This window comes from Prunus mume, linkage group LG5 (assembly GCF_029339155.1).
Source record: "Prunus mume cultivar Tortuosa linkage group LG5, ASM2933915v1, whole genome shotgun sequence".
Classification (NCBI taxonomy): Eukaryota; Viridiplantae; Streptophyta; class Magnoliopsida; order Rosales; family Rosaceae; genus Prunus; species Prunus mume.
The window spans coordinates 3,243,741-3,311,941 of record NC_142702.1 but is presented as its reverse complement, the minus strand read 5'-3'; the positions used below and the strand labels follow the sequence as shown (position 1 = coordinate 3,311,941).

The following is a 68,201-nucleotide window of genomic DNA, read 5'->3' as shown; positions in this document are numbered from 1 at the left end:
CACTTAACTACTACTTTGCATGGCATATTCTTCATAAAACTTCCTTAAAATCTCTTTGGCATCTTCTTTTCTTTTCAAGATAAACTCCAAGTTCCCCAATTTGTATCGAGGGTCAAGAACAAGAGCAACCATCAAAATTTGGTTCAATTTATCAAGGTCATACTTTTTAAACTTCATCTTCATGTTAAATGTCATGTCCTTCAAAACCTTGGAGGTTTGGGTTTCACTTAATATTTCCTCCTCTTCCATCAACAAATCCTCAATTTCTTCTTCCATTGCAATCAAGTCATGAAATGTGGTGTGGGAAGCGGGATGCAAAGTGACACTCATCTTCAATGTAGCATCATAAAATACCTTCAAAATTCACAAAGGTACGAGCATTGTTCCAATCTTCATTAGTTGGTGGTCCTTCCCTCTTTCTAGGGTAATGAGACATAACCACCCCATCTTCAAGATCCGGTTCATCTTCACCAAAAAGAAATATATGGGCCTTCATCATCTTCTCCCATTCTCCAAAATGCCTTTTCAAACTTTAAGTTCCAACATCATATATGTGGAATTCCACCTTGTTTCCAACACCACAAGCCCTTTGCATCCAAATTTCAGATATAAACATCCAAATTTCAATTGCAAAACATCAAAATTTCAGTTGCAAACATCCAAATTTCAGATATAATCAAAACATACAGATATAATCAAAACCAATTTCAGCTGCAAACATCCAAATTTCAGATATAAACATCCAAATTTCAATTGCAAAACATCAAAATTTCAGCTGCAAACATCCAAATTTCAGATATAATAACATACATATATAATCAAAACATACAGATATAATCAAAACCAATTTCAGCTGCAAACATTCAAATTCAAAATATTTGACTTCATTTACTTAAGTTTATAATATAGGTCGTTTAAATCAAACTTAGCCAAGTATAAAAATATTTATATAATTTCAAATATAACATAAAAATATATATATATTAATTTTATTGGACCGTTGGAGATCAACACGGTTTTTTTCGGTTTTTTCCGGATTGGTTTGGTTCGGTTTTACGGTTCCAATGCCCACCCCTAACATACACTAAAAGATAAGAAGATTCGACCACCCCCTACATATTTGATAACCCTCATGATTCCATAATTGAATAAATTACATAGGAATGTTATAGTAAAACTCAAATTCCCAAATATATCCAACGGTAGCCAATTTTTTCCAAAAAAAATATTTAAAAAAATACCCAAAAAATTACTGATTTTTTTTTTCTCTATACCTTATTTCCATTTTCAACATTTAAGTAAATGTCTTTATCCTTTTATTTTTATATTACTTCATTTACTTAAGTTTATAATATAAATAAGGAAGTAACCCTCATTTGGATTCAAATAAAAATACTAGAAAATTAAATTCCCACCAAATCAAAATATGAAAAATCGATTTTAGTGCAAAATATGATTTAGGCTAAAAATGATGGCTCATTAAGTCAATACCATAAAATCAAGTTTACTTCTTTGATGTTAAAGGAATAAAAGCCGCCAAAAATTATCTTGAGAAAATTATTATTCCGAAAAACCATTTTTCATACTTAGCCAATATTGCACCTCCGCTAAAAAAATTCTAGTGTCTATAAATATAAATACCAACCAATACTCTTCACTTTTAATACCAAATCTTCATACTTTTTTTTTTCTATAAATAACAACTAATACAACTAATAAAATAAAATATTATCCAATATGAATAGTATTGACACATAGGAACCCAAAAATCTTATCCGAAAATATTATTCAAATTAATTGTTTAAGTAAATAAAGTTGTGAAAAAAACAAAAAAATGAATAGTATTTGTCATGGCAAGCCTAAACTGCTAGAAACATACTTTGTTGGGGGGAGTAGGGCAGCCACTATTCACGTGAATAATAAACTTTTTGGATAAGATTTTTGGTTGCCACGTGTCAATATTTATTATAAAATTCTCACCTAAAAATTCAGATAACATTTATTGATAAAATTTTCAAATAAAATTTTCGGATAAGATTTTTGGTTGCCACGTGTCCATATTTATTATAAAATTCACGTCTTACTCATCATACAATTGAAATACCTACTCACTCATCATACAATTGAAATACTCCCGGTCCTCAAAGTCTGACACAATGGAGTACATGGACAACTCAATCATTGGTGGAGGCGGTTCCACCGGATCACGACGTGGGGAAGTATTTTCCTTCGGAGGAAGCAATAGTGTCATTATTTCCGACACAAACGCACCAAACCGATTGCGGGTATTGTTCACTTGAGGAGCCATGTGTAAGGGTTTTCCTCTTTTTTGTTTTCCCTTGAATAATCTATTTAGAAAAATGAAATTGTAAATGCAAGAAATATATATATATATATATAATGACATTAAATTGAATAAAACTACAATTAATTTTTTTTTACCTCGTCGCCAAGATTTTGACCTCTTCGAACGTTTGTCCACGACTCTCCGGCTTCGATGGAAGAGAATTTGTATGAAGATTTGGTGTGGAAAGTGAATAATATTAGTAGGTGTTTATAGAAAAAATTTCCTTATTTAAAAAAAAAAAATTTTTATTTTAGCCAAAAATTGGACAATCGTTGGATTGGACAATATTTTTGATCGAAGGCTCCAGGGGAAGCCACATGGCTTATAGCCGTTAGGCTATGTGGGCTGGTGGGTTAGCACTGACATCAATCGATTTTTAATTTTTTTACTATTGGTGCATGTATTCCACTCGCCAACAATTAAAAAAATTTGAAAATTAGTGTTTGGACCAAAATTGACACACCCAAAAAAAAATGGAAGCCCAAAACTGAAGAGTCCAAAGGCTCATCAGAGCAAACAAGGCTGATTTGGGCCTCACAGCCCAACATAATAGGAAGAGTGAGTCCAGAAGAAGGAACAATCTCACGTGGCAACCTCTGGGATAAAAAGTCAACAATGGCAACCTCGGGATGAAAAAGTCGCAATGACGGAAGTCGCAATGGCAATGCCATGGAAGAAGTGATTGAAGGGTTCGTGACATCAAGTTGATTCTGAAGAACTCAAGATTAAATCCCCTTATATATGTATATTCGGATATTTTTCTTCTGTCTTTACAGAGAAGGTAATTCTCCCAAGGAGATAAGCAAGTTACAATCTCATAGAGGAATAAGCGAGGAAAGCGGGAGCTGTCCAGAAAAGGAATCAAACTAACCATCACGGGTAAAATATCACAAGGGGCAGTAGAAATTGGGAAAGAGTAGTTCCTTTTCAAGAAAATCAGGGAAGTGATTGCCTATCTGAGAGCCTATCTGCCAAAAGAAGAAGAAGAGGAAAATGGGGAAATATCTTTGCCGCTCAATAAATAAACACAATCACCCTACTCCAGAGAAGAAACGGTGTACTATAAATACAAGAAGTGGTGAACAGGGGAAAGGACACTCAAAAAACAACCAAAAAATCAATCAAAAACAAAAACTCAAAATGATCACTTGATCTCAAAAAACCTTCAAAACACTGAAGCAACCAAAGCTCATTGAGCCAAGACACCAACACAAAAACCTCAACAAATTTCACAACAAATTTCACAGTGCAAGTCTCTAACCCACTGAAGTCCTCGAGAACAGCCATACTTCGGACTAAAGAAGCCGCAGATTACGAAGCTTCACAAAAGCGTAAGGTACATTGAAGCTTTGCGAATCAACCTTTGGTATCGATTTATAGTTGAAGCTTAGAAATCGAGTTGTCAACGGTCGATCCGGCCACATTCCCAAATTAAGCGTCTCAAATCCGGCCGGGCATTTCAAGCAGAACCTTCCATCTCGATAGAAATGGAGTTCCAACTGTATCTTCATCTCTCTAGCATGAGTATTTATTGTCATAGTTTTGTAAAGGCGATTACGCTAAAAGCGATTTAAATTCCATCAACCATTCGGCGAGAACAACCTCGTTATCTTGAGATAAATTGTTAAAGTCCTTCACCATCGAGGCAAGAAAAGAACTTACTTGGGAGATATTCCTCACCCAAATTCACAATCGTTTGTTTGCAGAAATCAATAACTTGAGGCAAGTTATCATTCCACAAAGAAAGCGACTTGTTGACCAGTCTATGGTTCTCAAGGTAGTGGGGAACTTTGCCCTTCCATCACAGGAGTAAACGCAAAACGGGCAAACAATTTGGCACGCCTGGGACTTCTCGGTATACATTGTTCTTTACGGTCCATGAATACGGAAACTCTAACGAACCCACACCACGACATGGAAATAAACCAAGCGGCCCTCGGGAAGGACTGGAATCGAAGAAAGTGATGCCCGGCATTGACATGGCGACAGGAGCAGGAGGTCGGACCGGCTCGAAGGATGAACTCGACATAGAATCGTATTACGACAAGAGGTCACAACACAAAGGAGCCAAGATACCTAAACAATATGATCCATGATGCAATGGCGGTCAACAGCAATTCAGGAAGGATCGGGAGGCGCCATGGCGAATTACTAATCCCGATGAGGTGGTCCAAAGAACTAGACCTTCCCTATGGTCCCCACCGAATGGCATGGCCATATCAAGAGAATCCTCTCGGTGCACATGTAGCCGGAATACGTAACGGGAGAAATTCAGCCGACACAGGAAGTGGTTGTTCTGTCCAAGAACGTGTGGCCCCAATATGGCGAAGCTCTGCGCCAGACAAGTCCCGAGAATCGGCGTAACCTCGGCTTGTTCCGCGCAAGCGGCCCCACAAGATCTCCCTATGGAAATTCTGCCAGCAAAGAATATTACCCTACGAGCCCGTAAGGATGGACCCCAATCCATTCCTTCCACCGCAAGAGGAAGGAGAGGCGGGGAAACTATCCTTATGCCAATAAAGACAGAACAGTGGGGGCAAACTGGAGGAACCAACCAAGACTGGAAGAGCCGAGGAGCACAGGGGAAGAAGTTCTCGCTTAGACCATATAGGCGAACCACGATTTGCTCAAATGGGATTTGCTCAGCAGGACAAAACCCTCCCGTTAATGCTCTAAATGACGTGGGGCATTGCAGAGGATGATTAGGAAATGATGGAGCTGAAGCCGGGGGGGGAAAGGCTCACTTATAGAAGCCATATCCACCTTACATCGATCGATACCCTTGTCCCAGGTTTTAAAGTACCAAACTTCACTTTATTCAACGGAGAGATCCTCATGCTTCATCAGTTGAGCACGTAGGCAGATTTTCCACCCAATGCATAGCCATAGAGAGTAACCCACTATTAAAGCTAAGACTTTTTGGGAATTCTCTCTCTGGACAAGCTTTCACTTGGTACACTAACCTGCCAGCAAATTCTATTCAGACTTGGGAGCAAATGGAGAGCGTCTTCCATGACTACTATTACAGGATTCAGCCAGAAGTCACCATCAGTGACCTTGCCGCTCTCAAACAGAGGGAAGATGAACCTGCCCAAGACTTTATAAACAGGTTCAGGAAGCTCAAAATGAAGTGCCGAATCTTCATCGAAGAAAGACACTTCATCCAAATGGCTCAGGCTGCCCTCAAAATTTCTTTGAGGAAAAGATTTGACGGGATGTTGTTCGAGATCCGCAGAACTTGCGATAAAGCGCCAAGTACGAGGAATTGCTCGAGAGGAACAGAGAAACTCTTCCAAAGGCACGTATTACAAATCCCCTTCTTCCTCAATACATATGATTGAAGTGGAGTCAGAAGAAGATGCAGAGAAATCGGAGGAGAGAGAGGTTGCGATTGAAATTGCAAAATTAAAGCATCTCATCGTTGTAAAACCCTTACAAAGCCTCCAAGGGATCAAAAGCCGCCACCATTCACAGGAGGGTTCGTTCCAAACAAACCCATGCAGAAAGCAATAGAGACGCTTTGTTTGATGAAATGCCCAAACCAAGAACTCAAGGGCAGACAGATTGCAGATGGCACAATTCTTGGAATCATTCTACCAATAGTTGTGTTGTTTTGAGATGTTATACAGGAAGGGATAATGAAGGTGAAGCTAGCGAAAAACCTCCATCAGTCACCACGATCCTTTTCCCGCCACAAGTTAATATGGTCAACCTAAATTGGCCGTAACGAAAGAAGGACAATATAAAGGTCGACTCGGTAGAAGCGAGAATAGTTTCAAATGAGACTATGGAAAGACCAAAAGCAACCATTTCACTGGAATAGTGCTCTGCAGCAGGTGCAAGTGTGAGGTGAAATGAGGTAATCCCGGAAAACAGGATCTGCCCACTCCAAGTGTTTTTGACCGGATTGGAACCACATCCCGGATAAGGCCAGACAGAAACTACCCTAGGCCCGTCCAATCCAAAGAAGAATGACTAAGCAGCCCAAAGAAGAAAAATCAATAAGAGTGCCTGTATGATAAACCTTTGGCAGCCATCATTGAAGGCGGGTGGTATTTTGTCGGGAAAAGTGGCAGACCAACAATGGAGCCGACAAGAACCCAAAGGAGGAGGGTTCAGAGACAAGATCGCACATTCCTCAATAACGAGAAACGCATGTGCTTCCAGAGGCCAATTCTACCAAAAAGGGAAAGAGCGTAAATATTTCCCAGCATGTAACAAGCAATCTCTCAACCACAGAAGTTGGAAAAAGCAGAATCCTCAAAGAAACATTCTATCCATTCTATCTCCGCCTCAGAAAATCTACTTAAAACTCCCCGACCAGAGGAAAAAACCGATCCTATTCTAGGAGAAGGGCAAGGAGACTGGGTTGAGGAATATGAAGAGGAGCAATGGATTATGAACCATCTACAGATGACTGAACGCGCTCCTCGGAATGTAAGAACTAGGAGAATGGACGGAGGAGTATGATGGAGAACAGATGGATTATGACGGAGAATTGGATGCGGAAACTGAGGCCTTCGGTGCAAAATTGGAGGACTTGTTACGTGCTGACCTAGGCATCAATATGGTGTTCATTCGCCAGAAAAGTTCAGGCGTAGAAGGACAAAAGAGCACTCTAGACGGAGACGTATTTTCCCAAGAAAGTTTTGAATGCAGTTGGCGAAGAAAGGCGAATAAAGAAATGCAGTCCCGGATGAAGAACAACCCACAAGTTGGCTACAGATCGCTTTGCTTCTCCAAACCAACCAAAGAAATGGCAAACCACCTCAGACCCTTGTTTATAACAGCAAACTTTGGGGGTGTTCCTATTCCCAAAACTATGGTAGATGGAGGTGCAGCCATCAACCTTCTGCCTCACAGAATGCTGAGCAAAATGGGCAGAACAGAAAAGGATTTAATTCCAACCCGCCTGACCGTCACCAATTTCGCAGGAGGCATCACCAAAACCCTTGGGATCCTAGATGTGGATGTTTTAGTAGGAAGCAAGAAGCTGAAGGTTGCATTCTTTGTGGTAGAAACTACCTCTACCACTTACAATGCATTGCTTGGCAGAGACTGGATTCACCAGAGTCTATGTGTTCCTTCCACTCTTCATCAACAGTTAGCTTTATGGAATGAAGAAGGCTACATGGAGATAATAGAGGCCGATCCACGGCCATTTCTACCTTCTGCCATGTGTTGTGAGGCAAGGTATTATCATGATGACCTTGGTCCTTTCACCTTCTTTGGAGTCAACCAGAACGGCCGCCCCCATGGTGTCACGGCCCAGAGGCTCATTGAAGAAGGTCTAACCAATTCCTTGGAGGATTGGAACAGACCTTTTGTTCTAAATTTCCATAGCACTAATGTCTAGTCCCAATCAACAAGAAAAGGATCGAGCTGCAACAATCCGGTCCATTACAAAAAGATTGTTGATATACTGGGAGGAAAGAAAGTTTTTTGCGCAGAATTCAGCCATCAATATGGCAGAATTCACTCATGAAAGCACGGAAAGCCAGGAGGAAGAAGAACTACAGGAGGAAGTGCTAGATTTTGCACCAGCCGCACTGGATGACTCTCTGCCAGAGGTAGAGGATCCTTTGCAGGAAATAAACTTAGGAACAGAGGGGGATCCAAGGCCTACCTTTATCAGCGCACTATTGAAAGAGCCACTTAAGAATGAACTCGTTACACTTCTACAAGAGTTCAAAGATTGTTTTGCTTGGCATTATCATGAGATGCCAGGATTAGACAGGGAATTGGTAGAACACAAGCTGCCAATCAAAGAGGGATACCTACCGGTCAAGCAGGCCAGAAGAAGGATGTCCATGGACACAGAACTAAAAGTCAAAGAAGAAATAGAAAGGCTGCTTAAGGCGGATTCATCAGGCCCGCCATCTATGCTGATTGGGTAGCTAACATTGTACCAGTTCTAAAAGGAAAATCGGGGCAATCTGCGTGGATTACGAAACCTGAATGAAGCCTCTCCCAAGGATGAGTACCCTATGCCAATGGCGACATGCTAGTAGATGGAGCTGCCCACAACCAGATGCTATCTTTTATGGATGGCAACGCAGGTTACAATCAGATCATGATGGCAGAAGAAGACATCCACAAGACAGCCTTCATGTGTCCAGGGCATATAGGTGCTTTTGAATACACTGTAATGCCTTTTGTCTTGAGAAATGCAGGGGCTACCTATCAATGGGCAATGAATTCTGTTTTCCACGATATGATTGGACACTCCCTGGAAGTTTATATTGATGATGTTGTGATTAAATCACCAGAGGAGGGAAACCACATGACAGATCTAAGAAGAGCATTCCTAAGAATGAGGCAACATAAACTGAAAATGAACCCAAAGAAGTGCGTTTTTGGAGTTCAAGCGGGAAATTTCCTAGGATTCTTGGTCCACCAAAGAGGCATAGAGATCGACAAAAACAAAGCAAGATCCATCATAGAAGCTTTGCCACCTAGGAACAAGAAGGAATTGCAAAGTCTCTTAGGAAAAATTAATTTTTTGAGGAGATTTATATCCAATTCTGCAGGAAAGATCCAGCCTTTCTCTTCTTTGTTAAGATTAAAACAGGAACAAACCTTTAAGTGGGAAGAACAGCACCAACAAGCTTTTGAGGAAATCAAACATTACCTCTCAAATCCACCAGTTCTGTCCCCACCAAGGAGAGGCAGACCACTCAAGCTCTATATATCTGCACAGAAGTATCCATTGGAAGTTTATTGGTTCAGGATAACAAGGAAGGAAAGGAACAGGCGGTTTATTACCTAAGCGAACTCTGACAGAAGTGGAAAGAAAATATTCTGCAATTGAAAGACTTTGCCTAGCCTTGTACTTCACTCTGTAAAGCTCAGACATTACATGCTGCCATACACCATCTATATCATTGCCAAAACAGATCTGATCAAATACATGTTAACAAGACCAATGCTGAGAGGCAAAATTGGAAAATGGACCTTGGCCTTGACAGAATTTGCCTTCGATATGTTCCTCAGAAAGCCGTCAAAGGACAAGCTGTGGCAGACTTCCTAGCAGATCATCCCGGAGAGGAGATTGAAAATATGGACTCTTTAGACATAGCAAATGCAGATCTATTGACCAGAGCTCACACCTGCCTCAACAATCCTATCTACTCAGTTCATCTTACACCTTGGAAGTTATACTTTGATGGATCAAAAACTGATACAACTTCAGGGGCAGGAATTGTCTTGGAAGAACCACTTGGAATCAGACACTGCTACTCTTTCCAATTGGATTTCCAATGCACCAACAACAGGGCAGAATATGAGGCCTTAATCATTGGCTTAGAAATACTGGTAGAACTAGGAATCCAATATGTGGAAATTCTGGGAGATTCCATGCTGGTTTTAAAACAAATTGCTGGAGAATACAAGTGCTAAGCCCTTCTTTGGCTGTCTACTTGGTGGCGCTAGGAATCTTCTGACAGAATTCAGAGAAGCCACTTGGGAACATATCCCAAGGAAGAAAATTTTGCAGCCAATGAATTGGCCCAGGTGGCAACAGGTGTACAAATGCCCGAAGACTGTGTACAAAGAATCATCAGGATAGGAAAGAAAAGCCTACCATCTGTTCTGGCCAGGGGGATGGAGATAGATGTCAACTCTGCCACAATCACTGAAGATGATTGGAGAAATCCTATCATGACCTATCTACGATATCCAACTTTGCCCTCTGAGAAGAGAGTCAGAATCATGGCTTTAAACTACCTTATGTGGAATGAAGATTTGGTCCGAAAGAGCAAGGATGAGGTGCTTTTAAGGTGCCTCGGAAAGAAAGAATACATGAAAGTTATGGGGGAAACCCATGAAGGAATCTGTGGAGCACATCAAGGTGGGAGAAAAATGTGCTGGTTAATTAGGAGATATGGCTACTTCTGGCCAACCATGATGAAAGATTGCATTAACTATTCCAAGGGGTGTGAATCTTGTCAAAGACACGGCCCAGTCCAGCAGGCTCCATCAGTTCCCATGAATCCAGTGGTAAAACCATGGCCCTTTAGAGGATGGGCAATGGATCTCATTGGTAAGATCTATCCAGCCAGCAGCCAGTGATCTGCTTTATCATTGTTGCCACAGACTATTTCACTAAGTGGGTGGAAGCCAAGGCTGTTAAATCTACTACATCTCAAGAGATCATCACTTTCATAGAAGAGCAGATTATCCAAAGATTTGGCATCCCAGAATCAATCACAACTGATAGAGGATCCTCCTTCATATCCGAGAAATGCTGGACATGGCAGAGGCATTCAAATTCAGACTGCTCCAATCCACTCCTTATTATGCCCAAGCCAATGGACAGGCGGAATCAAGCAACAAAGTGATCATCAACATTATCAGGAAAATGCTTGAGAAGAATCCGAAACAATGGCATGAGAAGCTGTCAGAAACTCTGTGGGCATATAGAACTTCAAAAAGAGAAGCGACTGGCATGACTCCCTATGCGTTAACCTACGGTCATGATGCAATTCTGCCTATGGAGATAGCTGTTCAGTCCCTCAGAATTGCTCACCAACATGACTTAGTAGGAGAAAACTACTCCCAGGACCATCTTCTGGAACTGGAGGGATTAGATGCAGTTAACACTCTCAACAAACTCTGGCAGGAAAACAGTGTATCAAGGGCCTACAACAAGAGAGTCGGGACAAGAGTTTTGAAGAAGGGAGATAGTCCGAAAGCAGTTCGCCCCTCGGAACCCATGTGGCTGGTTATGGAAAATGGTCGCCTACATGGGAGGGCCCTTTCATAATCAATCAGATCCTCGGAATGGGGGCATACAAGTTGCAGGATAGGGATGGAGAAGTTCATATGGCCCCAATCAATGGCAAATGGTTAAAAAAGTTTGATCCAACCATGTGGGATTCGCAGGCTGTACAAACAGACCCTGGGATAGATGCAAGATTACACTAAAAATCTTTTGATTCCTTTCAAAATTACTCTTGTTTTAGATTTGTCTTTGAGTTTGTCCTTTTGTTGTACTTCTACTTCTGTCTTTGAGTTTGTCCCTTTGTTGTACTTCTACTTTTTACATTAGCGGGAATTTACCACGCGCCAATTTAATGGCCATGTCATTTAAGTCTGAAACCGTTCCAAAACGATTCAGATTTAAGGGGCATTGTTTGGGCCAAAATTGACACACCCAGAAAAATGGAAGCCCAAAACTGAAGAGTCCAACCAAGGCTCATCAGAGCAAACAAGGCTGATTTGGCCCTCACAGGCCCAACATAATAGGAAGAGGGAGTCCAGAAGAAGAACAATCCCACGTGGCAACCTTTGGGATAAAAAGTCAGCAATGGCAACCTCTGGGATGAAAAAGTCAGCAATGGCAACTGCCATAGAAGAAGTGATTGAAGGGTTCGTGACATCAAGTTGATTCTGAAGAACTGAAGATTAAATCCCCCTTATATATGTATATTCAGATATTTTTCTTCTGTCTTTACAGAGAAGGTAATTCTCCCAAGGAGATAAGCAAGTTACAATCTCATAGAGTGATAAGCAGGAAAGCAGGGAGCTGTCCAGAAAAGGAATCAAACTAACCATCACGGGTAAAATATCACAAGGGGCAGTAGAAATTGGGAAAGAGATTAGGTTCCTTTTCAAGAAAATCAGGGAAGTGATTGCCTATCTGAGAGCCTATCTGCCAAAACTGAAGAAGAAGAGGAAAAGGAGGGAAATATCTTTGCCGCCCAATAAATAAACACAATCACCCTACTCCAGAGAAGAAACAGTTTACTATAAATACAAGAAGGGGTGAACAGGGGAAAGGACACTCAAAAAACAACCAAAAAATCAATCAAAAACAAAAACTCAAAATGATCACTTGATCTCAAAAAACCTTCAAAACACTGAAGCAACCAAAGCTCATTGAGCCAAGACACCAACACAAAAACCTCAACAAATTTCACAACAAATTTCACAGTGCAAGTCTCTAGCCCACTGAAGTCCTCGAGAACAGCCACTTCGCCCTTTTAGATGAAGAAGCCGCGATTCGCCCGAGAAGCTTCACAAAAGCGTAAGGTACATTGAAGCTCTGCCAGAATCAACCTTTAGTATCGATTTATAGTTGAAGCTTAGCAATCAGAGTTGTCAACGGTCGATCCGGCCAGACATTCCTCTAGCGGACATTCCAGTCCGGCCAAGCGTCTCGATCCGGCCGGGCATTTCAGTCCAAGCGTAACCTTCCATCTCGGAAATGGAGTTCCAACTGTATCTTCATCTCTCTAGCATGAGTATTTATTGTTATAGTTTTGTAAAAGGCGATTACGCTAAAAATTTAAATTCCATCAACCATTCGGTTAGAACAACCTCGTTATCTTGAGATAAATTGTTAAAGTCATCACCAGTCTGAGGCAAGAAAAGAACTTACTTGGGAGATATTCCTCACCCAAATTCACAATCGTTTGTTTGCAGAAATCAGTAACTTGAGGCGCAAGTTATCCATTCCAAACTAAGTCTGCTAGAATTTTTATTACTAGCATGGCACGCTCGCACACCAAAGAAAGCGACTTGTTGACCAGTCTATGGTTCTCAAGGCGGGGGAACTTTGCTCTTCCATCACAGGAGTAAACGCAAAACGGGCAAACAATTAGGCGTTGACGTTAGCAACTGAGGCAACAAACCAGTCCATTTTTGTCTATGGGCTTGCCTGCCTTTTTGCGTGAGGTCTAAACTTCACTTTTGGGTTGGGGGAGGGTGAGGCATGTTGCCAGGGCAAGCCCTTGGCGCTGCACATGCTCTAACATCGTTAAATTGCTAACGTTACATGGGTATTTTATTAATTTAATTATTAAGAAATTGAGAGCTGCTATTTACACCATCTGCCCTATTTACCCACCCACCATGTAAATTTAAAAAAACACAATCATATCTTTCCACTCATCGTTATTCATAAAATACCCTTTAATGGTTGGAATCAGATCTTATATGATCTTATGCTCGGAAGATGATTTGTTTTCTTGAAGCTTGGTAATGCAAAACGGGATTTTATCAATATCAAGCTTGCACACATGAAAGATTGAAAGTTTCAAATGGCCAAAGATGAAAAGAAACTCAAACACCAAATGGAACTTGCCAGGAAACCTTGCAGATCTTTGACTGACAACATGGGGGGACCCAAACTGTAGAAAATTTGAGGTGTCTAATTGAAAAGAATAGCGCAAGAGATTTGTAGCTCAAGTGGTTAATAATATTTACTATGTACATGAAGTCTTAGGTTTAATTTCATTTCTCCCAATATCGCTTGTACATTTTAATTTAAAGAACTATTATGGCCACTCCAAAAAAATTATTATGCACTTATTTAGGTGTAATTTCTCTCTTATGTTTTTGTAAGGGAGGAGGGAATGATTATTGTTTTTAGGGTGCCAATAACATGTCCCTTAGTTTATACTTTTAAAGGAAAATACTTGCCTCGTTCTCTGAAAGTAGGAACTCTTACTTTCTTACCAATTACAGTTTGACATGTGTGTAGAATTTTTAATTTTTTTAATTTTTTTGGTGATAGAAGGGGGCTAAACGCCCCAAACAACAAGTAAAGCTAAACACCAAGAATCAAGCGGGTCTAGCAATCCCCAACAGATCATCAAGAAGGATATTTCCCATCCTTGTAGGAGTCTCATCGAGAATGCAACCTCTCAAAGCTAAGTCATAACCCTAATTAGCAAGTGTATTTGGAGCAGAATTCCTTTCTTTGAGAGTGAGCTTTTGCAATAATGGCAGTGGCAGATTCCATCTCAATGATGTGGTTGTTGACATATCTGTAGAGAATTTTATTTTTTATTTTTTATTTTTTATTTTTTATTTTTTTGTGTGTTTTTAATAAATTATTTTTGTATATGTATCAAATTATGATTTGAAGGAAGTATAAATGTCTAGGAAGGAAGCAATGTCCATTATAAAATTCAAGAAATCAAACATTTGTGTACATACCTTCTGAAAAAACAAAAGGAAATAAGAATAAGAAGAAAGGGGAAAAAACGAACTTTGAGCTCAGAGGTGGTTCGGAACAAAAATCCTTTCCTATTCAAACTTGAAACAAGGATTAAAGATAAACAAATTACAATGCTGGTCTCCACATTGGGTCTCTAACTACCACTTTTCTAGACTCTTTCAGAGACCAAGGGGAACCGAAGAAATCGGCCTGAAGAACCACAAGTAAGATTCAAACGTCAAACAATCTATTCAAAAACGTTTGAAAAAACAAAACAAAACAATGGTTGAGTTTATAAGAGAATGTGTTTCTGTTTTCGACGCCAAAAAAAACACAGAGAATGCGCGTATGTGTTTGTGTCCGCCCACACTTGCACAGTGCAGATGAAATTGGCACTGCCAAACAATTTGAAACTAACTATTTGCTTCAGGCAACAAACCCTGCAGGAAAACACGGATTTTATTTTAGGCTACTTTTCACCCCTTGTTATAAAATAAGCATAAATTTGATCACCGTCCATCATGAATATAGCGCTGCATACATAACATAGTCACTCCCTGATCCCAGGCCGTTTAAAAAAGAACACAAAATGTCATTAAAATGTCTGTTTAGGGGTTTCGGGCGCACAGAACCATACGCACACACTAACACTAATGATACAGTTATTTGAAACATTGTTTTCTACCACAACAAAGGCATACAATCCAACCTCCCAAAGGAAGTTAACGATCTCATAGGAGCAGTTAATTCTTCTGTTATATACAAAACTGGGAGCTTCTAAAATTAGATGTAGTTGTCATCTTAAACTCCGAAACCAATTCTCCATGTTCAAGTAGTCACAAGGTGAGGACCAGATCGAGGGAGCACGCATGAGTAGGTGACATACTTCACACTGTCTAAAAGCACCACAACAAAAATGCGGGAAAGTGATTTCGGTTTGATCATGCCATCCACATCAATATCACCAGCCTCTCTAGGATCAACAAGAACAGAGACAACCATGGAAGAAGATACAGATCTATTACTAGGCAGGCTGTTGTTTGGTGGATTTCTTGTCACATTTTCTTCAGTAACATTATGATTGGATCCAGCAAGGGGAATTGCGAGACCACGGAGGATCCTCCTATTCCTTCCCCTGTTAAGCTCTGTAGTATTCTGACGGTGTTCAGAAACATTGGAAACTGAAGATGCAGGAATTATACCTCCTGACGGGGAAGCGGCAGAGACATCGAACTGGAACACTTCAGTGCACATTCCCGAACTCAACATTGGTCCTGCATAATATATATGAAATCAATAATGAAGTTTGTAACGAAATGCTTGATATGAGCAACAATAAATGAAGGACAATGGACAGTAAATCTACAAACCAAAATGAAACATAAAAGGACACTAGAAGCAAGCAACAGATGCAAAGTCATATATCAATGCATCCTGCAGTTTACAAATAAATCCTCCAGATTATCTTAAAAAAAACATACAGTTCATCCTCCAACCTGTGAAACTAAGAATTTATTTATTCCATATAAATACTACTCAATACTAACCATTGACTGGAAAAATCAAAATCATTTGCAAGTTCAAAATTCCTATTATGAAAACATGTGCATCAGTGAAATATTAAAGAGAAGAAAACCAAATAATTCGAGAGAAATATACAATCATTAAAAATGGAATTGGCTCCTCAAAACATTAATACTCACAAACTATAAAGATATACATATGTATTAATTGACGGAAGTGATGCTGGCCACAGCTTGGTTAGAAAAGAAATATTTTGGAAGCCAAAGATTAAGCCCATTGGCCAAAATGTAACAATAAGGCTAAATTCGTCTTAAAATGAAATGCCCATGATAGTCAGCCAATAAAAATAAATAAACATGTAAGTTAAGTGTCAATCTAAGATTTTATGTCAAGTCTTATTAGGAGCAGTTATTTGGGTCGTAGGAAGGTACAGCTCTTACTATTCAATGAGATGTTGCTGTGCTATTTAATTTCTTTAGTTTTTAATGAGATTCTCACAAGTTTTTTGGTATTTTAGTAGTCTTTGGGAGTAGTACTTGAAGCTAAACATCAAAGGCCAACTTCCACTTTATAACAATATACTTGATTATATCAACTAGCTCATAGCCTCACAAATTATTTTAATTATACTACAAACAAAGTCGATTTTACTAATTTCAAAGTTCATGTACCTTGCAAAAAAACCAAAAGAAAAGGTTCAATTTTTTTGGTTGAACTAAAAGGTTCATTTTACAAAGCCTCAAACCAAGTAATATTCCGTTACTCGCATGATTGCACTTACTACCAACCACCTATAGAGTTCAAAGTCTGTCACCAGACTCAGCTACACAACTATTAGCCCTCATCAGTGATAATAGCTACTTGATCTAATAAAAGATGAATGTAAATTTGTCAAGAAAGCAAACAAATCATAAATGTGTTAGGCATGCACTAAGTACAATCTAAAGTACCTGAGACACCAGACGCAATATTATTACCTGCAAGACCTTCACGGAACCACTGTTGCAGTTTACCATCAGCTGCAGTTGACTTCTTATGGTCCTTCGAAACATCAGTTGAACCAGCTGTAAGAGCCTTGTGTGGCCCAGCAGAATTTCTGTATAAGGGAGAAACTCTCCCTCTGTTGCCTCCAGCTTCAGGAATAGCTAATGCTGAAACTAAATCTTTAGCCACAGCCAAACCAGTCTCCCTACTATTTTTCTTTTCAGAATGCCCATGGGATGCCATGGCTTTCTCACTGGCCAGGACCGAATGAATAATCAAGTTTCCATCAATCTTGACAAGCCTATCATTTCTTGGAACATACAAAGAAGCAACAAGTGGCTCGCCACTAGTATTTCCCAGACGAACAAATTCATCACAAACCGGTATTGGTTGTGACCCTTGTTCTTTCTGCCCACATTCCTTCTCTTTCCGCATATGACCCCTCTCATGATGAATTTTGTTAGAGATATCAAATTTCCCCCCAGATATTCCTGAACCTATATTTTCTTCAGATCCATTCAAATTACTATGAACTGTTAGAACCCTCACTCTGTTTTTATCATAGAACCTATCACTAACATAGGCAGACCCACCAGGACCTCTGTCCGTTACACCACCAAAATAAACATTCACCATAGGAACAAGTCCACCAAAAAGCAAGATAAAAAACAACAGACCCAGAAAACTAATGCTAGCAACCTTCTTAGTTTTACCCTCAGTCTTCTTAGTTTCTGACTTTTTGGACTTGGGCGCAGCCACTGGCTGCTGGGATTTTAATCGAGGAATGGGTACCAAAAGGCCCTGGGACCCTTGTGGCTTCACAACATAGGGCGAATAGGGCATCCATGGATAAGCCATTGGTGGCATGGGCGTATGAGGGTGCATCCCTGCATGTGGTGGTGGTGGGCACATGGCGCCGCTACCACTGCACAATTGCTGCTTCAAGGTGGCATTTTCGGCCATAACATATGAAATCCTAGTATTCAAATCAGCAATAGTGGAATGCATTGCCCTCACCTTATCCTCAAGCTCCTCGACATAATGCTTCTTCCTCTGCCTAGAAAGCTGAGCACTCTCTCTGTTCCTCATCAACCTGGCCTTCCTCTTCTCTTCCTCATCATTCCCATTCGCATTCGCATCCACAGAAGCGTTGTTGTTGTCTGACCTCCGATATTTGGCACTTCTCGACTCCACGTTGCCTTCGTCACTCACTTTCTTCCTTTTCACAAGGCAATTTTTCACAATTTCGTCCTCCATCTTAACCTTCTCATCATCCGCATCAGAAATGGCATTGGACGAAACAGAATTACCCGAATTTCCAGAATGCCAAGTGGAGTTAACTGCCTCCGAAATCCCAGAGCCCTGAGACGACACAGCCCCACCGGAATTCTCAGGCCCATTGGAATTTTCAGAAGACTCGTTTGATGAGGGACAATTCAGGAACCCGGAGACATCGGAACCCCCCTTATCATCGCCGGAAATTGATATTGCGGAGCTACCCGATTCAGGAGACCCCGAATTCAACGCAGTACCGCCGGGATCTAAGCCGTCGGGGATGAGGAAGTCATCGGCTTCCGATGGGAGGTAGAGGTTGTCCAAGTCGTCGAAGGTGAGCTCGAAGTCGCAATTGTCATCGGAACCGAACCCAAATCCGAGATCGGACATGAACGTATCGGACGGCACGGTGGCCATGCCGTCGTCCGATGAGAAAAACTGTGGGTCGAGAGGAGGGATCGCCAGGCCGTCCAACTCCGCATTGAATTTGAAATCGCCATGATCCAGATTAGCCGAGTTATGGTCAGCGTCTGGAGCCGAGGGCAGTGCCATGTTAGGGTTTCACAGAGGTTTCTCTGAGAATTTTCTGAGAATTTAGGGGGAGAGAGAGAGAGGTTTCTCTGAGAATTTAGAGAGAGAGGTATAAATGGAGAGGAAGACCAAAGAATTAAGACGTGACCTTTTTCTGTCGAAATTAAGACGTGATTAGAAAAAAGAAGAGTAACAAGAATTAAGAAATAAATGAGGGGTTTTTTTAGAACCCACACAGTGTTAATTGAGTTGCCTTTCTTGGAAAGTATATTAAATAAATAAATAAGCTTTTAATTCATGGATTTTTGTTTTTGTTTTTGTTACCAATATTACAAAGATTCTTAATCCATAAAGAGAGGCCACGTGGCGATGGAGCCTGTCTGGAAACCTCCTTTTTCTTTGGTTGACGAGGACGGGTCTTTTTCTTGCTTCGTATTCGTACAAGGCAAGTTATAGCGCGCCTCTTGACTCAAATTATTGAGTCTTTTCAACGCAAATGGAGGAACTGGTCCATGGTTGAAGGCAAAAGAAAAGGAATAAGGATAGGAAATTTGTAACCCCTCTTCATAACTGAAGAGTTCTTTTGTTTTATTCTTTTTATGAACTCAAGGGGAAAACTAAAACAAACAACCCAAATTACTCTTAGTAAACCACATCATTTCGAGCAAACGTGAGTTAAGTGTTTGTAATTAACTATAATCACTGATAGATTCAAGAATTTTCCTTTCAAGGGTCAACGTCTAAAAGGTTAAAAAAATTCTATACAAAATAGACCCAAAAAAATAAGACAATAATATTACAATTCATAATTAATAGAAAAAAAAAAACCACATTACAATTATCCACAAAAGCTGTTGTAATTGGTAAAGTTAAGGCTAATGTGAGAAGCAAATAAACATAATTAAATGTTCTATGTAACCCTTTCTCCACCATTTTTCTTGCAAGGCTACCAATCCTTTTAAATTGAGAAAAATCGCTCCTCGTACGCATATGATGAATATAAATTTCTTTGTTTTGATAAAGAAGCTTGGCCATTCTTATTTGACAAATATTTCAGCTCAAGTAAATGACTACATACCAACCTGCTACGACAACTGCACACACCATGAATAAATAGGAATTTTACACTTCTTCAACACAAAAGTACTTGTACTAAATATGAATGAATTTTTATTTTCATGAAAGGAACATGCTTGATTCGGCTTTGCTTCATTGTCGAATAATATGTTTTAGTTAGTAGGGAGCTTTAGTTTTAAAACACAATATAGTTTACTAATTTGGAATATATGAATACAATTTCATCTAATTAGCATAAGGCCAAAGACCGAAATGTAGTACTTAATTTTACAAAAATATGAAAATTACACACAATGTCACTCCTTCTAAGACAAGCATACTATGTCACATGTCCATTTCTAGCCAACCACCACCCACCACCACCGTTGGCCGCCACCGCCCATCCCCAGCCTGCCACCTTCTGCAAGGGACCAACTCCGTTGCCATTTATTTACCTTTAAAAAAAAAAAAAAAGATTTTATGTCATTGAAAGGACTCAAACCTTGACCTCAAAGGAGGAAGACTTACTCACAAACCACTACATCAAACTTGATTTTGTAATATTTATTCAGTTATACAATATTTATATAAACAATCAATGGTTAAAAAAAAGGGACTTGAACCTTAACCTCAACACATCATCTTTCTCCAAGAGCCAAGACTGCAGCGTAAAAACCTTGAAAATTCAAACGTGCAAAATCTGACCTGAAGGTTACATACAAAATTAATAAGCAATTCATAGAAACAAATGACCAATTGAGAAGCCACTTTCGCTTAAAAGAAATGACAGCAAATTGGAAGAGGAAATGATAGTTCATATATAACTGTACCCAAAGATACACTTTAAGAGTCCTACTTATCAGAGCAATGAATAGCCATTACTAGCCAAAGAAAATGATAATCTCATTAAAAGGTGTGAGGTGAACATGTTGAAGGGATAGAAAACACCAACTATAAACAGGACTAAAATTATGTAGAAATAAAAAATTATACAAAAGTTACATCAATAGTTAAATGTGCAACCATATCAGTTCAATATTTCTTAAAATAAAAAATTTCATAAGCTTCACAAAGAGAGAGAAAAACACAAGTCAGAATATTATCAGGACTTGACAAAATATTGATGTGAAGTCTAATATGAAAATAATATCACAAGAATTGAGCAATTAACAAAAAACCATTACACGAAAACTGGAGATTGGAACCTTGGATGTTCCAATCTTTGTTATCCGAAGGGATGAGCTACAAGTCAATCGATCTTGAACTCAGCAAGATAGCAATCGTAATGCCCTTCATCTTGAGCTAGAAGACCTTGGAGTTGCCGGTGAATGCCGAAGAGATGAGCCCCTAGTCAAGCAGCTTGAGAATTCCATCGTAGATCGGTCTCTCGATCTTGGATCGATGATCACAGATCATTTTCTGTGGAGAGAGAGAGAGAGAGAGAGAGAGAGAGAGAGAGAGAGAGACAACGAATTTGGGTCAGGCTTTTAAACAAAAACGGTATAATTGTCCTTTCAGTTATTAATGTAAAGTGGACCAATGAATTTGGGCATCTTGGTCAAATCCAAAACAAAATTCAATTCCTAGGTATTAAAACCAAAACAAAAATACTGTTTGTCTTAAATACTAATTAGTAAGGATAATTATGTCTAATACTTAATTTTTCTCAGTTGGGTAATGGTTATCTTGAAATTGTTCCACAACTTTTGTTCTTCTTTCTCATTCGCCTTTACTCTTGTGTGTCTCTTAACTCTTATCTCTTATTTCTCATCTTTGGAATTGAACACTTTAGAAGTAGATGAAGACAATTTTCACTTAAAAGAAACCCAAATTTTCAAGATCAACAATCCTAACTGTTTATACGTGAAAATTTTCCTCTTAGACCCACAAGAGGGCAATGGCAGTAACCGTGTGGAGCGGTTAGATTTTGAGGTCAACACTAACAAGCTTTCAGCTCCAATTGCCCCAATAGAAGGGTGTGAATATAATTATTGAAAATAGATTTAAAATTCCAAAAGAATGCTCTTCAAAATCTCTAATGTCACTTTAAGTAAAAAAAGAATCGAAGCTTTTAATGAGAAACTGTGAAGAAAAAAAAAAGAAAAAAAAGAAGTCTTTCAGTGTCATAGTCACATTATCACGTCATGTTACCATTTCACTCAAGTTATAATACGTATATTTATTATTGTCATCATACATAACATATCTATCAACCCTAATAAAACTACATAACCACACTAAAAATTTCTTTTAAAAAATGGACGGAAAAAAAAAAAAAGAAGAGAGAAATTACACACTGAAAAAAGTTATATAGTACTGTCAGCATGAAACCTCCATGTGGAAACAAATAAAAAACAAAAGGAGCCTTGTAATAAACGATGATCCGTGTTAGCTGAAGCATAAAATATTGACTAAAAGAAATCTTATGTAATCAGTAGAGTTGATTCTGAAGAGTGAATGTAGAGTTTAGGCAGTACATTCATGGACATCAATAAATTACTCTGGTTTTGGCAACCAAAATGAAATTTTACAAAATTGAGCCGTTTATCACCCACTCTATCCTCTGAAGCACAACCAGAGCAACCAAACCATGCCCAATTTCAAAACCCAGTTGCTGATTGTGATTCTTGTACTTGTACCAATAGTAGTTCTATCAGAACCAGAAGCAGTTGAGGCTTTGCTGCGTCGTCTCGACTCCAAACGGTCGTCTGCTTCAGTTCAAGAAGCTGCAGCTAAAGCTGTTCTCAAAAGATTGCTTCCTACCCATGTAGACAGTTTCGACTTCAAGATTGTCAGCAAAGTACCATCCTTTTTCTCTTTTATTTATTTATTTTTCAATCGTTTAACATTGGATTCTGGGTTTGACTTTCTGTTCTGTTTTATAACTGCTTCATTTCAATTGGGCATTTCTATAATTTACATTACCAGCTTTATGTTCAAGATTGTCACCAAGGTAAGTCATATATTTTGTGTTTTAATTTTTGATCAAATTTGGTCTGTACTTCATTTTCTGCTTAATTACTGCTTCTTTCCGACTGGATTTTCTTCAATTATGACGTTTTATCTATATTTTCTGTTTGCTTATCCAGTTTCTTTTCAAATATTCTAGACTGGTTGGTTGTTCCTTTATCACATTTCCCATTTCTCTGGCCTTTCCTTGTGATACTCTGTTTGGTTGCTGAGAAAAGGCAGCAAACGAAAACAAGAAGTAGAACGTTTAACTTTAGATGTTTTGTTAAAGGGGGCTAAACATAGTCTTCAAAAAGTTTGTATGTGTCTCAGTGTATGCATTGTTCAGTTTATGATCCATCTCTATATGGCGGTATGATATCTTTGCTTGTTGAGAAAAGATAGAAAAATATGAAATTATAAACTAGAGTTTTCATCATTCATGGTTGAAATGACTGTTGTAGATATAATAATTTTATCATTTATAATGTGTTTGAGGTTGTTTACTTCTATACAGCTACTTACCCTCCTTTAGACTGCTTTATGTTCTGATGCTTGATTGCCTGCAACTTCTGCTTGGAAATGCAGTCTTGCATATATATATTTTTTTGTTCTTCATTCCTTTTATTCATCGTTGACTTCAGTAAAATGTTTTATCTAATAAACATTCTGACTGTTTGAAATTTGTATATCAGGAGGCTTGTGGTGGACAGAGTTGCTTTTTGTTAAACAATAACAACCTGTCAAGCAGACAGGGTCCTGAGATACAGTACGTTGAATATTAGTCTTGCCAAATATAGTAACTTTTTTCTTCTTTTTCAGTTTTAAAACAAACTTTTAGAAAAGTATTACCTACAATGCATTTCTATAATGTTTCTTCAAATTTTCCTTTACAAATAATAAGCTTAGTATTTGCCCTTTTTTTATCTTAAAAATTTCTGGTTTATACTGATGTGCTTGCATATGAATTTTAGGCTTATATTTTGTCTTCAATTTGTTGTAAAACTTGTAACCAACATAACTTTTGAACTTGGAAAAGTTTAACAATGTAGCTCTTGTCATTCCCTTCTTTGAATTCATAGCAAGGAGGTATTGTGGACAGGTTATACTTGGCTCTCAACATTGTTCTGAACTTGTTCAATATTGATTCAGCATTGATTGAAATTTGATTTGATCTTATCTATTTTAAATTTCTTATGAAATTAAAATTTCATCAACCGTTACTTCCTATTCCATAAGAATACATCAGAGCCAATTACAAATGGGATTAACACTTTGTGACTAAACATTTTCATTTTTCACTGGTTCCTTAGCTGTCATATTTTAAATTGGTTGCGTTGACAATATGAATCTATTGTTTATCTCCTATTAAGTGTACAAGGATAAATTGATTTCAAGAGCTAGATAGCCTAAAACTCAAAGACTTTAAGATATCAAGGAAGATAAAAGAGAACAGAAAGATAAAAAAAGAGAACGTGATTCTATTGTAAATTGTAACTTTTATGAAATGTTTGGTTCACTTCTAGGATTAAAGGGACCACAGCAGTTGAAATTGCATCTGGCCTTCATTGGTATTTAAAGTATTGGTGTGGTGCTCATGTTTCTTGGGACAAGACTGGCGGTGTTCAGGTAGTTTCCATACCGAAACCAGGATCACTGCCTCGTGTAAGAGATGAGGGATTGAAAATTCAACGACCAATCCCATGGAACTATTACCAAAACGTTGTCACATCCAGCTGTGAGTAATGACTCTTTGTATCTTTTTTTCACTTCAATCAGATTGTCTATATATTGTTGTACTGTGGTTTTGGGTCATTTAGAGTAAAAAAAAAAAAAAAAGCTGATGCACGAGGCTCCTGCTAATGCAGAGTCTAGGCAGGCAAGACATATGCAGCCATACCCTTGTTTCCAGAGAGGTTGTTTTCATGGCTCAAGCCTCACTGAGTTTGAGAATAAAACCAAAAAAAAAAAAAAAAAGGTGATGAAAAGTGAATTAAGAAACTAAGAAAGTCTACTTAATTTGCATTAAAAATTAACTTCAAATTTAATACTCTAAAATAGGTGATATCTTCTTGGCATTGGAAAATCAATAGCCTTATGTGATATTGCACATTTTTGCAGATTCCTTTGTTTGGTGGGATTGGGAAAGATGGCAGAAAGAAATAGACTGGATGGCTCTTCAGGGGATTAACCTGCCTTTAGCATTCACAGGGCAAGAATCAATTTGGCAGAAAGTTTTCATGGTAAATGATAATTGATCTTACATATATAAAGGCGTTCATCAAATTCTAGGCCTCTACATTTTATATCTTGCATCATGTTGCTACTTTTAACGAGTTTTATAACTTGATTATGGGAACACGAGTTTCTTAATTAGCACATGGCTTCTATTTATAAAAAAAATGTAACATAAAACCTTGAATGTTCAACCCAAGAGACATGAAAGCTTATGTTTGTCTGTTAAGCTACAATGTATTGCACATATATTCGTTTTGTTCTGTGCTCATAATGTTTTTGCAACACAGCTAGAATACAAAACAGAAGTGAACTCCCAAAACTAACAAGCATTTCTGGTTCTAAGTTTCTGAACATAGCCTTGTATAAGCCCTTGGATGTTTATAATATAATTTCCTATCTGACAGATGCTTCTGTAGCTGAAACAGAGTTTTCTAACTCTATAATGACAGATGTTCTATAGTGGCAGATGATATTTGTGTGATCTCAGAATTAATTTTATCTTCTGTTAAAGTTTTTGCCTTGTCTAAACAATGCACATATGCTTTCCAAGTACATAAACACAATTTTGTCGGCTCATCATTCTTGTCATTAGGCTTAAATACCTTTGACTAGAATATTCTTGTTGTAGGATTTCAATATTAGTAAGGAAGATTTGAATGATTTCTTTGGTGGACCTGCCTTCCTTGCATGGGCTCGCATGGGAAATTTACATGCGTAAGTGGAGCTGATATTAAAATCTGTCATATATATAAGATTCTATTACTCATCGTGTGGGTGTTGCTTGTGCACCTCATTGTGTGTTCTTGGTTAAAAGAAGCTGACAGTATTCTTATCACAGGTGGGGCGGGCCTTTATCACAGAATTGGTTAGATCAACAATTGGTTTTGCAGAAACAGATACTAACTAGGATGCTAGAGCTAGGCATGACTCCAGGTGATGAAAGTTCTCTATGGGAAAATAGGAAATTACCCTCAAAGATAATTTTTTTCAATTGATGCTCTCAACACCAGTGACACACTATTTTACATGTCTCTTTTAAACAAGTATTGTGTTTAAAGAGGTCTATGTAGACACAGACCACAATGTCATTTAGATAATATGGCTACTCATGGGTAATCTCTTCTTTGCTCCAGTGTTACCATCTTTCTCTGGAAATGTTCCAGCAGCTTTGAAGAAGATATATCCTTCAGCAAATATAACCAGACTTGGAGACTGGTATGCGATGTTTTACTTTACACAAGTGCTATCATGATGTCACTTTATATAGGCCCCATATTGCATAGCTTTGTGTGACTTGAAGGTCTCTGAATTCCTACAATTACTTCGAATCACATGACATGACATGGTTGGAACAACTAACATCAGGATCTGCATTTCATACAAAACCCTCATTTTGACTTCCATGTTTGAAGTTGGAAAAACTTCCCTTTCTTGATGTACTATATTTTGGAAGAAGATATGCTATATGTTTCTGTTGAGGTTTTCCATTTTTTTTGTTATGATTAGGAACACTGTTAACGGTGATCCTCGTTGGTGCTGTACATACCTTCTTGATCCTTCTGATACTTTATTTGTTGAAATTGGGACGGCTTTTATTAGGCAACAAGTTGAAGGTGTGCTTCATGTCCATTAGCTATAAATTAAAAAATTGCTACAATTTTTTACCATTAGATTATCAACCAAGATTGTATCATTTTCTGTAGCATCTTTTAAATATTTAACTTGTTATGCAGGACTGCTCATAGCAGGAAAGAACTATATCAAAATGTTTACTAAAATTGGCAAAAACACATGTATCTGATCTCCACGTAACCTTGTTCATGCATGTTCAGCTTACATATGGACATTATGTAAACTTGTTAGTGTAAGTGTGTATACATGCGGTTGCATATTGCCATAGAATATAGGACAAAAAACATTTTTGGTCACTAGGTTTAGGCCCGAAAACAATTTTGGTCACCGTGATTTCAATTTTCTCAATTTCGTCATCGCACTTGAAGTCGTCAGCAATCAAGTCCAATTAATTATTTCCATTAGTTTGCTGTGTGCGTGGAGGGGCATTATTGCCTTTTCGCCCCAGCCCAGCTATCACACTGGAAAACAAAAACCTAATCTTGTGTATTTAGCTTAACAAAAAGGGAGGGCAGGTGTATCCTTGTATTTTCTTTTCTTTTCAACTTGTACATCTCTGGTGACTCAGTAGATTGTCACTAAAAGGCAAACTGTTCAACTTCCAAAAAGCAGAAAACTCACATCTTGCCGTTTCTATTTTTAGCACTCTATTGGCATCCAGGATTCGAGAAACTTGGATTTTCTTTTAGAATTTCAGAGTTATTAATATACAATTTCCAATCAACCTTTCAGATAAAGAACTTTTTTATATATATGCTTGATCAAAATTGTAATGTTTAAGTTCATTTGTGCATACATAGATAGTTGCCCATGCAGGACTTGACAGACGTGACCTAAACATGATGTCTCCAGTTTCTTGTTTTATTTTATGTTTGTGTGAAAGTAAGGCACGTTGCTTTTAGTATATCGGATTAATGCCTGGTCATAATTATAATTTTTCGTGGTTTACATTTCATATTTATCTTTTACAGAATATGGGGATGTGACAGACATCTATAACTGGTAATTTCTCTTTTTTTTTTAATTATTTATTTATCTTGGAGTATGCTATATTAAAACATCTTATTTTCCAACTCAAACTACTTTACCTTTTTGCATTTAATATTTATTCATTTAAGTGCTGTTGGTAGTTTTCAATGAATTATATTTTTCTTAGTAATGCCCCTTTGGGCACAGCTTCATGGTAAAGGGTAATGCATCTGCTTTTCAGGGGCAAGTTCTAGCTTCAAGCCTAGGCCATATCCCTTGAGCTTTCTGAACCACATTGCCTAACTGTTCTTCAATTTCAGTCCTGTGTTAAGCAGGCCGTTTGTTTCTTTTTTAATCTTTATAACCAGTTGAAACAGAGGTCTTCTTTTACATTTATCTTTCCAAACAAGTGCAAGTCTTCCTTGCATATTATTAGTTTGTTCAAATCTTGCATACTAAGTATGTACATTATACTATGCTTAATGCAGTGATACCTTCAATGAAAATTCTCCACCTACAAATGATCCAGCGTATATCTCATCACTTGGAGCTGCTGTGTATAAAGCAATGTCCAAAGGTGATAAGGATGCTGTGTGGTTAATGCAAGTATGTTCCTAACTTCAAACCACTCCTCCCGCTTCCAGCCTACTTAAAATGAATTTAATAGTTTCTATCTTATCCACTCATTACTTAATTAATACTTAATAACCCTATATTGAACGGAAAGACCTGAATGATTTCAATGATGTATGAATTTGGCAACAACTGGTATTCGTCATGTTGATAAATTTTCCTGTCAATTTCCTACACAGTGTTTATTGAAAATTTTGATTCCCTTCTAGGATTTACTAGCCACAGCTGTAATTCAATTGCAAGCTGCACTCTCTCCATTTGTTAACATACGCATATATGCATATATATGTATATATATTTTTCTAACATGACCAATTTATTAGTTACAGACCTTGACATTTCTCAGTTCGCTGTGTATTGAGTTTGTGAACTTTGTATATGAGCAATTTTACTCAGTTATGGATAAAGTTATTCAAAGTTGACAGTTATGCCATTTTGTAGGGTTGGCTCTTCTATTCGGACTCCTCTTTTTGGAAACCACCTCAAATGAAAGTAGGCATTTAGATTGTAAATAAAGATACAGATTTTATCATACTATATACACACAAAAATCCCCATTGTTTATTCCCATTGTTCTTTAACAACTTAAGAACAATGCAGGCTCTTCTACATTCTGTGCCGTTTGGAAAAATGATAGTTCTCGATCTATTTGCGGATGTGAAACCAATATGGAGAACATCATCTCAGTTTTACGGAACTCCTTATATTTGGTAATTGGCTCTTCAATTTGTCAACTGTTATTTACATCTTGATTGAGATGTTTAATCCTCAAGATGCATCTCTCTTAACTCATTTGTTGGTATCCGCTTTTACTTTATGTTTCAACACCTGTAGTCAAAATGTTTCTTACTTGCTCAACTACTAATGTACATTAGGTGTCTCTTGCACAATTTTGGTGGAAACATTGAAATGTATGGCATATTGGATGCGGTTTCTTCAGGTCCAGTTGATGCCCGAACTAGTGAAAATTCTACTATGGTATGCCAGATACCTTGTACACATGTCCTATTACCGTGAAGGACTTCTCTTTTAAAATCATAGTTCAAAGTGCCAGTATCTTGCTATCCACGCTCCATAAATAATACTCTCTGACCAATGTTTTAGTTTTATTTTTATTTTTATAAAATAAGACGGGGAATGAGAACCATATTTGATATTTTTATCTTATAGAAAATTACTTATTTTGAGGCACACTCAAGTAACTTGTCGATATTATAATAGGTTGGTGTTGGCATGTGCATGGAAGGAATTGAGCACAATCCAGTTATTTACGAATTGACGTCTGAAATGGCATTTCGCAGTGAAAAGGTTCAAGTTCAGGTAATTATGAGTTTTTAAATGCTATGCAATAAATCGATTGGTTTTGGATGCTTTTAGTTCCTCTTTTAATTGGGTAAATCTAAATATTAGTTTTTCTATGCTAGTTAGAATAAAGTAGTTTCACATTGGCTATTTGCAACTACAACCTGGAGTCCCAGACGTAGGTGTACACGGTAACAACTCATGTTCACCTACAATCAGCATGCTGCAAGTGCATGATGTAATTAGAATGAGTAAACAGCCTTATGCTGGTTGATGATTGCTGAAATTATTTTCTGTACACATGCAATCAACTCTTTTGTCTTTGCAGGACTGGCTAAAAACCTATTCCCGTAGACGCTATGGTAAAACAGTTCATCAAGTTGAGGCAGCTTGGGAAATTCTTCACCACACAATTTACAATTGTACAGATGGAATTGCTGTGAGTTTTTCGATAAAATTGATCCCGTGCCTATATGACTTTTATTTCCTTAGGAACATAATCTTGGAACACAGGTCAAACTATGAAAGGGATGCATCATTATGCTGCCCTTTGGGAATGGTTATCTCAAGTATTCTGATACTTTTATGGCATCACACAGACTGAGAAGGGGGGTGAGCGGGGGAGCCATGCTTTTATCCATTTATTAGTTATTGGAGAGACGCTATTTTGTCCCCATGTTATCCTTCACTGTTTTACATAAAGTTTTAAATACTGATGTGTTTAAATGATAGAGAGTCTTCCCTTTTCATATCAGTTTTATGTTACCTCAGGTTGTTGCTCGAGAGAGAGGGGGTTTATGATATAGTTATTGGATAGACGCTATTTTGTCCCCATGTTATCTTTCACTGTTTTATATAAAGTTTTAAATGACTGATGTGTTTGAACTTGGGATTGATGATAGAGATTCTTCCTTTTTCATATTAGTTTTATGTTGCCTATAGGTGATGCCGTCAGGTTATGGTTGTTGCTCGAGAGCAAAAGTACTATGAATGATATGGACTTTTAACTTGTCGCAGGACCATAACACAGATTTCATAGTCAAATTTCCTGACTGGGATCCATCGTCAAATCCCATATCTAACATTACCAAACAAAACCAGATGCAAATGCTCTTAGCGCTCGATAGAAAGAGAAGAGTTTTACTCCAAGAAACCAGCGCTCATTTGCCTCAGGCACATTTGTGGTATTCTACACAAGAGGTGGTCAATGCTTTACGACTATTCCTCGATGGTGGTAATGATCTTTCTGGAAGCCTAACATATAGGTAAAGGCAAACCTAATAGTTATGTTGTGATATGCTTTCTTTCCATCTACTGCTCTTATTTCCTGTATGAATCACATGATAACTCTAATTCTTTTGAATGAATCCTTTGTTCCCTGGTCGAAATATTTATTTTTATTTTGTTCTCCCTAACTTCATAGCATGCATGCTAAATTGTAACCAATTTAATTTCACTTTCCTTCCAGAGCTTGTTAAATACAATTTCTTTATCAACTAATCTTTTTGGCAAAGGAACTTAGCTGAATAAGACATTTGACAAATATAACATATCATGTTCATGGTAGGATTTTTCCAAAATAAATAAAGCATTGGATCATTCCTAACTATTCTTAGCACTGCGACAGATATGACTTGGTTGATTTAACACGGCAAGTACTGTCCAAGCTAGCGAACCAAGTATATGTGGATGCTGTGACAGCTTACCAGGGGAGGGATGTGAAAGCGTATAGTCTCCATAGTCGAAATTTTGTTCAACTCATAAAGGATATTGATGTACTTCTTGCTTCGGATGATAACTTTTTACTTGGAACCTGGCTCGAAAGTGCAAAAAAGCTGGCAGCTAATCCTACGGAAAGGAGGCAGGTGAGAACAAACTTGCCCCTCTCTGGCCTATTGCTTTTTGCTTATGAGAGTTTTCTTGAGGGTAATATTGCTCCATCTGCAATTAATTTAGACTTATCAGCATGGTGCAACAACACATTCAAGTATTTTGAGGTCTGCTAAGCTACACATTTTCCTTTTCCCACTTTGAATAAATCTATTTTAGGCTTATGCCTTCTGTATGACCAAGGGGGAAGGGTCACCTTGTCTTTTCTGCTTGGTTTGTCAACATTTTATTGCCCTGCTGAACATCAAGAATTCAGCCCAAGTTGCGCATTAGGAAAGCATGTAGACATAAGGTAATATAAAAATTACTGATAAAAATTCTTTTTCTATTTTTCAGTATGAGTGGAATGCAAGAACACAGGTGACGATGTGGTTTGACAACACAAAAACCAACCAGAGCAAGCTTCATGATTATGGTACTCTTAATTTCAATGTCACATGATGTAACTTGAAACTTTGTCACATTTTTCTTTTCCCCTCTCTCTCTCTCTCTCTCTCACACACACACACACACACACACATATGTAACAAAGAAATTTTCCTTGTCATCAGCAAATAAGTTCTGGAGTGGGCTATTGGGAAGCTACTATCTACCACGAGCTTCAACCTATTTTAGTTATTTGTCAAAAAGCTTGAGGGACAATAAGGACTTTGAGGTGGAGGAATGGAGAAAAGAATGGATATCATTGTCAAACGGTTGGCAAGCAGGTACCGAGCTTTACCCAGTGAAAGCAAAAGGAGATGCTCTTGCCATTTCTAGAGCTTTGTATAAGAAATATTTCAGTTGAGGAAAATGGGGTTTTATTATGAGACAGGGAAGGAGTTATGTTGTAAAGTAGCCATACCCGTCCCAGATGTATTCTTTACTCGAAGAGCCCTTCCCATTGCATGTTGCATCAGTAATAAACTTTTTTTTTTTGGTAGACATCAATAATAAACTAGGATCATTGTTTATCTCGAGCATTGATGTAATAGAGGTTATGCAACCATTTAACGATATTAACAGTGGAAATTAGACGAAGAATGCTAGCTTTGATTCGCAAAAGTTTGAGGCAAATATATCAAACCACTTACATCAATAATCACTAGAAAATCTGGAAGAAAAACCTTAATATTAGCAGCTAGCTATTAGCAATTAAGGCTGTGTTTGAGAGTGATTTTTACAGTCCAAAAGCTGGTTGAAATGTAAAAAGTGCTGTTTGGGGTTAAGTGCTTGCCTACGAAGGAAGCATTCTCATGTTTTTGTAAAAAAATATTTACTGAATGAAGGCGATTCTTTCTCCCGAACTCGACAATTGAACAATTATTGGATCATGAGAAAATGACAGGTGATTCTATGGATACCCAATAACTTTTTTCTGGACACCCAAGAATTGCTTACGGATAACCAAGAATGTCCATTGATGTTCATAGAATCACCCAAAATGAATTGATTACGAGAGAGGGGTTTCCCTTTCTATACTTGGTCCCCTCCATCATATCTCAATTCCTAAATGCTTATTTCACGTTTCCAACAGTGTTCAGGACTTGCCCTTTGTTTTGTTGAATCTTTACATAATCTAGGGATGACTCTTCACGTATCTCAAAATCTCTAGGCGACAATCATGTGTTATAAACTGGAGAGCACAGACACTGAAAATTTTCACTATAAAAACGCTACTTGTCTGAAAACTATGAAGCAGTAGAGGAATGATTCTTCTAATAAATGCTTCTCATTTGATACATCCACAGCTCAAATACAATAACTGAATCATACAGATGAAAGAAAATTCTGTACAGAATAGAAAAGTAAAAGCAGAGAAACCTACCTGAACAAACTGCATGACATCCTTTCCCCTTACCTCAAAATTTCCACAACATATAAAGACGAAAAGTAAATACCCAAGTTCACTAAAGTATTAAGTATTTTTCTACCCTTCAAGTGTCAATCTCTTTGGAGATGCCTCGTATATAATGGGAATGGTACAAAGTTTAACTTTTCTGTACTTCAAAATAGCTCCATTAGTAGAGGGTCACCTGTTGCCATGAATCTTATAAGTTCGATGAAATCTGACTCACTGGAAACGGTCCATGGGTGTACGGCTGGGGCTTTAGCAGAATAAATGTTTGAAGAGTTGCTGGATGATGTCTCTGGCTTATAAATCATTGTATTGAGCACAGAGTCATATTTATGAGGTAAATCCATTGCCATGAAAAACAGGGGAACTGCTACCTTATTATGGATTTCAAATTTTCCCACTAGTCCTACAAGATCTACAAAGTCCCCAACAAATTGTCGGGGAATATAGAATACCTCAGAGCTGCATATACTGAGACCCTGCTCCCTTGTGCTACTCTCCTTGTAACTGACCTGTAAATGAACTGGCATAGTGCTGACAACTTTCTTTACCATGTCTGCTTGTTTTGAAAACCATTCGGAGTCTTTACCATAGATAGAGGCTGTACCCCAAGACTGAGGAACCTGGAAGAGATAGGGAATGAACGAATCAGTCGGTGTTTGTCTAAAATACAGGGTGTTGTACTTGGGAATTTGCATTACCTTGTCAGTGATCCACAGCTTAGTCTTGTCTGCTTGCAGTAAATTCCAGTAGTTGAGAATGGTATTGGCCTGCAGGAACAAGAACCCTTCCGCACTGGTAAACCTATCAAATATTTTGGGGAGATACCTGCATGTCATTTGAGAATTGTAAGGACAGCATAATACACATTAAAAATGATGAAAATTAAAGTAAAGGCTGTGTTCAAATTGCTAACGATTTACCATATTAGAAGATCACCTATAATTACAACCTGAATAAGTTGGTGCATAGGATGTAACTTTGACGTTGAGTCATTTCCAAGTCAATGATTAAAAAGAGACTGACTATTCTAAGAATTTGAATAGGTTTCTTTTCCTCAATTCTTATCAAGTATATTGTTTTTTTTTAAAAAGAAAAAGATATCAAGTATAATGTTGATTCCTAAATAACTAAAAAGCTGTAGTCCTATATCAATTGGATGTTCGGATGCAGATTAGATTGAATGAACCAGAAGAAACAAGACAACATGGAGGGCCAATCAGATAAAATCTTAGCAGAAGACAGCCCAAAATCCAACATGCATCATCAGATCTAACAAAGACACAGATATCCGTACGCACACGCAAAGAAAAAAACCAACGCAATCTGGTCTTGCCAAAAGAAAAACCCATGAATGTGAGAAAGTTGGCATTGACAACAAAGAAACCACAGACATTATCAACAACTTACTTATATACTTTGTCCAGAGTAGCTTGCTCCACAGCTAAATCTGTTTTAGCACCGTCCGACAAAATCACCACACTTTTAAATACCCTGCCATAAAGCAATTTCCACTCCAACACAGTCCGCTCCACTGGCCCACCGACAAACATGATCAAAACAACATTGCCAAAAAACTTCCTCCAGCGAATCAAATTCCCTATCTCATAATTTACTGTCTCTGATTCCTTAACCCCAAGATGCACAGAAGGTAGTTTTTGGGGAATAAATTCCTTCCGGTCTGCAAGACCAATGGCTGTTCTCGGCTGATCCAACTTTATGGCCTTCTGCTTTGGCTGAATATACCCGACAGCAACCAGGTCTTGAAGCCAAGCTGCAGTGAACTTCACCTCCTTCTCAGTCCAAAACCCTTCTTTCGCCATCAAATAACTCAATTCCAAAATTTTCTCAAATAAATTAATCTTAGTAGATCTCCAAGTAACCAAGAACTTAATTAATCGACCCACATTTATGTGAAGATCCTTCTCTTCCGTAAATGGGTATGACTCAATGTTATCATATCTATAAATAGTTGGAGGATAAACAACAACATAACCACCAATCTCCCACAAAAGTCTTTGTGCCCAATAACCCCTCAATACATCAGAAGCCATTGTACTAACCGAAACAGGAAGCATCAAAGACCAAAATGCATTAGAATGAAACAATGTATTAAAAGAATTCAGTGGCACCATCATACCTTGTGGTAAAGCAACTTTTGGAGCATGCTCATCAAACCTTATGTCAAATGCTTCCAAACCTGACCTCCTTGTGAAGTAGAAAACTGAATCAACATCTGGTAAGCCATTAGATATACCTTGTTGAATGTACTGCAATCCTCCAAATACTTCACTATAGAAATCCTCATGCCCAACTTCACCTACATTTTCTAAAGGCAATCCCCTAGGCCAAATTGACCGTTGCCCGAAATGAATGTATGGATTCACAACTGTTCTATTCGGATTTTCATTACTATACTGCAAAAGTTTCTCCTGCATTACATCCACATTTGACAATTTCAGATCAAAGTGCTCACCAAGATCACCATCAATCACATCGCCACGATCATCAGCGTCATATATCATTTTCGCACCGTGTTGGATAGCGAAAAGGTACCCAACAGTCTTCCTTACATAAGAATCATAAGGAAGGTAGTCCAAAACTCGAAAATCCAATTTGGCCTGGTCATCCATTGACAAATATATCACTCCCTTGAGACTCCAATCCACTGGGGTCCTTGAATTCCCAATTGCAAGGACTTGCCAGCCCTTGAGTTTGACCAGTTTTCGAAGTGAATCAGAAGGATAATCCGAAACAGAGACCACAACCCATCTATCTGATCCGAAAGAAGCGTAATTGGAGGACTTATCTGAAATGGGTTTGATTGACTTGAAGCTAAGTTTGGGGAATTCAATGGGTTTGGGGATCTTGAGGTGGGATTTGTTGAAACAGAGGAAGGTGGAGGGAGAGACATTGGCATGGTAGAGGAAGAAGAGGGCAGCAATGGTGAGGGTTAGGAATGAAATGGTTGTGATCTTGAACAGATTAAAGGAGACCCATTTGGGGAAAGTGAAGATTTTGGACTGAGGGAAGTGACTTGCTGTGAGAAAGGGTTGCTCGGGTTTGGAGGGTTTTGGAGTAGAGCGGTCTTGGACCAACATTTGGATCCAAAACTGCTCTGCTTTAAAATCAAAATCAAACTAGAAAAGGGTTTCAAATCCCTCGGCTTTAGGTTTGTGATGATTGATGGGTTTGAATTGAAGAGTTTGATCAATGTGTGTTCTAAAAACTCAGAGAGCTCAATTCAATACTGAGCTGTGTCTGTGCTCTCTACTTTGCCACTTGTACTATATACTTCAGTCTACACTCGTCGTCACTGGGAATTCTTTATTTTTTTTCTTCCGTTTTTGGGTAAGCCACCGACACAGCAAGGTACGACTATTTAGAGAATCTCAGGCTCTCGGTCAAGAAATCAAATATTCAAAAGAAGAAAAGGCAAGACTTGCAAGAAGAGTAATAGGTTGCTGAGAGATCAAATTAAAACAATATAACTATTTGTAGGACACTTATATGTAGTTGCTTTATTTTCGTGTCATTCGTTGCCTCATTTCGTTATCAAGTTAACAGTTTTACTAATCAAATTGACGGAATTGGGGAATGGAGATACAAAAATAAAGCACATAGAGCATATTAACTCAGTTTAAAAATGTGAAGGGTAAAGTGAAATTTTCAGTAAAACACAAGGGCGCATCACTAATTTAGCCAAAATACAAATACTAGAAGAAAATGGTTATCGACCAAAATGGTCTCCCAACTTTTGCTCCAGTTTCATTTTGGTCTATCAACTAAAATTGTCATTTCAATAGTCCTCCAACTATCTATTTAGTATCAAAATGGTCCTACCATCGAAGTCTGTCAATTTTACTATTAAATTCAAGGTATAGCATTGGCAACAAGGGGCCCAAGGGGAGGGTTGGGGGCAAACCCAAAATGTGGTTTCCAGCAACAAGAAGCTGCCAGGGCAAGTAGTGGGGCCCACAAACCTGGCTGGCGGGGAGGCTGAGCGCCACCGCAGTGTGATGATGTCGCGAGTTGACGTCCACGATGATGTCGTTGTTTAAATTTTTAAAGGCGCGTGCAATGCACGCGCCTTTAAAAAATTTGACGCGTGTGCTACAAGAATCGCCAACGACATGATTCCACGTGTTCACTGGGCCATCGATCTGTATTTTCAACATATCCAACGGCGGTCATTTTTTCGCAAATAAAAATCGAAAAGCAACCCTCAACGGCTCTATGCCACATGGAAGCTCCCGGCTCTCCGATCAGCTTTTTCCGAATCCAACGGCAGCAATTTTTGCCCAATAAAAAATGAAAAAAATCGAAAAAATACGAAAAAAATACTGAATATTTTTTTTCTACAAATACCAACCAATACTCTTCACTTTTAACACCAACTCCTCATACATTTTCTTCTCATTCTACTATTTTTCACTTTCTAGTCAAATTTTTTTCACTTTCAAGTTGTTTTTTTTTCTCTCTTTCAAGTTGTTTTTTTCTCTATCATATTATGGGTTATTCTAGTGAAACCGGAGGAGGGGCATGGAGCATGGCGGAAGATATTAGCTTGTGTGAGGCTTGGCTCTAAGTTAGTCATTGTCCCGTAACGGGTAATGAGATCAAATTCTGTCATATGTGAAAAAAATTCATCAGGAATTTTGTGAAAGGGTAATTGGTTCGACCCGTACGGATCAGGCATTATCTAGTAGGTGTAAAATTCTTAATAAAGAGCTGGGAAAATGGAGAGATACATTGACAAAAGCGATGAACAACCATAGAAGCGGGGAAAACCTTAGCAGTGAGGTAAATTATTTGTAATTATTTGTTTTATTAATTTCTATGTCATATTAAATTTTATTTAAATGTTTCTTGCAATTTATATATTATGTTAATATTTCTTGTATTTCCAATATTAATATGAATGTTTCTTGCAATATTTATATTTTGTTTTGCATTTCTAATAAATAGTTAAAGTTTCTTGCGTTTCCATTAATTTTTTTAATACTTGTTGCATTGCCAATATTTTTTTTAGTTTCTTGTATTTCCTTTTTTTTATAACTTGTTGCATTGCCAATATTTTTTAAAGTTTCTTGCATTTCCTTTTTTTTTTTTTTTTGTATAGATTATGCAAGGACAAATGTTTTTTGGTGCTACTGGGCAAGGGAAAAAAAGTTTCAACCATACCCTATGTTGGGAGGTGGTGAAGAGTTGTAAGAGATTCCAAATTATTCTAACGGGTCCAACGATAGTGTTGAACGAGATGCCACTCCATGAGACACCGACATCGGATTCACCTATGGATTCCCCGATGAGTCAAGACTCACCTATCGAAAAAGAGCCGAGGCCTATTGGGAGGAAGGCGGCGAAGGCGAAGAGAGGGAGTAATTCTACCAAGAATACATCTAAATATTTGGAGGAGCTTTTAAAGATGCAAGCCATGAGAATTGAAATGGATATGAAACAACAAGAGCACGATAGGGCAATAGAAGTAGAATATGCAAAAGAAAGGGAGTATGTACACCAAAGAAAGATTGAACAAAATGATCGAGAAACCATGGCTATAGATGCAACCCATATGTCCCCCGAAACAAAACAATTTTGGAAGTTAGAAAGAAGGGATGTTATGAGACGAAGACTTTTTCGTGACGATGGACCTAGCAACACAGATTGGTTAAATGATCAAAACCATTAAGTTAGTTTGCTTGCCTTTTATTTCATTGTACCATTAAGTTAGTTTGCTTGCTAACCTTTCATTTCATTGTACTATTAAGTTAGTTTGCTTGCCTTTCATTTCATTGTATTTTTTGTTTTGTTTAAAAAAGCAGTTGTAATTCATGTATTTTATTTTATGAGTTGTATTCATTTTCTTTTAGTGAATGAAGAAAATATTCAACAACATTCCTTTTTATTCAAAACATTCCATACATAGAAAGCAACCCACAATCAAAGCATAAAAAATAAACAAACCACAACCAAAGCATAAAAAATAAACAAACCACAACTAAAGCATAAAAAAACAACAAAGCATAACTAAAAATACAACATAAACATAATACATTAAAAACACATCTTCACTTTACTTTATTGTCCTTCATTGTCTTTCACCGCCCACAAATGCTCCATCAAGTCCATTTGACGGTGTTAATGAATATATGACGATTGTATCTCCGTGTAGCGCTCAATCATCCGAAGCATGAAATTATCGTCTCTAACTAACGGATCATGCTGCACTGGTTCTCCATTTGGCCTCATAGGTTTTTCATAAATTCGTGTTAAGGCGGTGTTCATTGGATCTGGTTCATACACTTCAGCAGCATCGTAATCATACTCATCTTCCACAATCATGTTGTGGAGGATGATACAAGTCATCATTATACTCCTAAGCACCTCCTCATCAAATAGACGTGCCGCTCCCCTGATAATTGCCCACCGGGCTTGAAGGATACCAAAGCACCTCTCCACATCTTTTCTGTACCCCTCTTGATAGGCAGCAAAAAAAATTTTCTTATGGGATCGGGGATGTGGAATTGATTTCACAAATGTTGTCCACCTCGGGTAGATACCATCAGCTAGATAATACCCGTTCTGGTAGACGATATTATTAATTTGATATGTGATAGTTGGGCCTTCACCTCTCAGAACATCATTTAACACCGGGGATTGACCCAGGACGTTCAAATCATTTTGAGAGCCGGCAACTCCAAGGAAGGCGTGCCAAACCCATGTATCAAAACCAGCAACTCGCTTCGAGGATGATGCTTTTCGCCCTTTCGATTCCCATAATCCCCTTGCCAAGCAGATGGACAATTTTTCCATTGCTAGTGCATGTAGTCAATGCTACTAATCATACGAGACTCAGCTTTTTGTAGAAGCCGTTGCAGGTCCACAGGTCTGCACAGTAGTCCCGTGTACAGATTTTCCACTGCATCACAAAATCGCACCAAGCTCTCCAAAATAGTGGACTTCCCCATCCGGGTAATCTCATCTACCTGATCAGCAGATGACCCATACGCCAACATTCGTATCACAGATTGTGAACTTTTACTCGGGAAGCAGCCCCAAATCTCCAGCACAATTTTTCTTTTGAACAAAGTAGTCATCATAATTGCAAATATCATGCATGACTTTATTGAACAAATGGGGTTGCATTCTATATCTTGCTCGAAAATGAACATCAGAGTACAGAGATTGTGGGATAAAATAATCTTCCATAAGATTCTTACCCCGAGAATGTCTATATCTGTCCACATTCGGTGCCCGGCCTTCTCGTGAACCACGGCGGCTCTGGTTTTCTTCCTCCAGCAAAGCAACGGCCACACTAAGTTGCTCATCTAGTTCTCTCTGCGCCCTTTTGCTTGCAGCTCTTCTACGCATTCTTGCTCGCCTTTCTCGCTCTTGCCTTTCCAAAACCTCTTCCATGTCGTCTGACATTGAGAATGGAGAATGAAATCTAAAATCTGATAAGTGGAATCTAAAATATGAGAAATGAAGATGTAGAGAAGATATGGTGTGGGAGGTATGAGCTGAGCCTCTGCTTTTATAGAAAAATTTAGGCAGATAGAGATGACACGTGGCGCAATTTTAGAGGGTGAAAATCTTATCTGAAATTTGAAATTTGAAATTTATCTGGAATTTGAATTTTGAAATGTATCTGAAATTTGAAACCGAAAATCTGATCCGATATGAATATTATTGACACGTAGGAACCCAAAAATCTTATCCGAAAATAATAGTACCCGCTCTAAGACTCCCCTTACCATGGCAAAGGGCTAACTGGTGGAAGTGCTCTTAGAAGCTCCTCCCTCAAATTAGAACCCTAGCTCCATATGTGAAAGGGTGGGCTTCATGAGTGGCCGTGGGTGCGATGGAAGGAAAATATATATTATTCTTCTATCAAAACCAACCAACCCCGGCGAAATATCAATAAAACAGATTTTTTACCCCAAATTTTTTTTCAACAGACTTTTTTTTTTTGGTTGTGATGGAAGGGTGGTGTGGTTCTGGTCTAGAGAGAGAGAGAGAGAGAGGTCAGAGTGCATGGTGGGGTTTTGGATTGGAGAGGAATGATGATAATTTGGGTATGGCCGAAAGAGGGCTGGGGGTGGGGGGTGGGGGTAGTTGGTGATGGCATTGGCGACTGGGATGGTATTAACGGGTTGGGTTTTCATCTCTTTTTTTATTTTTTATTTTTAATCATTTTAACTTTTCAATCAATTAGAATTTAGAATGTCCATTAATTATGAAAAAGATTTATCAATATTTCTTTAAAAAAAACTCCATCACTATTAATGGTTTTATAGGAAAAGTTATTTGAAAAAAAAAGGTTATTTCAGGGAAGTATTTGTTTTAATTTTCAAATGTTTATTTAATTAAATTTTTATTAGTGTTTATTTCATATGGACGATTTTACCCCGAAATTTAACGTAAAATTGACCGGATAGAACCAATTTGATACTAAATGGAGAGTTGGAGAACTATTAAAATGAAATTTTAGTTGGTGCATTAAAATGAGACTTGAGCAAAAGTTAGGAGACCATTACAGTCAATAACCCAGAAGAAAATGACAAAGACTACTTTCTTGTGAACTTAACATTCATTAGCAGTACAATTAGAGCCTAAACTACAGCATTCTCCCCAACTCCCCTCTCAACAAGTGACTACACGAATAGACTATTACATTATGTATATTCTCCCAAATACCAGTTCCATTTGGAGCCAAAACCATTGCAACTTCGTTAATTTCATCCCCCAAGTATACCATTATGAATCATACTACTACACTTACATCTTTCCCAGCTATGTTGCTCCTGTATCTCTCACTTGATTCAACTTTGTAAACGGCATCACGGATTTAAACAGAAATTATTTCAACTCCATCGTGTGAGATCTATCTCAATGCTCATGTTTTTAACATCATCATCATCATACTGAGGTTTTTCTATAGGTCCACATAGTCATAATAAAGCTCCGGGACGCCAACTTTGCCACTTAGATACAATTGTCTAGGAATATCGCATTTGAGACTCGATACAGCATCGTTTTGCGTCATACTTAATGAACCAGTCAATGCAAGCAAGGGTTCTAACAAAAATGTTTGATTCTCACTCTCAATACTCCTTTCTTTTTCCTTTTCTATTTCTTCCAGCAAAGCTTTACCCGTCTCAATACCTATTGATCATAAAAATCATCAAACACCAATGCCACAACACATACAAGATCACATTAGAATTTATGTTTATAATTGGAGGCTTTAATCTCCCAAATAACTCTCAGAAGAATTGATCACCTGCAAGGTATCCGCCATGGACATAGCCGCTATATCTCTCGCTTGTGTGTTCCCCACTGAAGAAGATGCAGCCTAATGGGGCCTGGACATAAACATAAAAGACGAAGAAACGTAATGTCAGTTCGTTACAGAGCTTTTTATTAATCTTTGATCCATTTTCTTTTCATTGATCAAGGAACTCGGTTAAAAAGATAGCAGATCAGAGAAAAAAGTACATGTCTCCATATCTGCTGCAACCCAAATAGAAAAACTTCTAAGGGGAGATACATAAACTTTAGCGAGCAATACTGTCGCTACAATTTTCTTTTACCGTTTTTCTTATATTTTTGTACACAATTTTCTTACTCCACGATGTCACATACCATGTGGATCAAAATGATAAGTGTGACAAGCCACATAAGCAATGATATCATAGAGTAAAAGATTTTGTCAAAGTTAGCAGATTCCAACTTACATTTAAGAATCTTACAGGTCATCATATGCCTATAAATACATCTAAAGGCTCAGTTTATAAGTTGTAACCCCATGAGATCGTTCTCCTTGACGCAAACCAGCTATACTCTATTTAATTATCTCACTTCAGGACTTACCAAAGATGAAGGACGCTGAATATTGGTAATTAGAGCATAACGATTCAATCAATCATCTTTACGATACGCTACCAGATATGTGAAGTAAAATTTGATCTATTAATGGTGAAATAGAAGATCAAAGAGAGAAGGCAAACCTTGATGTCACGAACAACTTGGCCATTAGAGATTACTGGGTAGTTGCTATAGCTGCCTCGCTGGAACCTATTGTTCCACCACCGAGGTACAAATATATCAGTAGCTTCAGGAATGCTAGGGTCCAAACATGTCCCTAAGAGCCCCCATGGCTTCTTTCAATGTTTCCTCATCAGACTGAGCTTCTACACGCTTTGATTCCTCATTCGTCAACGTCACGACCAGTATATTGGATCCAGGATATGCAATCTCCATGTGCTGATGACATGGCAACAGATTAGCAGTCAGCTTGGAGAGAATATGATGAGTTAAAGATGACTTGATAATCCAATTCTAAACTTAAAATATACTATATGTATCAATCTCACATATTTTATTTGTCATAATATAAGTTTAGAATCTTTATCCATATATCTGTCAAATAAATAGTTTTGTAAATGAAAAAGACAGTGACATCTCACAACTAGCCACGTGTTGTCCTTAAAATATATAGATTTTTTCCTAATAAAACGAAAGAAGATGATTTTAATATAATAGAGGTTAGAGATTTGATCATAATGTACAGTATTCAAATACTAAAGCAAATGAACAATAGTTGGGATACTGATTGAGCTCAAAGCGAAACCAATATTGCCAGCTCTAAGAAAGTGACAGAGATTTCAATGCATGAAAGGAAGAACCATTCAAACTAATACTGCAAGAGACTCTTGTTTGTTGATCAGAACAAGAAAAGAAATCAATATTTATTACCATAATATTGTAAATGGTGGTAGTTACGACCTAGCTCTGAAAAACAAGCAATATAATGGACAAGGTCGTTTTCAAGTTTCAAAACTAAATACTGAGGTTATCTAAAAAGAAAGAGGTGGCGGAGTTTATGTACTAACTCATTTAGCAATTTGTATGTACCCAGACTAGGGAAGCAGCAAAATTCTTATCAACCAAAACTAAAATGACAGCTTGGTTTTACCTCATAACATGATATATATTTTTTTTAATACAAGCGATATTGGGGGAGGAGGGAATAGAACCTAGGACCTCGGGTGCACGGGTAAATGTTCTTAACTACTTGAGCTACATGCCCTCCCACCTATGATTTTACGTATTGAAGGTTGGGTTCAAAGCTCTTGTATAGTGAGCAATCCTAAATTTTAAATGTTTTTCCAAGATGCATGAACCACAACACTTGAAATGAAAATTAAAATGTTGTCATTTATCGAATTAAATTAAATAAGTAATAATGGCTTTAAAATATGACAGGCTAGTAGGAAATTCTGTGCACAACAAACTTATTGAATCTGTCTGTTGATCTGCTGGAAGCAACATGGAAATTTCATATATATGTTAGCTGGCGTCAAGAATGACAAATATATTTAACCAACCTGCCAAAATGTGTAGTAGCCTCTCCGCTCGTGGGCATAGATGAAGAACTCTTTTCCCGGGCCACAAGGCCAGAACTTATAGGGGAACTTGAGAAAGATCTTTGTGTACACTATTACATCACATTTCTGTATAGCCTCAGTTTTCCACCTCTGTGACATATATCAAAAGAGACTTTGAATGAGATGGCTTTCAGTCATAGAGAGCAAACATTAACTAGTTTTGTTATGTTAAAACAAAAATTACATCCTTGTCAAGCTGTCACCAAGAGTATTGGCCTACCTAAGCAGACAAAGCTATATCATGAGACAATTATAGGTCTTATACACCAGCGAGAAAACATAAACAGTCCACAACTACACGATGAGATGACTTTATAGCATTACCAACTCCTTTCAAAGAAGCTGCTAAAATGTACGTTAAACCTTGCAAATGTTGTCACTTCACACCGTTTTTGGGTCTAATAGTTTACACAATGAAGGCACTACTAGCTAATTTTTTTTCTTCTTGTTTTGGAAAGGAATGAAGGCACCAACTAATATAGTAAGGCAAATACTGATCCGCATTCACTATTTTCTGATACTGATGCGCATTCAACACCTAACATTTAGTGAAACCAAGCAGCAAGGCCACCTACATTTATTTAACCTATCGGCAAGCCAATGGGTTAAAATTCTCTGGATCATATAATCCATGGTATTGGCATACAAGAAACAAAACAGCTGCGCACCCATCTTCCTCATGCGTCTTCAACCGGTGAACCTTATTTAATGAGCCCAGCTATCCATAAATTCTGACTTTCTTCCACCTAAATTGCATTTAAATCTGTGGACCAACTCCACCTTAATAAATACCAATAAACAAATAGTAAACTCCCATCTACAGGGACCCATATGCTAGGCACCTAGACCTTCAGATTCCACTATATATATTGAACCAAGCAAAGTGAATGGGCAAGATTCTCCCCCACTAAATGCAAATCAAAATCAGTGTGAAATGCATGATGAAAGAGAGAGAGAGATATTATATGCACACAGAAATTCATGGTCCAATAACTGAAAGACACATCCACATCTTATGTCAAGAAAAGTTGTCTGTTATGGCAATTGGATAGTGAGGCTAGTGACATGGATGAAATGGAATAAACAAAGAGAAGAGACGTACGGGCAAAGGTGGATTGAAGGCAATGAGCTCGCTTTGGAGAACGCCAATGCTAACAGACAAAATCACGTAATTTGCTTCGTAGACGCAACCATCCTCCGTCATTACCGTAACGCCGTTTCTCGAGTGCTGCAACTCCCGAACAACCTGCCCCAAATCAAGCATGGAATCATCTTCATAAATGTATTAACAGTAAATAAAATAAAAATAAAAAAATCTGCCATAAAACAAAATCAACTTGTGAAGAGCCCAAGGCAACAACCTCATAAGATCCTGGGCAGTCAAACTAAGAAAAACTGTGCAATCAGACCTATTTATCTCACAATGAATTTATAGTTTCTCGAAGGAGTTGAACACAACAGACCCCTTTTTTTTTTTTTTTTCCAAACAGTAGAGATATTGCACTCATAATTACACTACAAGTATAATACAAATACAATAACTACAAAGTTTACTATTACAACTCAACAAATACGGAAGAATTTATCGACAACATTAAACTCATACATTATTCTTGTTTCTTATTTGGGAAAAGTAAAGACAACAAGCCCCATTAACTGGAGAAAAGCGACCACACCCCCTATTTTCATGATCTTATTTGAGCCGACTTGACATTTCAACTCAACGTTTATTGTTCATGGGTCATAAACTCAATAATGAACACTGTGCAGCGCAATGGAAACTCGCACTTTGGGCCCTACTAATTTATGAGTGATAAAATGAGCTTTCAAAAGGTCACAAGGATCATGGCTCTTCATGGTTGTACGATTGAAATCAGAAATTATTGTTACAGAGTCAAATGAATGGCACTCAAGATAAAAGAAAGAAAAGAAAAGAAAAGAAAAGTTGAGTCCCAGCTTTCGCATAAACACTTCAAAATATGTATCGAAGGTCAAAGAAGCCACAATATCATTCGTTACGAGAAAAAAAAACAAACGCAGTATTGGATATCATCATTGATGTCAGTAATAAAACTAAAGAAATAAAGTCTTCGGAAAACTTGATAGGAAAGTGGTAAGTAATGTCACATTGAAACAAAAGGCCAATGGAGTCTTTGGCCATTTAGCCTGTTAGCTTTTCTTTCGAAGATCATTATCTACCACTTTTATTATCTATTACTAATAAAAGAAAGTGTAAGCAAACAAAAGTAGAAAAACTTATATGAAACAGGATAACACTGTTTTATTATCTCCAGCCAATCATAGATTGTTAAGAGAAAAAATTATCGCGCCTAGCATGCCCTGATTAATCAGATATATCAAAATAGGGTTATCTCTATTTCAAACAAGTGTTTCTCAAACCAAAAAGAAATGGAAAAATCAGCTCCCTAATAAAAAGACGCCACCAAATGTTTTCTTGGAAACCTCAAAATTTGGTTCTCAGACGTGTTTATGAACTGCTCGACTTCACTATCAGAATGATGCAATAAAGATAACAAGATCCAATTCCGTATAAACCAAAACAAAATATTAGTTGACCCTTTAAAGAAAGAAGGTGTAATTTGCAATAGAATAATTATAGTTATTATATCATAAGAGGAAAAACAGCTTTCAGAAACGTCATTATCTGCAAACTCCAAAGCTGGGTCAATCAATCTCAACAGCAAAAAGGAAATCAGCGCGCAGAAACAAACAAAACAGAAAATCAGCTTTTTCACCTCACACTTTCTGTTCTTTTATCTGTAATTTTTTTACTCATATTCTGTCCCTATGATTGGGTAACTAAAAAACAAGCAAAAAGGAAGACACCTTTCCTTTGAAAAATTGTTAGAATAATAGTAAAATGATAATGAAATAAAACGAGGAGGATCAGATTCTTGTACCTTGTTGAACTTGAGACGATTGTCCAACAGTTTACCCTCGGAGGTGAAAAGAAAATCTCCAGCCATTTTGTATAGCAGATGCTCATACCCTCTTTCATCCGCCACTAAAAACTCTCGTTCTCCGAAGTCTTGGAATGTTGATATGGGCTCACCTTCTGCACACAAAACACATTTCTCCAATAATCAAAGTCAGAAAGTAATTCATTCAGAATTTAGGAACAAAATTTCATCTGGCATTCATTTTTGAACGACGACTAGAAAATCTCAGCAACCAAACAGAAAATTGACCGCGGAATGAGGTGTGAAAACTGACCTGGCATCTCAAAATCGTGCAGGATGAAATCAATAGCCAGCTCTATCGGCGTTTTTGGCGTACTAGAAAACAAAATTTATAAAAAAAAAATACACAAACCGCGACTATAATTAGAAGAAAAAAAACAGAATCAAAACCCAAATTCCACAAAAGTAAAATAAAATAATTACGGATATCTACAAAACCAACACATTCAGGTAAATTTCGCGGAAAAAACCCAACAATAAAAAAAAAAACCAAATAGGGAAATAAAACTAAATATAAAATAGTAATAAGAAGAAGACAAAGCGATCGAGACATTATAATGAAAGAGAGAAGGAGACATACGAAGACGATTCGGCGGCTCTGGTGACGTCGCCACCACCATAGCAAGAGTCGGCTTCAGACTTCTTCAGCTTTTGCATCGCCGACTCCACGGCCTTCTTGTACGAGTCCGCGGCGATTCCACTCGGAAATATCTTCCCACTGTAGTACACAAACAAATTTTACTCGGCGAGTTATTTATATTGATAAAATGGTGCTAATTTACGCTGATGGAGCTAAAATGCAGCGCCAAAGCCCAAAGCAAGCAGTTCAACACCGGCGCATAATAGCAGCAAAACCAGAAAAATCTAAAGTGCGCTGTTAAGACCAAGTTGCCGAAACAAAACGCCCGCGGCGGAGTTTAAACGCGAACTCGTTCGTTCACCAACGGCGCAAAGTAGCAAACGAAGCATAAATAAATGCGAGGGGCAAGCCGTTACGGTTAGCGCAATGCGCAAACGGTGCACTTTATGCAAGGAATTCACTAAAATGAATGAAACCGAGTACGGACCTTTGATCGTAGATGTTGAAGCGAGCATTGCTGTAATCGGAGAAGAAAGTGCGGAGATTCGATTTCTGGGCAAGCTCCCAGACTGGGTTCGACTCTCTGCCTCCGACGCCCACTATCCAGCCGGCGCCGAGCTCCACCGACAAGCCTCCGAAATCTTGTTTTCGGATCCTGCCGCCGATACGGTCTGAAGCTTCCAGAATCACTACGTCCTCCACGCCGTTCTCGATCAAAACCTTCGCCGCCGATAAACCTTGAGAAAAAAGAGAGAGAAAATGATAAGGACGAGAGAGAAATGAGAGTCAAAGTAATCAAAATCGACGGTGGCGATGAATCTCACCGGAGACTCCGGCACCGATGATGATGACGGAGGAGCGAGAAGGGGACTCCATGAGAGAGAGAGAGAGAGAGAGAGAGAGAGAGAGAGTTTGTGTTGTGTATTTGTGTATTGTTGGCTAGAGAAGCAGAAATAGCGGGAGTCGGTTTATATAGTTTTTTTTGTGGGGTGGGGGTCCGGGGATGGGATTCTTCAGGTAGAGACAGAGAGGAGAGAGATTTTGAGTTGTACACGAAGAAATGCGAGTACTTCTGTCTTTTCTATTTCCCTCTCTGGTTTGACGGGCATTGACGCGTCGACGCGGTAATCACTCACACGTTACGCACGTGATGTTAACTGTAAAACTTTTTCTAGTTGTACAATATATGAGGGTGTTTTCGTCTTTCAATAAACAAAGTTAGTATTGAGTAGCTTTTTTTTTTCACCCAACAAAATAAATTTTATTAAAGCCGAATAGATAAGTTTACATCATCTATACTATAGCCTCTTGTCACTCTTGTCACTCTTGCTTTGGTCTTTTTTTCTCTTTTTTTTAAATCTTTTTTAAATTAATTTTTTTTGGGTATGCAATATCATTTCTTCTTTATATCAGGTATAGATATTTAAAAATATAAATAAATAAAACTGAAAAGAAAACAGTAAAAAAGAAAAGAAAAGAAAATGGGTGAAATGGAGGGGGAGTAAAAAGAGGAATGTGGACAGAGTAGGGGAGTAACTTCCTCCATATAATTACTTAGGTGGAATTTATTTTTTATTTTATAATTGAGCAAATTAGCGTTTTATCATTTTACCCTTATTATATTAATTTGCAGTCTTTTAGCACTTTTGTTAATCAAGAGTATTTTTTGAATATTTTATTCTTTTGCTTTATAGATATAGATACATAAAAGTATAGGCAAAAAAATGATAAAATATTTAAAATACTAGAAAAATGCCTTTAATGAAAGAAAAATATTTTAAAATGAACGTATTTATTAAATAAATATAATATAGTAAATTAACATATTCTATTTTTTTTGAAAAAATAACAAGCCAAAGATCAACATCTTCAAACATTCCCGATACCGTCTCTAATTCTTGATAGCTACAAAAGATCAGGGGCGAGCCACACTAGGACAGTGTGGTCCCGAGCCCCCACTCAAGTTTTTATATATTTTAAAAGTAATATATTGTTATGTATTTATATATGTATATTATTTCAAATACTTTACGTTTTGATATGTACCCACATGTGTTGTGGCGGATTTATTAAGGCACAATTACCTATTTGCTCAGCTGGTGGTGGTGCACTCCAGGTGTACAGATTACCTTATTTTCATTTTCAGCATTTAAGTAAATGTCTTTGTCCTTTTACTTTCATGTATTTTTATATTACTCCATTTACTTAAGTTTACAATGTAAATAAGGAAGTACCTCCCTTATTTAGATTCAAATAAAAGTACTAGAAAATCAAATTCTCACCAAATCAAAATATGAAAAATCAGTATTAGTGCAAAATACGATCTAGGCTAAAAATGATGGCTCATTAAGTCAATGTATACTTTATACTAAAATCCCATAAAATCAAGTTTTCTTATTTGATGTGTAAGGAATAAAAGCTGCCAAAAATTATCTTGAGAAAATGATTATTTAGAAAAATTATTTTTCATACTTAGTCAATATTTTTACATAAAACATTTTTTTTCATGTATATTATGAATGCATGAAGGGATCTAAGGTTTTTTTTAGTTTGTGAAATTTTGATTTTTTTTCTTTCTATTGGGTTTAATGGGGGAAAAAGCTTTAAAGATATTTGCTAAATCGCTACTCGTTGTCTATCTCTTACAATTTTTCTTGCTTAAAATGTATTTGTCTAACCCTTTGTCGAGGACAATTATGATTGCAACCAATAAGCAATAATTCTTGACATATGTGATATATATATATACTATTTTTCGTAAGTATTGTGAGTTCGAACTTTTGATTCTTTATAATTTGTAAGAGGCCCCCACACACATGAAATCCTGGCTTTGCCACTGCAAAAGATGCAACGGCATGTGCAGCCCTATTGCATTTGTATGTTGCAAACGAAAACACAATCGTTCCTAACTTTCGATAAATTAAGAAATAATAGTGGCGTAATTTATGAATGCAATCTCCTTACCATTTGACAAAAGAAAAATAAATTTAGTTTAAAATAAAGAAAATTATGATAGGATATAAAATCGTTGTCATATCCATAGGATATTTAGTGAACACCTCATTATTTTTATTTTTCAATTATACATTTATAACAGGCCAATACACCCACACAAGGAATTGATACACCCATACATGCCAATACACCTATTAAAGACAAATACCACTATACTAATGATATGTTTATTAATCCGTAATCGGATGAGGAAGAGTTGAATTGAGGAGTCAAAATTCAGATTCCATTGAAGTTGTTTACTAAACTATCTGAGTTCAGAATTGAAATAGTACTGATTCCTTATAAATTGTTTACTAAATTATCTTGAATTGGAATTGAAACCAGATTAATGACTAAAAGTTAATTGGTGCTTAAAAAGTGAGTTCAGTACGAGTATTATTGAGCAGGGCTTCTATTTTCAACCCAACTCGAATCAAACATGAAATTCACAAGTTAGGTTGACCATTATTTAACTGAATTAGTGAATGATAGGACAAGGTTACAAGAATAATAAATTAATGTCAAACATCAATAAGTTGATTCTATCACGACAAGCCAATAATTTAACAAATATTTGCAGGAAGGAAATTATTTAATTAATTATGATATGTTGTAGAACTATAAGATTATTTCTCTTATTTTATTTAGTGGGGCCTAATCAACAATTTTGTAAACGTGAATTTTAAGCGCCCTCTCATCCATGAAAGCAAAACCAAAATCTAAACCCCTCTTCTCTAGAGAAAAAAAACTTGGCCGCATACAGTATTTTGGTGTTTGGGTGGGGAAGGTCACTCCTCCTCGTCCTCCTCCTTGTCTCTCTACTTTCATCTTCTCTCTCTTTCTTCATGGTGAAATCATCTTATCGTACGAATACACCGGATTATTTACCTCTATACTTGTGGAAGGATTTTTTTCCTAGCCGATTTCATGTTAGGCTTTGTCTCTCTTGTGTATTGCAAGGTTTGTCTCACCCCTGGTTGTTCTAGGGTCTTCATACCAACCTTTTTGGTTGGATCTTTTGCAAATTTGTGTAAATCTATCTTTTTGGCCTATGATGTATTGACCTTGCAGTTTTGGGGTAGATGAGATGGATGTTCATTATATCTCTGTGTTGAGGGGTGGAGCTATTGATTTTGTAGATCTATTATCAATTGGTGTTTTGAGTTTAGGGGTGTTCGGGAAATGCTATGACCATGTGTCCTTATGGAAGTTGAGCAAGATTTTATTTTCCACTTCACCGGATGTAGTGGCTTTACAAATCCTCTTATGTCTTTCAATTCCTAGTGAGTTGAGTCTTCAAGATATAATATTATTTTTGCTTATTGTCTTGCTATAATTGTGTTTATTGTTTTTATCTTTCTAGTGTTTGCAGGAGCCCTTTGTGGGGCTATGCTCTTGTATTTTCCTTTCATTAATGAAATTGATGCAGGTATCAAAATTTAAAAAAAAAGCCCTCCCATCCATTGTATTTTTGTCTTTGATTGAAGTTAAAGAGTTTACATAACACTCAAATTTTGTAAAACTATTGCTTTAAAAATAATTTTTTTTATTTTATGAATATATTTTTGTCTTCCCCATTCATATTTATCATATCTCTCCATTTCTAACTATTTAAAAAAAAAGAAAAAAAAAAGGAAATATGTTATGAGTTCAACCGGAATTTAGGATGAATAAGCATTAGAGAGCTTCAATTGAGGGGACATCCTTGTAGGGCTCACCATGTATTGTATTTCAATTATTTGAATTGTCTAGTTTTCAGATATTCCCTCAAAGATCCTTTTTTCAAAAAATCACTAGAATCCGAAAACATTTGACCTCTCAATTAGATTGTTGTTTTTATTTTTAAAGAAATGGAATTCATTCATAGAATCAAAGTAGTGTACATAGAACAACACGAAACAGTGACCTCATTAAAACCTTCCCGAGGGACAAATCTCATGGTAGGAAAGAGTATCACACATGTCATAAGCTAACAAGAGAGTCTGAAATAGTCACACAGGATCAATGCTAGAGCAAGATAAAATAAAACAGCAAACTGACACAAGATAGTGAACATCTGACAGCGAACACAATACACCAAGAAAAAGAAAACAACCACTAAGCACACCATCTCTAGCCACCTCTAATAGCAATTGGCAATGAAAGAAGAGAAATCTATAAGGAGCAACACAAAGAAGAGACTAACCGCAAATAGGCTAGGAAAGAAAATAAATAAATAAAAAGCCCCAAGCATGTCGTATCATCTCAACATTAACAAAGAAGCCTCCTATGAAAACATAGTCCTTAAGACAAGCGGAGAATCAAAGATCAGTTAAGGAGAGAACGAAGAAAACACCACGCAACAAAACAAAACTGGCATAGCCACTTAACCTGAACACGAAGATCAGGTATAAGAGCATTTGCTGGATGTCAATCCCATGAATGCTCCAAGAACATATTAAGGAAGGCATCCAAGAGACTCCACTGGGCCAGTCTCCATAAGTTTGTTAAGAAGGACACTAACATCACCCTGATTCGTAGTTTCCATCTTAGAGTAACTAGCCAAACCAGTAAAGATAGGTAAAAGGATGGTACCCAACAACCCTAGTTGCCAAAACCTTGGCCCAACATCGTGAAAAGAAGGATCAAAGCTATAGACCCTAGGTGAAGAGCCACCCATGCCAAATCTCTGGACAACGACTGTCTTCTCCTAAAGGTAAGGCTTAAGATCACAGATCGGACGACGAAGGGAGTATGAGGAAAGCCATCTCTACCGTGACCGCCGACCCCAACAAAGTAGCTTGCACCATGATCGTTGTTGACTTGAAGACTGTCGGCATAATAGCATGAGTTAACTCGCTGAAACCACCATACCAAGGCAATCACCAGAGACGTTAACGCACCAACGACGAAACCAATGCTCAAGGTATGAGAGAGACAACAATGAGGCTAGCACTCCAGAGTCGAAGAGAGAAGTGAAGGCATCGACTTGACAGGGAAGAAAAATGGCAACAACTCGATGTGGAAGAAAAGTGACTCAACGTTGTCAAGTCGAGGAGGGCAATGACGGTGGCTAAATGTGGATGAAAACAAGCGTTAGGCTGAGGAAGGGATGACGGCTGAACATGAAGAATCTAAACCCTAATATTTGACGCATAGGTCTCCTCGCATGGCGAGAGAGCAACCCCTAGATTGTTGTTATTATAGTCTTTTCTTAAAGTATTGTGGTCGTCTGTTTTGTTGGTCCCAATTAGATGTCTTAATAATTTTCAATTATCCTAATTTTTTGCAAGGATAATCTACAATTGAAGACTTAAAAAATAGACGATTTGGATCGTAGAAAAAAAAATTCATAAGGGACCCTAAAGGGTATCCCTCAATAGAAGGAGACTGGAATAAGAATTATAATAAGAAGACGATGAAGAATTTATTTGACTTAAAAACATCGGAATTCAATTCCATAAATGCGATTAATCACTTACGTCAAATGTTTTAGATTAAACTATGTTGAAATAATGGATTTTATATTTTCGAATCACTAGGAAGACATTAAATTTCAGACATATTTCCAACATTACATATTTGACCAGTTATAAAAGGTATTTTGTAAATATCCTATATTTTATATTAAATTTATTTATTTATTTCCTTCCTCAATTCTTGTAATTGTTTTTGCCAAACACTAGGGAAATTGCATTTATAAATGACGTCAAAAGCGCAATACAAATACAAAAGCTCAAGGTTAGAACAAATGCCCCCAAAGGTCTACACCAAACATGGAGAGATATAATCACAATAACAAACTTATATGGTACACCTTCACTTAAAGCCATGCAGAGCCAACTTGATTTACAGTAGCAAATCAATTACATTAAATACATAAGTTCTTGACGTGCATGGGAAGTCAACATGATCCTCAAATCATGCCAACAGATAGTTAATCCAATTCCCATTTATTGTTTATCATGTTTTATTTCTTTTTATTTTGACTTTGTGTTGGAAATGATTAAATTCTTTGTTTTTTGTTTTTTTTGTGAATTCCTCATTACATTAAATTGCCTCTTGGCAGAGTCAACTTATCCTTGAGATTTGTACCCAAAAAAATATCCATATATAGAAGCAAGTTTCCACACTCATTGTCATTATCTCTCTCAAAATAAGTTTTTTTTTTTTTTCCTTTTCTAATCAAATTTGATTTAAAAAATAGTCAAGGTTAGAAATCGGAAGCACTAGGGCTAATGAGAATATATAATGCACTCTAGATAGGTTTCAACAACCAAAAAAAATAAAAAAACATCACACAACCATGTGATCTAGGCCACTTGGCTCTAGCTTTTTTTAGGCTTCCACAACCATACAAAAAAATATGCGAATTTTGGTATTCTTCTTTCTTTCTTGTTCCACCATTGCCACTATCTCTCTCAACTTTGTGGTATATGCTGTTTAATTAATAGCTTTACCTCTATCTCATTTCATGTTCCATTGCAAATCGGAACATTCTTCTTCCATTGGGCTTTGGCCCCTCCCACTCAAACCAAAAAAGAAAATTGTTCTTCCTTCTTTTGTTTCAACTTTTTCAAGTAATAATGTTTCTTTGAACACAGAATTTGGAATTTGTGCTATATGTGTAGAATGTGGAGAAAAAGGCAAGCAAATACACAGAGAAAAGAAACACATGATATGCCCAAGTTGAAAAGCCAAATAGGTCAGATTGGCCAGTGGAGGAGTAACAAGTTTCTTACGAAAAAGAAGATTGTCGCGTACAATCAAGTATTCAAGAACAAAATTCAAAGTTGGCCATCTAGAACCATTTGAATGTGATTGAATTGAAATAAACCTTTGATAGCAAATCAAGTGGAGAACAGGCAAATAAATACAATTAGAAAGCCAATCGGATAGTGAAAAAGACATTAACTTACAAATAATAGTATCGAATTTGAACCCCATGACACCTTGATACTGTGGAATTACAAGCTAAAGACATTACTGAGCAACATCCCAAAGTCAAAGACATTACGAAGCAACATCCCAAAGTCAATACTGGGAAGAAAAAGTAGTTGTTCCACTCATTGGGGGAATGAATTAGGTTCGTGTTTAGGGGGCACTTATAAACCTCAGTCTTGGGTTGGTTTTGTTCAAAAACCATACATTACGTCAATGCGAAGTATTTGCTGTTGTTGAATTTGACCCGAGAAAAAGAAAGAAGAAAGTTGAACATGAATGGTCTCACTGTGACGAAATATCAACTCATAGTCTTACATTTTACGTATTTCTAACTCTAGGGAAAGTATTCCTATTTTTGAGCCTTACTAAGTTTATAGTTTTAAATAATTTCTTGATTTTCTTGGAGTATAACTTTTTTTTGTCCAAAATTAGGAAGGGGGAGGAGGGAAAACTCACACACACGGGTACTCTGGGAATTTGAACCTAGGGCCACTTGGGAGCACACCAAAGGCCTGACCAAATGGGAATGCTAGCAACCTTCTCTATAACCTTCTTTTTTGGACATTCTCTCTTTTCCTTTTGACATGTGTCATTCTCCTTACATTTAAAATAATATCATTAATGTATCATACAAACTATCCTTTGTTTTCTAAGTTTACACTTATTATATGTATTGACTTTCATGTTTCTTTCAATTTATCCCAAGAAAGATTTTGGGTTTGAGTCTTATTATCCGTGTAGTATGTGAGTTTAGTATATTATTGCTACTCTCAATAGGAAAGGTCTTTACAAAAAAATTCAAATTGTGTTTATATTATTATTTTTCCTTACTATTACATATACTCTAAACATGGTATATAAATAATAAATGTTAGAAAATTCTTGTTTGGGGTAGCTAATGCTAAAAACATCATGCATAAGCGAGGGGCGCTTGTAACTAATTTTCTCTTGTTTTCGATATTTTTTTTTCATCATATTTTAGGAAACGCAATCACGAGTGGAGAATATAGGTTTAATTTTAATTTTAATATCTGTCAAAATTTTAATTTTTTAATATTATTTTTTAATGTTTAATTACACCTAAGCTAAAAAGTGGACCCTATGTTTGCCACATCATCACTTAACAGAAGACCAAATGGTCAAACTAACCGAACGTGTAAATTGGTTGAATTTTGAAACGCTAGGGCGTAAATTGACAAAATTAAAACCCCATTTCAAAAATGACCCCAAACCTTGAGGGGGTAAAATGATGTTAGCCCTATTATATATTAAAAATGTTTAATCAATGCTTTTTTTTTTTTTTTTTGGGCCCTAATGCCAATTTAACTTATTTCTGGTGCTGTATATATAGGAGGGAAAAAAACAAATACATAAAGTCAAATGTCGTATGAGCACTTATTTTTTTTAACCCAAGAAAACGTCATATGAACTAATCGAATAAAAATGTCATATATATATGAGGTTGTAATTTGTAAAAACAGTCAATATTGTTCTCTATGCATGACATATTGGTGATGAGGACCCCATTAAAGACAAATATATATGTCGTTGTTGAAGACCAGATTTCCCGCCTTCTTCCTCCCTCGACAGGGCGGCAATAAAATTTCCATCAGTGACTTTCATGTGTTCTTTGTCTCACTATTGTTGGCCTCTGTTTTTGGAAGTCATTTTCATGTTAATTAATAGCTAACATTATCGCAAGAGTATATATGTTTTTCATTCAATATGTTAATTATGACTTTTACTTCTTCTTTTTTTCGGGTCAGAATTATGACATTTACACAATTACAAAGTTTTAATCAAATATATGACGTGACTTATTTGTAGATATCGATTCAGAAAAAGGAAAAAATAATTTTCAAATTTGGTCTCTATAATCGGTAATCTTTAAATTGTATGAAATTCATCGCAAAATTTTATTCAAATATAGAATTTATGGAATTTGTTATTTTTGGATTTAAGAATAAGGAAAGATGAGACGTACTCGATATTACTCATGTACCACTTAAATTAAAAGCTCCTACAAATATTACAATATTGATGTTAATTAGGGTTATTCGTAATTGTACTCATCGGTCCATGTTAGATTTGTTTAGCACCAAAATTGTGAATTCTATTTCTATCAAGATTTTCTGGATATATGTTGATGGTCCTTCTCAGAAGTTATCTATAATCTATGGTTAAACCTTCTGTCAAGACAAAGAGATGATCACGATATTCTCCATATTCAAACCATGTGAAATGGTCAAATCAAAATACATGTATACAACGTGTGATTCTTAGAATTATTGTCTCCATCCATTTGGAGACCAAAATTATTGGATCCGTGAGTTACCTACTTGCCAATTGATTTTTTGTCTGATATTATAAGCACACGACTTCCGTATAATTTGTCTATATTAATATACACATTGTAGGTATTTATCACATGTCACATGTCAATGAAAGATCACTCCTCTAAAGTACTGTGTAAGCTAAGCTATGAATCGATCTGGCTTAAACAAATCAATTTGATTAGAATCACAAAAGGGCTCCAAATGGCAAGGGTTGAGAACAATCATACGCCTTTGTACGTCGCAAGGGTTGTTCAGCACCCAAACGGTCAGAGACATGAGAACACACCAAGAAGAGAACACAAAGGAGGCAACAAAGAAGTACCTAACTCATCCCAAAACCTGCCAAAGAAAACCTCATATGATGACAATCATAGTCATTTGTACAGCGTAGGAATTAATCAGCACGCAAAGAATCAACAACAAGAGAAGAATCATTACAAGCAAATTAAAGAACACAAACGAAGAGAAACTCTCAAGGAGCACACCAACGTTTCCCAAAACTGTCAAGGAAAACGTCATATGAGAACAACCATAGTCCTTTGGACAACACAAGAGTTGTTGAGTATGCAAAGTCATAAGACAGAAGGGAACACCACAACAAATCTAGAGGCTCCACTCTGCAAAACAAAAGAACACAAAAATCGAACCAAACAAAGCAAAAAGGGAAAAGGGCGAGTAGAAGGAGAGTGAGAGGAAACGAGAGGTGAGGGAAGAAAAGAAAGGGGGAAGAGGCCGCCACACCCCAAAGTGCATTTGAGAGGACCTAAACTTTTCTTTGGGAGATTCACTATTATACCCAATATAGGCCCAAATTATTATTATTTTTTTTAAAAAAACCCCATATGAAATAGACTTTAGAAACACATCCAAAACCCATTTATAACATCACAAAAAGGCTTTTAACTTATTTTAAATTACAAAACTGCAAGGGTTGATTTCTTAAAACAAACTCAACCCCAAAACCTCATAGAAAAACCCAAAACACTTAATAGGCATCAAAGTAATTTAATAATCAAAATTAAATTCAATAGGTCCAGCTGTCATTTTTTTGGGTTTGCTTATAAAAATTAAATGGTATAGGGTTTATCTATATTATTAGTGCTAAGAATGGGTATATGACTAAATATCTCTTTTTCTTTTTAGTTGATAAACAAACACTTACATTGTTTGTTGCTTATTTTGTAATATTACTAATCTAATCCCTTCAATTGTAAGTAGTTCTATTGAAGAAAAAAAAACCCACATGAAATGACACCATGCATGTGTTTCATAAGTTTTCAATTTTATTTTCATTGGTCTCATGACTCATGACCTAGTGGAGGTGGGAAATGGGAAGATAAATTATTTTTTAAAAAGTTTTAAACAGTGTAGTATGGGTAGAATGAATGATTAAGAATTTTATTGGTGTATAGAGTAGATTCAAGGGTTTAAACATAATTATCCATAGGAAATAGACACAGTTTTTCTAGGCAACATATTTCTCACTTGAGGTAATCATCATTGCCCATATAAGATTACTGGACATCATTATTGTAGATACTCAAGTTTTTATGAATTAATCCAATAAGTTAATTGGTTAAATGTTGATTGAACCTTCTTTTTTTTTGGGTTGAGTTGTCAACAGGGTCTAGCCCAATGAAAAAGGTCTCTTGACTTGTAAATCGGTAGTCTCAAGTTCAACCCCCATGATGGCACTTTTGACAAGTGTGCGTGAGAAAACCCACCTCCCCAATATCATTTGTATCCCAACAAAAAAAAAATTTTAGTGAGTTTAATATAAATTAGGACCTACTTATAATAAAACACATATTTTTGCCAAATATCTAACACAGTATATGATATCAATTAGTCAGTTTCTATTTTCATGTAACAAATTCATAGAAAGTTTCAACAAAAATTAAATCCATAAAAGTCATTATATTTAGGGATCCACATTCAAGATTTCTTACACTATAATTTTCTGAATATATACTTCTTAAAAACACCTATTTATCAATTTTTCCCATTCCTTTTCCTCCTTTATTTTTCATATGATTGCATGGGCGGTTACAATTCCATCCTTTATCATTGTGGTAGCAGTGTGAATTATTTGTCATAGTTCCATAGATAGTATTGGTCTTGCAAAGTGGATTTTGACAATGACCCTAAAATCCTCGATTTGGAAGACAGAGAGAGATTTGAACCCCTACTTTTTTTGGGTCAATATACGTCACATCATGACATTCATTATCCATGGAGTGAAAATTAAAAAACAAGAAAGTGAATCACTCGATTCCTATTAGTCGATTGATTGTTTCAGATCAATCGATCTTTATTTTAGCCAATGAAATCGTAATGAAGCACTAGACAATGGTATTGTCTTATTTATAGTAAGCCGCCTTGTTTTTTTTAATTGGGTTTTGAAAAACAACACATTGCTTCCAATTAATTGCATTCCAGATTTGGCAGGAAAAATATGAATTTTCTGTTGACAGTGTGAATCTCACTAGGGAATTGAAGCCTTGCTTAATAGATTAAAAAAGGAACGTTGAGTGTTTTTTTTTATCTATTTTTTAAATTCTAATATGGTATTAGAGCATGTTATTCACATGTTGAGCTCAACTGCTTAAGTGCTTTCACGTCATATAATATATGCTATCCACGTGTTAAATTTAATGAACCTATACGTGAAAAGACATGTTAAGAGTGTGCATTTTATATTGACAAATTAAAGTTCTGCCTAATAATTTAAAAGATCTTGGACCTCTCTTTTTTATTAGATGTTCAAATTCTAATATTTTCTGCATTTTGGGATTTTAATATTTTATAATTAATAACGATACATTGTTGCATGCTTGGAATGACTATATATAGGGGAATAAAAACAATTGAAGCCTTATAAAACAACGGCCATAGTCTATAGCCATCATAAATCGATTAACCTATAGCTAAATTAATAGTACCTGCACCATGAAGTGATTGCTTTTGTTCTTTTTGTCCGAAACAGTGCTTTCATTGCAGAGGGAAGCAGCCAAGAAGCCAGATCCAGAAGAAATACAACAGCAACAAACAAGGAAGTACAAGCCACATGAATTGATTGCTTTTGTTTTGATAGTCCCTTTTTCCATTCTTTGTGTGAATATGATGTTGGTGAGTCCTTATTTAGTTAGAATTTTGATTACTTACCAATTATTATTTAGTTCTATTGTAATAGAGATTTATTTCCTATTGTAATTTAGATATATTTTTTATTTTATTTAGGGTTAACAGATCTTTGTACTTGTATAAATACCTCCATATTGGAAAAGAAGAATAATATGAGCATATTTGAATATTTGCCCTACTTTGTTTGACTTATGATGTCTTTCAAATTCTCAATGTTATGCGATGGGGTAGCACATGTTTACATTTTTACTCGTACACACAAAAAGTACACTTTTACAATGCATATATGTATATATATATATATATATATATATATCAAGTTCTTACCTTTCATCATGTCATAATTAACTACAGTTGATGAAGAGGTTGAAAGTTTCAAACCGAGTAACCTTTTACACTTAGGCCCTGTTTGGTTCATGGGAAAGGAAACTTGGAGATGGGGAATCAATTGCTTTCCTATGTTTGGTATGTCCATGCATGAGAAATCATTGCCTTGCCCATGAGAAAGTAGGGGGAAAGTGAAGCCGTCCTCCCAACTTAAGTTTTGTTTTCCTTTCTTATGGTAAAGTTTGGGAAAATGAGACAATATCAAATAAACATTTTTCATGACCATGTTGTCTCCATTAACAATTTAGAATTACAATATATCATTAAATACATTCTTTTTTTCTTTTTTTTGATTTAATATGGGTATAATTGAAAATTTATACAAACTTTGTTTTCATTCCTAATCAAAACAAACATAGAAAATGAAATAAAGTAATATTTCCAGGTTACTTTCTCAGCATTACCAAACGTGGGAAATGAATCTTCTATTTCCCATCCATTGGGAAATAACATGGGAAATGATTTTCCTTCAAATTCATTCAGTGAACCAAATAGGACCCTAGAGTTCCAATGTCGACTTAGACAACCATTAAACTCCAAAAAGTGTTAAGAATTCACTATATCTATTAAGGGAGCTACTATCAGACTCCACTAAACTCCAAACCCCACTATATTTCGAGTACCAGTAACAGCTCTCTTTATTTAGTACAAGCATCAAAGTATTCTACCACCAACTGATGTGTTACATAACATTATGTAGCTTACTAATTGTAAATAAACGATTTCATAATGGGTCAACAAAATAACAAATGAAATTCTGCCATAATTTGAGATTTAGAAAGTTGAGATATGCATTGAAGTGTCCAGAAATTAGGATTATTGTTACTGGAAGGATGCTTTTGTGATGGGTTTCCAATCTCAATAATGTTATAGGATTGGCTGCATGATCGTCAAACAGAAATGTGACATCTCTTCTACAAGTCTAGCCTAGTGTGCCGTGGCCCATCTCTTCAAGTCTTTAACAAGTTGCTTTCATCATTAGCCGCAAGGACACAAAATCTGATAAATATGTTATCAAATTCCGCCTCATGCATTCAAACGACTGAAATAAGCCTCAGCTCTCAAAGTGCTGGTTCTAATGATTATACTATATGCCATTTTACCAAGTCCTTGAATTTAAACCGACCTCCCACTTACTTATACTCGCTTTTGCATAAATATATAATTGGGTTTGAAAGCTTCATTGGTCAGAGCTTCATGGAGCTTTCAAAGGGTTGCTTTCTTATGAGCAATGATGTTTGGGATTGGATCTTTTTGAAATCACAAATATTTGAATGCATTTTGAACAAGTTCAAGTCCCAATTTAGCGTGTTGGTTTGTTTACGTGTTAAAGAATATTGAAGTCCCACATCTGGTTTCACTGCACTAATATCATTGAGGTCTTTTGTGATAAAACTACACACCTATTGTATTTTATACGTGATCAAGTTGGGAACAACATCGATATTATTAGTAGTGGGCCGTGAGTCCACCCTCTGAAATTTAACAGATAACTCCACCACACCGTCTCCACTAGAAGCTTCTTGCTTTAGGTTTTTGGGGGTCAACATGCTCTCTGTTGCTTGCAATCTTCATGGAAAGATTTTGAGTATTGACTATTGCAGCAGTTGAGTTGAGCAGGTCATTTCATCTATTGACTCCATTTCAATGATGCCTTTTAGGACCCTTTGCTCCAGCCCCCACTATTATATATGTCTTGTATAATTCCATTCACACATGTTTTCAGTTTCTCATACATCATTCTTGACAATGATAAAAACGCTGTTCATTGAAATCAAAGACAACATCATTGTCAAGAACATTAGATTTCTAGTGGGGTATAGAACAAAGTTGTCAAAAAGATATGATATACATGAATTAAGTGACCACCGCTCTCACATACGCAATCATGCTTTTCTTGCAGAGCACACGCTTTCTTTACCTAATTACGTTATTTTATAATTAGACTCGAATAAGATTGTTAATGACAATAACCGACTTCCAAGAAGGTCTTCTTAATTCTAATATGAAACTCCCTAGAATATCAATCCATGCCATTTAATTTGACCGAAAGAAAATTCAATGTGAACTAATCTTAAGAAAGAAGTAAGTGGATGATGTAGACCACTTGGCAGATATGATCAAAGAGTAGCAATTGATAGGCGTAGGTCCAAAAACAGCAAAATCCAACAGTTGCAGATTTGGGATCAAAGAGTAGCTTGATAGGGGTAGAGAAGTCACCCAATTGTTATTTGTCAGAGTTGTTTGTTGCTTTGGTTTATTGTTTCGCTCTAACCATATTTTCCCCAGATTGATCTGTTATGGATGTTCTCGCTTCAAGTTTTTATACGATAGTGGGTGTAGTCGTAACAACACTTCTTCAGGTGGTGGTGATAGGGTTGATTTAGTCTCCTGGGTTGGTTTAGGGTTTCATCTATTTTGAGCTTGTAGGCTTTGTTTGGAATTATGCTTAATTATGGTGATGTGAGCTAGTAGTTTTAGTACGGCTTTTATCTGTTTTAGTTTTGTTTTCAGCATGTTAGTTTGTTGCCGTCTTGAGATTAGTTCTTAGATGTCATTATGATATCTTTAATTGTATTGTTGAAGTTTACCTAATGAAGTTTCTATTTGATCAAAATAATAATATTAATAAAACATAAAAATTTGGTAACTGGGCATGATTAAGGCAGCCCAATTGAGAATCTCACCTCTTATCAAACGATAAAGAGATCCATTGCATTAAAATCTATTAAAATCACAATTAGATACACCCTCCAAAATATGAGAAGGGTAAGGGTTTAAGTTGGGTAATGCCTCTGGATTGCCCAAGGCGGTTGAGAAGCCTTTCATCCACCATAATTTGGCCCATTGCATGTATTGAAGGGTTGATCTAAGTGGGCTTTGAATGCACCCATTAATTTGACCATTACCCCTAATGGATCTGCTTTCCTCAGTTTTCACTCTTGCAGATGAGCAATGTTGCCTTTCAACTGCCTTGTTTTGCAGAGAAAGCTATATCAGTTCCAAAAGATGCCACGAACATCGTTTAGAATGGCGCTAGGAAATCAAGGATAGCTTATGTATATCGTCTGCGATGCAGGCGCATCTGCCGTGCAAAGTGAAGGAAGACCCAAAAGGACATCTAATCCCCCCAAGTTATTAGCATATTATTATTATGGGAATATTTTTGCGAGTGCTGCTAAACGAACTCTAAAATTAACTGACTACACCATACTATAAAAGTATATGTTGAATTACTGATTTACCCTAATATAAAATGACCAAAAAGAATATATGAAATTGTGAAACAAATATAATTTTAATAAGTACACTATACTAACAATATAAAGTGATTGCAAGAACTTGGAATTGCAAGAAAAGTGTCAACAGTTTTAGTAGAAGCATAAATCCATAGGAAAAGTCAAAGATTTATAAACACTACTAAAAATATCAAGTTGAAAATCAACTATAAAATAATGTTACAAGTATAGATGCTATCTCTCTTTATAGCTATAGATGCAACGGATTCAACAAAGTTTTCTGTTTCTACAGGATCAAGGTCAATTGTGGCCAATTTTTCCCCACAGCATTTGCACAAGCCATCAGCTCCAATAGTTGTACGCAACACAAACCATTTCCTTTTACCAACCAGCCCTGCCCATGCCAGCCCCCACCTCCATTCTCAATTGCCTCCCTTATCAATCTTGGATCCCATTTTATTTGTCCCACTCTTGCAGCTTCTTTGCTATGAAACCAGTTCATAATTAAATTGGCAGTAGACGGTGAGACCATCCTTACACTTGTTCTTAGTTTGTGCAGCATATAATACACCCTGTCACCTTTACCGACTCCCACACTCACTCGTAAGAGGGCCTCTAGTTTCAGGCTCTTCTGGATAGACACCATCCAACATGTGTTTCTCAACAGCAAATGCTTTATCAATATCTCCACTACGGCAAAAATAATGCTACAAGTATTAGAGTGTACCAGGAGTATTTTTGGTAGTTCTATAGGGTGTACTTAATTAATTTTACATTTTAATTAAAATATTAGAGTGTACTTAGATCATAGTGTGTACTCAGTTAATTTTAGGGTTCGTTTAATAGCACTTTATTTTTGCTCACCCACATTAACCATAGGTGTATGATCACAACCACCGTTGAAAAGTGACATCTGTCCGGTGGTTAATCTTATGGCTTGTTTGGGACTACTTCTCTAGGAAACACTTATACTTATAAGCGTTTTTATCATAAAGATGTTGAAATTTTCATAAGAAATTGAAGTGCTTATTGGAAAAGCACTTGGGAGTGCTTCTTGAATGAGTACATGGCATGTGCTTCTCTAAAAAGCGTTTCTATAGCCCAAAAGCGCTTCTAAACTTTTTGCTAAATGCTGTCAGAAGCGCTTTTGGTTTTCAAAAAGCGCTTTTAACTATTTCAGAATCACTTTCAAACGGGCCTTTAGTTAGCTTTTATGTCGGAATTAAAAATTAAAAATTAAAAAGGGGACTTTTACACTTTTCTTTTCTTTTTTTTCTTTTCTTTCTTTTCTCCCCCTCCCCCTCCCTCTCTATCCTCTTCCCAGCATCTCTCTCCCACCCTCTGTATCTCTCCCTCGCTCACATTCTTTGCATTAATTGTCCGTTTATAATGGGGTTGATTTGCATATATAATTGTTTTATTATAGGTTTTGATTATGGGTTTAACTGTTTGGGTCATGCTGGCAAAAATATTTCCCCGAAAAAAAAAAACAAAACATTTGGATCATATTCATTTGTTCTTATATTCAATATACCTATTTTTTAATATAGAAATAATGAAAAATAGGTATCTTATTTTTTAAATATGTTTATAATTTATAAAAAAAAGTGTACAAATTTTCTATTACAAAGTAACATGTACCTCATTTATCCGAGCTAGGTACATTATTTTGTAAATATATTTTTAATTTATAAAATGTGTACATAAGTTTCTATTACAAAGTATTTTGTTATAGTACTTTTGCCTCACCAGAACTTGTTGTCTTTGAATCTTCCGGATTGAAGTATCATGTAAAGATGTCCTATCAGCAATCTTAGCCTTCTGCGAATTTCTCCACACTTTAGGCCCAAGTCCCTTCGCATTATTAGCAACAAAGCTAGATCGAATATGGTTATGCACATGCTCTGTATTGGCATCCCTTTCATTCCTTCCAAAATTCTCATCAACTTGTCGCAGGGTGTCAAATCTAGAACCGTTGGCTTTAGAAGTAGAGCCTTTCCCATTTGCATCCTTACCATCATTTCTAGGTTTTCTTCTAGGGGTAACATCCATCCAAGGCCCTTTGAGAGAGTCAGTACCAGAATTATCATTCACTTCAGGAGCAACAATATCATTATTCTGTTTATTCATCCCATCGTCATCCTTCATAGGGTTAGCTTCCTTCCCCATATTCGTTTTACCAGGCATAACCCCACATGGTTGTCCCTTCATCTCACACCTTCCCCTTTTGTGGCCATACCTCTCATAGAGAGAGCAGATTCACAAAAGCATCCAAAGGTTTAGTCAATTGTGTCCTACTGTTTGCAATCGTGACCTACTCTGTGCATGATTTGATCATATTGTTCAGCTGACAGTCCTGGAGCAATGGATTGAAGTTGTTCCATTGTCGGAGTTGTGGTGGTGTGATGAAGCTAAAGAAAAAGAAGAATGACAGAAACCCTAGGTATCACCCAAGGACTCTGATACCACTATTGAATGAAAAAGAATGATTAAAACACGAGCCAGTGCCCGACTATATATGGTTTACAACACTTGGGCAGCAAGGCTAACTCTTACAATAATCAAGGATCCCTCATAAACCAGGACTACAAAATAGGGAGGAAATAAAACAATACCAATTACATGTATTGCACAGCATTCTAATAGAAAGTGGTGATCACCTGTCTTACTGACAGTCGACACAGAAGCAACTGGAGAATCCTACCTATTATATTGGAAATCAGACGACTTGCTCTCTTCCTGGTTCTCTTCTGTGGCATTAAATGGGAGTTGGTCCCTCGTCTGGAAAACCAAGCTGCTCATGCTGCTGCAGCCATGTCAAATGAGGTGCGATCACTGCGATGGGCTACTCAGCCTCTTCCCTCATTGGTCTTGGTTTTGGCTAGGGATGGTCTTCGATGTCCCCCCCATTTCTTAATTTTGGTGGAGCCTGGGTCACTGTGCAGGCTCTGTATTTAGTTATGATCTTTTGTATCTGTAGGTGTCGTTTTTTCTTTTCCTCCTGGGTTGTTTGTTTGGCTTCCGGTGAGTGCTCTGTATTGATGCAGGTTGGG

At 36.9% G+C, this 68,201-nt stretch overlaps 4 protein-coding genes and 1 long non-coding RNA gene across 6 annotated transcripts; 1 reads left to right on the top strand and 4 right to left on the bottom strand.

Annotated features, from left to right (window-relative positions):
• Positions 1-14,862: 14,862 nt before the first annotated feature.
• On the bottom strand, positions 14,863-18,850 carry BZIP17 (Basic-leucine zipper (bZIP) transcription factor family protein). 2 transcript variants are annotated; one of them, XM_008233247.3, is made up of 2 exons: positions 16,766-18,850; positions 14,863-15,565 (listed from the first exon to the last, which is right to left on the bottom strand). In XM_008233247.3, the coding sequence occupies exons 1-2, from the start codon at positions 18,624-18,626 to the stop codon at positions 15,120-15,122; spliced, it is 2,307 nt and encodes a 768-aa protein (XP_008231469.2). In that variant the 5' UTR covers positions 18,627-18,850; the 3' UTR covers positions 14,863-15,119. The 2 variants fall into 2 exon arrangements, with proteins under 2 accessions (XP_008231469.2, XP_008231470.2); XM_008233248.3 differs by having other exon boundaries at positions 16,793-18,850.
• Positions 18,851-19,888: 1,038 nt separating this feature from the next.
• Positions 19,889-21,121, bottom strand: LOC148916645 (uncharacterized). The gene is made up of 3 exons (XR_016127412.1): positions 20,846-21,121; positions 20,291-20,366; positions 19,889-20,116 (listed from the first exon to the last, which is right to left on the bottom strand). It is a non-coding gene; the product is annotated as an uncharacterized LOC148916645 (long non-coding RNA).
• Positions 21,122-22,023: 902 nt separating this feature from the next.
• On the top strand, positions 22,024-32,318 carry CYL1 (alpha-N-acetylglucosaminidase family / NAGLU family). The gene is made up of 19 exons (XM_008233246.2): positions 22,024-22,461; positions 23,306-23,379; positions 24,137-24,348; positions 24,732-24,853; positions 25,477-25,562; positions 25,687-25,781; positions 25,982-26,063; positions 26,355-26,461; positions 27,452-27,482; positions 27,938-28,055; positions 28,524-28,574; positions 28,683-28,792; positions 28,958-29,060; positions 29,304-29,402; positions 29,713-29,823; positions 30,402-30,649; positions 31,012-31,249; positions 31,611-31,689; positions 31,826-32,318. Exons 1-19 carry the CDS (start codon positions 22,252-22,254, stop codon positions 32,059-32,061), a joined length of 2,412 nt encoding a protein of 803 aa, XP_008231468.2. The 5' UTR covers positions 22,024-22,251; the 3' UTR covers positions 32,062-32,318.
• Positions 32,319-32,955: 637 nt separating this feature from the next.
• On the bottom strand, positions 32,956-36,550 carry LOC103330644 (putative glycosyltransferase STELLO1). The gene is made up of 3 exons (XM_008233245.3): positions 34,522-36,550; positions 33,813-33,939; positions 32,956-33,734 (listed from the first exon to the last, which is right to left on the bottom strand). Exons 1-3 carry the CDS (start codon positions 36,210-36,212, stop codon positions 33,261-33,263), a joined length of 2,292 nt encoding a protein of 763 aa, XP_008231467.2. The 5' UTR covers positions 36,213-36,550; the 3' UTR covers positions 32,956-33,260.
• A 5,349-nt stretch (positions 36,551-41,899) lies between these two features.
• LOC103330642 (polyamine oxidase 1-like) lies at positions 41,900-49,082 on the bottom strand. The gene is given in 11 exon segments (XM_008233244.3): positions 41,900-42,279; positions 42,398-42,479; positions 43,125-43,244; positions 43,246-43,380; positions 44,505-44,654; positions 45,667-45,810; positions 47,486-47,640; positions 47,799-47,860; positions 48,126-48,263; positions 48,613-48,862; positions 48,950-49,082. Coding segments are annotated over 11 exon segments (1,518 nt in total). The 5' UTR covers positions 49,002-49,082; the 3' UTR covers positions 41,900-42,049.
• Positions 49,083-68,201: the final 19,119 nt, after the last annotated feature.

Coding starts and splice junctions, on each gene's coding strand:
- LOC103330644 (XM_008233245.3), bottom strand. CDS start 36,212: ATGTTGGTCCAAGACCGCTCTACTCCAAAACCCTCCAAACCCGAGCAA. Junction 33,940..34,521: donor ACTCTGGACAAAGTATATAA/GTAAGTTGTTGA, acceptor AATGACATGCAG/GTATCTCCCCAAAATATTTG. Junction 33,735..33,812: donor AGCTGTGGATCACTGACAAG/GTAATGCAAATT, acceptor TATCTCTTCCAG/GTTCCTCAGTCTTGGGGTAC.
- CYL1 (XM_008233246.2), top strand. CDS start 22,252: ATGCCCAATTTCAAAACCCAGTTGCTGATTGTGATTCTTGTACTTGTA. Junction 22,462..23,305: donor ACTTCAAGATTGTCAGCAAA/GTACCATCCTTT, acceptor TTTGTATATCAG/GAGGCTTGTGGTGGACAGAG. Junction 26,064..26,354: donor ATAACCAGACTTGGAGACTG/GTATGCGATGTT, acceptor TGTTATGATTAG/GAACACTGTTAACGGTGATC.
- BZIP17 (XM_008233247.3), bottom strand. CDS start 18,626: ATGGCACTGCCCTCGGCTCCAGACGCTGACCATAACTCGGCTAATCTG. Junction 15,566..16,765: donor TATTGCGTCTGGTGTCTCAG/GTACTTTAGATT, acceptor TATATTATGCAG/GACCAATGTTGAGTTCGGGA.